This window comes from Microtus oregoni, unplaced genomic scaffold, assembly GCF_018167655.1.
Source record: "Microtus oregoni isolate MIOR12 unplaced genomic scaffold, Mior012 000091F_ref0000469, whole genome shotgun sequence".
In the NCBI taxonomy this organism is placed as follows: Eukaryota; Metazoa; Chordata; class Mammalia; order Rodentia; family Cricetidae; genus Microtus; species Microtus oregoni.
Window position 1 is genome coordinate 1,113,811 of NW_024544600.1, and position 60,948 is coordinate 1,174,758.

General features: G+C 50.3%; 4 protein-coding genes and 1 non-coding gene across 10 annotated transcripts in view; 3 read left to right on the forward strand and 2 right to left on the reverse strand.

Annotated features, from left to right (window-relative positions):
• The window catches only part of LOC121442460 (gasdermin-A-like), a 12,321-nt gene extending 6,159 nt beyond the window's left edge, over window positions 1–6,162 (forward strand). Inside the window, exons 5-12 of one of the 2 annotated variants that reach the window (XM_041644041.1) lie at window positions 1,022–1,118; window positions 1,575–1,622; window positions 1,918–1,944; window positions 2,488–2,508; window positions 3,176–3,330; window positions 3,798–3,912; window positions 5,300–5,373; window positions 5,549–6,162. In XM_041644041.1, coding sequence (XP_041499975.1) covers window positions 1,022–1,118; window positions 1,575–1,622; window positions 1,918–1,944; window positions 2,488–2,508; window positions 3,176–3,330; window positions 3,798–3,912; window positions 5,300–5,373; window positions 5,549–5,791 — 780 coding nt within the window. In that variant the 3' untranslated portion in view covers window positions 5,792–6,162. The remainder of the gene's footprint in view (window positions 1–1,021; window positions 1,119–1,574; window positions 1,623–1,917; window positions 1,945–2,487; window positions 2,509–3,175; window positions 3,331–3,797; window positions 3,913–5,299; window positions 5,374–5,548) is intronic. The other variant, XM_041644042.1, reaches the window with a different exon arrangement.
• A 4,635-nt stretch (window positions 6,163–10,797) lies between these two features.
• LOC121442497 (26S proteasome non-ATPase regulatory subunit 3) lies at window positions 10,798–24,562 on the forward strand. Its single transcript, XM_041644092.1, has 12 exons — window positions 10,798–11,171; window positions 14,043–14,233; window positions 14,739–14,876; window positions 16,433–16,569; window positions 18,408–18,598; window positions 19,403–19,506; window positions 22,098–22,212; window positions 22,299–22,418; window positions 22,534–22,637; window positions 22,850–23,005; window positions 23,948–23,998; window positions 24,109–24,562. Exons 1-12 carry the CDS (start codon window positions 10,964–10,966, stop codon window positions 24,184–24,186), a joined length of 1,593 nt encoding a protein of 530 aa, XP_041500026.1. The 5' UTR covers window positions 10,798–10,963; the 3' UTR covers window positions 24,187–24,562.
• Window positions 24,563–29,987: 5,425 nt separating this feature from the next.
• On the forward strand, window positions 29,988–31,425 carry LOC121442512 (granulocyte colony-stimulating factor-like). 4 transcript variants are annotated; one of them, XM_041644111.1, is made up of 5 exons: window positions 29,988–30,027; window positions 30,115–30,296; window positions 30,614–30,721; window positions 30,841–30,987; window positions 31,261–31,425. In XM_041644111.1, the coding sequence occupies exons 1-5, from the start codon at window positions 29,988–29,990 to the stop codon at window positions 31,423–31,425; spliced, it is 642 nt and encodes a 213-aa protein (XP_041500045.1). The 4 variants fall into 4 exon arrangements, with proteins under 4 accessions (XP_041500045.1, XP_041500046.1, XP_041500047.1 ...); XM_041644112.1 differs by having other exon boundaries at window positions 30,115–30,287; XM_041644113.1 differs by lacking the exon at window positions 30,614–30,721.
• A 1,619-nt stretch (window positions 31,426–33,044) lies between these two features.
• LOC121442500 (mediator of RNA polymerase II transcription subunit 24) lies at window positions 33,045–57,716 on the reverse strand. 2 transcript variants are annotated; one of them, XM_041644096.1, is made up of 26 exons: window positions 57,414–57,716; window positions 57,248–57,330; window positions 46,745–46,783; window positions 46,494–46,567; window positions 45,922–46,154; window positions 45,726–45,782; window positions 44,397–44,508; window positions 44,114–44,264; window positions 43,776–43,889; window positions 43,285–43,332; window positions 42,822–42,904; window positions 42,471–42,557; window positions 41,604–41,709; window positions 41,012–41,154; window positions 40,155–40,192; window positions 39,692–39,774; window positions 39,149–39,327; window positions 38,934–39,033; window positions 38,468–38,643; window positions 36,328–36,592; window positions 35,902–36,083; window positions 35,610–35,700; window positions 35,168–35,267; window positions 34,258–34,338; window positions 33,821–33,969; window positions 33,045–33,703 (listed from the first exon to the last, which is right to left on the reverse strand). In XM_041644096.1, the coding sequence occupies exons 1-26, from the start codon at window positions 57,541–57,543 to the stop codon at window positions 33,587–33,589; spliced, it is 3,021 nt and encodes a 1,006-aa protein (XP_041500030.1). In that variant the 5' UTR covers window positions 57,544–57,716; the 3' UTR covers window positions 33,045–33,586. The 2 variants fall into 2 exon arrangements, with proteins under 2 accessions (XP_041500030.1, XP_041500031.1); XM_041644097.1 differs by lacking the exon at window positions 45,726–45,782.
• Window positions 39,906–40,009, reverse strand: LOC121442526. The gene has a single exon (XR_005973567.1). It is a non-coding gene; the product is annotated as a small nucleolar RNA SNORD124 (small nucleolar RNA).
• Window positions 57,717–60,948: the final 3,232 nt, after the last annotated feature.

Below are 60,948 nucleotides of genomic sequence, written 5' to 3' on the forward strand. Positions count from 1 at the left end.
CACATGCATGCGCGCGCGCACACACACACACACAAACACACACACAGGCTCCATAAACGCTGCCTGAATGGTGCCTACTCAGGATAGAGGACATGGAAAAAAAATATCCAAAGCCAAGTTGTTGGCCACACACCCCTCTCCTTGCTTAGCAGTACCAAGCAGGGCAGGGTCCCGGTCCACACACCACAGACAATACGGAGCAATCCAAGTGTTACCGAGTTTGTCCTCATCCCTCCCCTCCCACCTGCCAAAGCTGAAGAGCAGAGCTCCTGCCTGGTGTGGTGGTGGGGGGTGGGGTGCAACAGTAATCCCAGCACTCTGAAGGCAGAGGCCAGAAGGGTCACAGGTTCAAAGTCAGTCTGGGCTACCTGGTGAGCCCCTGTGGTGGGAGTAGGCCAGAAAGTTCTGCAGGCAGTGGCACATGCCTATAATCCCAGCACTCGGGAGGCAGAGGCAGGCGGATCTCTGTTTTCGAGGACAGCCTGATCTACAAGAGCTAGTTCTAGAACAGGCTCCAAAGCTACAGAGAAAACCTGTTTTGAAAAATCAAAAAGAGAAAAAAAAAAGTCCTCACATATACATGAGACACACAGTGAAAGGCCAGAGGATGTAGGCTTGGACAATTCAGAAGAAGGAAGTGCATCTCTTCCGTCTCTACACACACCTAGTGAGTGTGTTCATGAGGGATGGCCTGGGATTGGGAGCAGGGGAGGAGTTAGTCATGGAAGACTTCCTGGATGAGATAAGAATGGGGTAGTTGGTGTAGAGGAAGCAGGATGGTGCACAGGCAGGTGCTGGAGCAGGTCTGCCCAGTTCCCTTCACATGTCGAATCCAGAAGCAGACATAGCACGGTAGAGGGTGAGCCCTAGAGTCCAGACCACAGAGACCGACAGCTGGAGGTCCTGCTGGGGCCTCCCCAGAGGCTCTCAGCCCTGGCTCCGCACCTGCCTCCTGCCCCTGCTTTAATGTCGCCTATGCAGGACCTCAGAGGACTCACAGACTCTCATTGTGTAACCCTAGGGATCCGTGAACCACAAGGAGGCTGTAACCATCCCCAAGGGCTGTGTCCTGGCCTTTCGTGTGAGACAGCTGATGGTTAATGGCAAAGATGAGTGGGGTGAGCAGAGACCGGCACGTTCTCCCCTCAAGATAGGGGTGTCTCCATCAGTGCGGGGGCATCCTGGTCCTATCTTGCAATGATGTGGGGGGATCGGGGAGGCAGCAGATTCTATTGCCCATTGCCAGAGACAGAAGTGGGGGGGGGGACTCTGAGTTCCAGGTATCTCTGGGTGCTGGGGAAGCCATAGGGAGTGACACAAAGACCAAACCAGCACAGCCTCTGACCTTAGAAAGCCCAAGGAGACAGATCCTGCTGCCAGAACTGGATTTCAGGAGAGAAAATGCTATTGTAGGCAAGAGCTTACAACTTCCAGCAGTAGGGTTGGGTAGAGAATTAGAGGGGGCATTTGAGGGGCAGAATCTAGCCCTGAGCAGAACCCTTGGGCTTGAGGCTACAGAAGGAGGAGTGTGTTAGCCGGTGTAACTCTTGGGTGCCTTCTCTTGTCCATTACAGACATCCCACACATCTGCAATGACAGCATGCAGACCTTCCCTCCAGGAGGTAGGTGCGCCCCACGTCCCTTGCCCCAAGTCAACCCCTAAAATCTCCCACCCTCTAAGAGCAGCGCACGAGCATGCGCTCTTGTTTCCTAGGCCCTCAGGCAGATAGAGGTATGGGATATAAATACTGCCCAGAGAGACAAAGAAACAAAGACACCATCACGAACAGAGAGATTTGGAGACAGGGTGTGCTAACAGGGTCTCCGGGTTTTCATGAGGACGCAGTCTTGACAGTAGCTTTAGCGAAAGGCAGCAAAGAGCTCGTCCTGACAGATGTGCTCTTTTTGTGTTTTCAGAAAAGCCAGGAGAGGCAAAATTCTTACGTAAGTGTGCCTTTTGCTTCACAACTTCCTTGACTCAGGTTCAAAACTCCCATCTTCCTCCCCCTTCCATAGGACAGAGAAGTTAGTGAGACAGGTCTCAGCAAACAGCTACCCCTCAACTACAGAACCCCCCGTAGAACCTCCAACAGAAAGTTAGGAAAAAGCCACGGAAGGGGGAGATCTGTAGACAAGATGCGCAGGAGATCAGCTGTCTCAGGCCTTTGTTGTTAAGGGCCCCAGTAGCTGCAACCTGTTTGCACAGGTATCTGCTGTCCAGTAACTAGGGCAGGAGGCACTGAGTCACTAAGCTGCTGGTCGGACACCAGTTTGGTCGGATTGCCCTTTTCACATTGCATTAGCTCCTCCTCTCCACTCCTGCCACGCAGGACTGTGTGGCAAGAATGGAGCCGGAGGATTCTGGAGAGGGCTGGGACTCAGAGGGGCGGTGCAGTCTCATGGTCCCCAGAGACTCCCTGCCTAGGGGTGGCCGCCATTCTGAAGGATCGTGCTCTTACCTGCCTGCTTACTTTCTTATTTTCTCAGTTATCCAGGCATCTGATGTTGGTAAGGAGTTTGGGGAATGTTTTCAAGACTGCCACACAGGTAGGGGGAGAAGCATTAGGGGGGAAGGAAAAGAAAAAGGCCGAGTCCCAGGTCCTGAAATTAGAGCCACTTCCAGGAAGCCACTCTCTCCAACACAGACTGGATGTACTTTTAGGATGCCGGGTCTCTAAGCAACCAGGCTGCAGCTCACTTCTTTCCCCGGATCCATACCCTCACTGCTCTGAAGCAGTCCCAGCTCAACTGTCACTAAGTTGTCAAAGGCGTCCTTTCCACAAGAGAAGGGGAAATAGGCTCACCCTAAACCGCTAGCTGGACTGGTTGAAAATACAGACCAACTGCGAACTGATGAAGTCTGGGGGGCGGGGCGGGGGGGGGGAGTCGTGGGAATGGAGGCGTGGTTAACTGTTCTGTTAGTTGACTGCATGGGTTCCCGTCCGCCTTCTAGCTCCATCCTTCATGATGAGGCTTTAGCATAACTTCATAACCGCACACCTTGGTAAAGAGGTCCAATTCAAGCTGGAAGCAGGGCACAGGGTGGAGAGGGGAGAGGGAGGTGTGACTGAGCCCGCAGAAACTATATACTGGGTGGGAGGGGCCAGGTGAAGGGGCGCCCTCGGCCTTGACTGTGCCCTAGGGGAGATGCCAGCGGTGTTGACTGTACCCCTAGGGGAGATGCATGACGACTTCGAGACTTTAAAAGAGGAGGTTCAGAGAGAGACTCATGAAGTGGAGAAACTGAGTAAAGTGGGGCAGAGCTCCCTGCTCACCTCCCTCAGCAACCTCCTAGGAAAGAAAAAAGAGCTCCAAGACCTTGAACAGACGGTGAGGTCCCGTGGGGAAAACCGGAAGTGTGGGGGAAGGCGCGCCTGGGTGGTGGTGGGCCGGTGCAGATGGGGAGGGGGAACTGACAGTGCACAGAGCGGCCAGAGGCTATAGAATCCACAGCGGATACTTTCTCAAGGCTGGCCAAGTGTACCTAGGCTACTAGCCATCACTGGCCCCTTAGTCCCTGGAAAAGAGCATTGGCACAGGGTTCCCGGAAGGCACGTGCACTCTCTGCTGTCAGAGTGTAGCAACAGGCCAGTGGCGCCCTCTGCTGGATAACAGCTTGAACCTTCCAGAGCTCCAAACCCAGGGAACAAGGAACCTAGGTCCAGCGCTTTCCAGGACCTGACTACACAAAAAAGAAATAGGAAGTGGGAGAGAGCCAGCCGGAGTCCAGAAGCTATGTGTGCCAGGTGCTAGGTTAGACCCTACCTGAGGGATTAATCACCCAGTTTTCCTCACAGCTCGAAGCAGCTCTAGACAAGGGACATGAAGTGACCCTAGAAGCACTCCCAAAAGACGTCCTGCTGTCAAAGGATGCCATGGGCGCCGTCCTCTATTTCCTCGGGGCTCTAACAGGTGAGCAGTGAGTCACGTGGTTTTCTGTTACAAGAATAAACCCTGTGAATGACTTCCCAAATGCGTGAATGAGAGGATGCCAGGTGGTCTGTACTACAGTCGTTTGTATAAACACTTTTTAAAAATTGATTCCAGCTGGGTATGTAGTTCAGTATTGTGGCACTTGCTTAGCATACGCAATGCAATGCTAAGGGGCCCCGAGTTCAAACCCTGCTACTGGAGGGAGAAAAAAAAAATCAGTCACCACCATTGGTTTTGTTGGTTTCATTCCTAGGAACTCAGCTGGTCCTTTATTTATTTATTTAGCTGCATATTTAAGCCTTCTGCCTAGAGCTAAGTTCATGGCTTCCATATTGCTGCCCACCTGTTAGCTTTACTTTTGGGGAGTAACCAATCACAAGGTGGCTCAATGAGTAAAGGCTCTTGCTGCCAAGCTGGGCCACCTGAATTCAATTCCTGGTGCCCACATGGTCGGGCACCACTCCGGCAAGTTGTCCTGTCCCTCCCACGTACACATCATGGCATGCACAGGAGAGTGCTTGAATGCACACACAGACACATGTGCATGCACACACAATTGTGGGGGAAAAGTCAGACATGGTGGTGCACACCTTTAATCCCAGCACTTGGGAGGCAGAGGCAGGTGGATCTCTGAGGTCAAGGTCAGCCTGGTCTACAGAGTGAGTCCACGATAGCCAGAGCTACATAGTGAGACCCGTTCTCAGTAAATAAATAAGAAAAGAAAGAAAAAAAGGAAGAAAGAAAGATAGAAAGAAAGAAAAATGCCAAACCCAAAGGAAACCCCTCAGCTATGACTTCCTTAACTCCCTGGGTTGTCACCACTGTGGTAGCTCATCCTTATAAGCCAAGCACTCAGGAGGTTGAGGCAGGAGGATCACTGTGGGTCTGAGGCCACGTTGGGTTACAGAGTGAGTTCTAATCCAACCTGGGCTACAGAATGAGATCCTGTCTCAAAAACAAACAGAAAGCACCACTTTGTCTTCCCCCCAAAACTGCAGCAAAAGATTAGAATTGGGGTTTGCTGTGCTTTTTAGACAGGGTCTCACCATAGCCCTGGCCTGCCTGGAACTCACTATGTAGAATGATCTGGACTCAAACTCACAGAGATCCATATTCCGGCCTCCCACACGCTGGGGTTAAAGGTTCATGCCCCTTACTCAGTCAAGGGTCACGACTTTGCATTTAGTGCCCAGCCAAGATGTGCGTTATAGAGCAGGTGTTCAGCTGCGGGCGGATGGAGAGATGGACAGATGGACAGATGGATTCGTTGACTAGAGTGTGCAGGAATTCTGAAACGTCACTATTTGGAGTCTGTAGTTCCCTCTGGACCAGCAACACATTTTTCTTCCTCTGCTTTTCCCTCCAGTGTTAAGTGAAGCCCAACAGAAGCTTCTTGTAAAATCCTTGGAGAAGAAGCTCCTCCCGATGCAGTTGAAGCTGGTGAGATGCCAGGGAGAAGCCGCAGACAGGAGGGCACAGCTGGAACCACTAGGAGTCTTATCCTAGGAGCTGTGTCTTCCCGCTCCCTAAGTGTTCAGGGTAATCAGCCTGCCTTTGTCAGGAGAGGGGCAGGGGGTTCGGTTCCTCCTTTTCAGGCCACTTTGGTCCCTTGCAGGTTGAAAGCACCATGGAGCAGAACTTCCTGCAAGATAAAGAGGGTGTTTTCCCTCTGCGGCCTGACCTGCTCTCCTCCCTCGGAGAGGAGGAACTGACCCTCACAGAAGCCCTAGTGGGGCTGAGTGGCCTGGAAGTCCAGAGATCCAGCCCCCAGTACACGTGGGATCCGGACACCCTCCCACGCCTCTGCGCCCTCTACGCAGGGCTCTCCTTCCTTCAGCTGCTGAGCAAGGCTTCCTAAGGCACCTTCTCTGCCTGCTTCCCTCCCGCCTTCCCGACCTTACTGTGCTCTCTGGAACTCTCCAAGTTGCTAGAGTCTCCAGGATTAACTGAAACGTCACCAAATCCCACCTACCCTAGCGTCTCTCTCCTTCTGTCCTCCATCTCAGTCACCCACTAAACCCATCTCCTGATGCTTAAATCGTGAAGATACAGAATCATTCAAATTCTTTGCAAATTTGAGCCATTTCATTAAGAAAAACAAAGAAGCAAGCAAACATCAATTTCCCAGTCAAATCCTTCCCACTTGTGCCTCAAAAAACAAATCAAACAAACAAACAAACAAAAACCTAGCCTTTCTGGAATAAATGGAAAATATTATATTATGTCGATCCTAGGACAAGCTGACTTCCGGTTCTTATGTAAAGGGAATCAGTCATTTGTGCCAGGTAAAGAAGCAGACGTTATCCATGTGTACGTGACTCTGCTCACACTGTCCTCGGGCTGGCTGGAAGATGCTCCAAGAGCCCAGGGGGTTACAGTGCACACTGTCCGCTCTACATCCAGAAGAGCATCAAAACCTTATGCGTTCATCAAGGAGCCCACGTCCTCTAGTCCTGGGTGAGGGCTTGGCAGAGGGAAAGGTCTAGAGGCGGATGATATAAGCCCCAAACAAACAAACACAAGTTTTCAAGATGGTTAAGAAAAACTGCAGGTGATCATAGTGAGACCTTGTTTAAAATTTTTTTTAAATATTTATTTATTATGTATACAATATTCTGTCTGTTGTATGCCTGCAGGCCAGAAGAGGGCACCAGACCCCATTACAGATGGTTGTGAGCCACCATGTGGTTGCTGGGAATTGAACTCAGGACCTTTGGAAGAGCAGGCAATGCTCTTATCCACTGAGCCATCTCTCCAGCCCCTTAAATTTTTTTTTTAGGGAGCTGGAGAGTTGGCTTAGGGGTAAGGGCACTTGTTGCTCTTTCAGAGGACCTGGGTTCAATTCCCAGTACCCATGTGATGTGATCACAGGGGATCTAAGGCCTTCTTCTAGCCTCCAAGGGTCCTACTTGTATGTGGTTCATAAACATGCAGGCAAAACAGCCACACAATAAAATAAAAAATTTTAATTAGAAAAGAGGAAGAGGGGAAGGGGCCCTTTGAGAGTCAATCATTCCTTTCACAGGGGTCACCAAAGACCATCGGAAAACACAGATATTCACATTACGATTCATAACGGTAGCAAAATTACAGTTATGAAGAAGCAACGAAAATAATTTTGTGGTTGGGGGGTCACCACAACACGAGGAACGGTATAGAAGCATCGAAGCGTTCGGGCGTTGAGAACCACCGCGTTAAATGATACTTGCTTTCTTTCCGCTTTTTGTTTTGTTTTCAGCCTCAATTCAGGATGGGTGTGGGAGGAAATAATACAGATAGGCTTGGCCAATATACTTTAATCTCATCAAATTTCTGGGTTCCTATCGCCTTCCGCCTAAGATGGGCTTTGAACATGTGTCACCAGTCTTGTGTATTTGCACTTATTTATGGGGGCTGCATTGTGCCATGCCATGCTTGTATGGGTCAGAGGACAACTTCTGGGAGTTGGTTCTCTCTTCCCATCATGTAGGATCCAAGAATTGGATCAGTCGTCAGGCTTGGCATTGAGCAAAACCATCTCACCAACCCACCAATATCTCCATCTCCCCTTCCCTCTTACATGTATGGGTATTTTGCCTGCATGTATGTATGTGTACCACTTGCATGCCTGGTGCTCTCAGATGCCAGAAGAGAAGGCTGGATCCCTGGAGGGAACCGGAGTATGGACAGCTGTGAACCACCGTGTGGGTGCTGGGCTCACACCCAGGTCCTCTGGAAGAGCAGTCGGCGCTCTTAACCTCTGAGTCATTTCCCCAGCATTCCGAGCCACACCTACGCCCACACCCACACGTATTATACACATCAATCTCTTTTCAAGCAATTTTATGAGTAGACTATATCTCCAAGGCCCCCGGAGTCAGAATCTCCCACTTCTTACCGACCTCCTTGCCCAGGCCAGTTCCTCCACAGCAAGACTCATCACGACCAGCTGCCAAAAGCTTCACGGTTAGCCCTCCTCCCCCGCTCCTGGCATCTTTGGAAGCCCTCGGGTTCTACTGCGGTCTTCTCTGCTGACTTATTCATTCGTTCCCCGTGCTGTAAACTTCACAGAGGCGAGCTGACATCTTAACTAGCAGCCAGCAAGGTAACTTCCGTGATTGGAAGGATGAATGACAAAGCTGGTCTGCTTTCTCCCTTCGCCATTCCCGCCACCTGAAGTCCAGGGTGTCATGAGAGTCTTTAGTAAGTTTATCCCTGTGCTCATTAGAAAGCTCTGTTCTCTGTCCCCCAGCACTGAGGGGGGGACGGTGGAAGGACAGCTTGGGAGAACAGGTCCAGGTGTGCGCCCTAGAAGTGGAGCACACATTTCTGTTTGCCGAGTGGCTGCCTAGTACTGAGAATTATTTGCCACAATAGAATAAAAATCATACAAGTGATAAGTAGGGACACCAGCAAGGTGGTTCAGCAGCACTTGCTGCTGAGTCTCACGACCTGACTTCAACTGCCAGGCCCCAGGTGGGAAGGGGTGTCCTCTGACTCCCTCACATACATGAGAAGAGTGGCCCCCAACTAACCACATACGTGAATGAAAAATTTAAAATATATGCAGCTGCCAGGTGTGACGGGGCAGAGACGGATCTAGTTGCCTTTTATCCCGGTGCTCTGGAGACAGGGGGTGAAGCTCTATGAGTTACAAGCCAGCCAGGGCTACAGAGTGAGTCTCAAAAACCAAACAACACTGGGTGGTGGTGGCACATGCCTTTAATTTCAGCACTTGGAAGGCAGAGGCAGGCAGATCTCTGTGAGTTCGAGGCCAGCCTGGTCCACAAAGCTAGGTCCAGGACAGGCTCTAAAGCTACAGAGAAACCCTCTCTTGAAAAACCAAAACAAACAAACAAACATAGACGTCTTGAGGACTTGGACTATAAAAGAGACACATTCTGTGTCTTCTGAATCCCTGTTCAAGCCTGTGCTGAGCCAGTCCCAGCTCTTTTTATAGAGGAGATCAAGTTTCCATGCTGGAGTTTTGTTTTGTGCCGATGGGAAGGCTTTCTGGTCCAGTCTTCTTCCATCTGTGCACCCCACAAAGGACATCATTCTGCTCCCCATTCACAGGCCTCCGCAAACTGCTCCCTTAGAGCATCTTCCTTCCCTCCCCACAGCACACCGGGTCCCAAAGCAGAACATGTAGAGTGTCAACTTTTTCCTCACCCTCTCTTGTGGCAATGCCTTTATCTGCTAACTCACCTTGCTCATCCGGTTGTTTTGTGTTTGAGGAGGCAGCAGGCTGTCACACTGTAGCTCAGGCTTTCCTGAAACTATGTAGCCCAGGCTAACCTCCAAGTAATGACAATTGTTTTTCCTTACTGGGATTACTGGAGTGGAACATAGTGTTTGTCTGGGTACATTACATTCTCTCTCTCTCATTTATTTTTGGGGGCGTGCTGTGATGGCATGCTTGTGGAGGTCAGAGTACAACCTGTGGGACTCTTCTCTCGTTCTACCATGGAACCTAGGGATTAAGCTCATGTCTTCATGTCTCCACACTTGGCAACAAGGTCCTTTATCCTTGTGGGCCCATATTACTTTTTTTTCCTTTCTTTTTCCGCCTCCTCCTCCTTCTCCTCCACTTCCTCCCTCTCCCTCTCCTTCTTCTTCCTTTTTGGAATTTGCTATGTAGATCCTCTTCCCTAGTGCTGAGATTAACGATGGCACTACATCTGGCCCTACTTTTGTTTTGTTCTATTTTTCGAGACAGGGTTTCTTTGTAGCTTTGGAGCCTGTCCTGGAACTCGCTCTGTAGACCAGGCTGGCCTCGAACTTACAGAGATCAGCCTGCCTCTGCCTCCCGAGGGCTGGGGTTTGCTGGGAGCCGATTTGAATAGCTGCCATTACAAGATGGCATTTGGCCCCAGCCTTGCTTGATAGATAACTCCATATTAGGGTTCCATTTCTTCCACCGGAAAACAGGGTGAGTTGTTGTGATCTAGCTGCCCACACTTCCCCTGACCGGCAGGGGAACATCCTGGTCTGTAATTGACAAGGATGTTCCCCTGCTTTCTTTCCTGCCGGTGGGTCTCCAGAATCAAAGTATCAAAAGTTGCTAGGCAGACTCCCTATATAAGCAGCTATAGTTGAGCGCCCCTTGCCCCTTACTTTCTGCTCTCCCTACAACCAAGAGGCTCCAATAAAGTGTGATTTGAGAAGACTCCTCGTCTGGTGGCTGTTCCTTCCTGCTGGTCAGGGAGCTCGCCGCAGGGGTTAAAGGAATGAGCCTTACTTGATCTGGGTTTCGCAACAATCCTCTACATATTGGCCCTGAGCTGTATACTATGTGGCCTCCTATTATTAAATTTGACTAATTCTACACAAATACACCCTACCCCAACATACCCTCAGGCTGCAGAGAAGGTCTACCTTATATTCAGCACTATACAAAAATTTGACAAGGAAGTTCGGATGCCAAGGGGTAGAGCTCAGTTCAATCTAACAGCCTAGCTACAAGCACACAGGCTCTCTTCTTCCCGGCGCTGGAAGCACCCGGCGTGCGTTGAGAGCGCGAGCCTGACGGATTTCACAGAGGACCTGACCTGCGCAAACTGGGAGAGTTTGCCGGGCGGAGAAGAGAAAGGAAAAAAAAAAAAAGCCCGGCAACTTGTGATGTCTTCAGGATCTGCGCTCGGATAGGTCCTATCCACTTACGTATTAGAGTCTGTGGTAGCCCAGGTTGGAGCCTAAGAGGGACCTCTCGCGGACATCCGGAGATACGCACTCGAGAGGAAAATAAAATCACCACTCTTAAGCCCCACAAATTCTTGCGGACTCCTCCCCCTTCCTGGAAGATCCGCCTTCATCGTGCACCTCGGCTGTTGATTTCTCTCCCCTCCCTGGACTCGGCCATCCGCTCGCCGGGCCTGGCATTTCCCAGAAGCCCCAGCGCCGGGAAGGAGTTTGCAGCTGCTCGGTCATCGTGCGGCCCGACGCGAGCGCGCGCTGGTGTGCAGGCCCGGCTCTGTGCCTGGTCTCTGGTGTGAGGGTTTAGGCGAGGCCCCTGCCTCGGTCCCCGGACCAGGCCGCGACCCCGGGCGCCATGAAGCAGGAGGGCTCGGCGCGGCGCCGAGGCGCCGACAAGGCAAAGCCGCCTCCGGGAGGGGAACAAGAACCGCCGCCGCCGGCCCCCCAGGATGTGGAGATGAAAGAGGAGGCAGCAACAGGGAGCGGCTCAACGGGGGAGGGAGACGGCAAGGCAGCCACAACCGAGCACTCCCAGCGAGAGTTGGACACTGTCACCTTGGAAGGTACGGGAGCCCGCGTCCGGGACGTGCCGCGATCACGGGTGACAGCGGCCACGGTGATGCGACTTCTCCCTGGGACCTCAGAGCAGCCTCCACCTACCTCGGTCTATGGGGCCGGGGTCGGAAGTGCCCGTCCCACCACCCTGCGGCTCTCGACCCCAGCCGGCGACTGAACCTGTTCTCCAGGCTGCGGACTGCCTTCCTCATACTTCCTCTTGCATCTTGGTCTCACCGAGGCTTTTCTTCAGTCCTTCCCACTGATCTACTCCATGTACACCCCATCCAACCGATTCTAGCACCTCCGAAACGTTGCTGATCCCTAGAAATCAGCGTTTGTATTTGTGTCTAAAGAGGCCAGGGTAGTAGTACACTGGCCCCTTAGCTGAGCGTTTATAGAGGGTTTCCTTTAGCGAACGCCTTAGGAAAGCCATTTCTACCTTGTCTTGCTTCCTTCTGTAATTGAAGTATCTAAACTGTCCCGTTGCTCTTTTCCTCTCTTTTGAGGTCCTTACTCCCCCTCCACGCCTAAAGAGTTCAAGCACATCCACACTTCGACTCCTGAGTTTGTCTTCTTGTTTGTTTATAGTGCTTACCTGTGGCCTCAACTCCTATAAAGCCACCAACCTTTTTTCTTCCAGATGCCAGTTCTCGGGTTCCTATCCTCTTGTCTCTATAGAGTTGCTATTTTACTTTTCCCACTTAGTCCATCCTGTCCATGTTTGAAGTGGGTGAGGTGAGAAGATCCGGAGTAGTTCCCCAAGTTCTGGCTCAAGTGGGACAGGCTCCTTACTAGAATTTTTTCTCTCTCTCGTTTTGCTTAACTGCATGAGAAACCACTTTAAAACGTGGAGATAAGCCACATTATGCCTTGAGTGGTACTTCTGTGTGTGTGTGTGTGGACTGCATCAACTCCCACTTAAAAACTTGGCAACAGTATCTGTGTCTAGTAAAGATTTTTACCTGAAATGAAAGTAGCCAGTGGCAGAGCTGTCACTCAGCATCGCCCGAGAGTGTGTGTACATTTCATTGTGGTTTGTGTTCACTGCAGAGAATTTGAAGCTTGGGAATTCTAAAGTAACGGGGAAAAATTCAAGCATGGTTAACATGTTTTCAAGCTGTTCTATCATTGAAATCGCTGCAGTACACAGTTAGACTCAAGATATTAGTATGTAAAGATTTTATGTCTTTTCGTAGAATGCATGAACTGCGCCCAGCACATAGTAAATACATCGCAAACCCTCCGTAAGCAGGAGCTGCTGCCGTTTGTGGTCATTGGTATCACAAGCACCCAGTGAGGGGATGCCACTAAGAAACTGCCCCTTGACTGCACAGTTAAAGTTTTTCATGGTTCTTGCTCTTTTAAGTAGTTTTGCAATTATCATCTCCATACCTAAACTTTTAATCGACTTTTATAACTACTTAAATGTAGCTTCCCAGAATTTATATGTCTAAGTCAAAAGGGTAAACATGTCTAAATTTAAATTTGTGTGTGTTTTACCTGGGTGGTTGTAAGTGTACCACCTGTGTGCAGTGTCCACAAAGGTCAGAAGAGGACGTCTGACTCCTAGAACTCTAGTTGTGGATGGACATGAGCCACCAAGTGGGTGCTACTCCTCCAGAGGAAGAGCGGCAGTGCACTTAACCACTGAACCGTCGCTTCAGCCCCATTTCTAAAGCTTTTTAAGTTGTCCTGAAAATCTGATTTACATTATAAATGTTCTTTTCTCTTTACTGTTTATGTTTCCATTCCATTTAAAAATACTGCTAATTTAGTAGCATAAAAGTGTCTCTGTTGGGCAGTGGCGCACCCTTTAATCCCAGCACTCAGGAGGCAGAGGCAGGTGGATCTCTGTGAGTTCGAGACCAGCCTGGTCTACAAGAGCTAGTTCCAGGACAGGATCCAAAAGCTCCAGAGAAACCCTGTCTTGAAAAACCAAAAAAAAAGTCTGTTTTCAGGTATTTGCATACTGCCAAATACAACCTTCGTGTCTTTTATGTTTGCCGTCCTTTGCTTTTTGTCCAAGTCCACTTTTGTTTTGAAGTTATGACCAGTAGTATCTTTCTCCCTCTTTCTCTTTTTTTGGGGGGGTGGGGGCTGTCTTGGAACTTGCTCTGTAGACCAGGCTGGCCTTGAATTCAGAGATCTGCCTGCCTCTGCTGGGATTAAAAGCGTGTGCCACCACCACCTGACCTCCCTCTCTCTTTTTTAAAGATCTATTTATTTACTTTATGTACATTGGTGTTTTGCCTGCATGTATGTCTGTGTGATGGTGTCAGATCCTCTGGAACTGGAGTTACAGACAGTTGTGAGATACCATGTGGGTGCTGGAAACTGAACCTGGGACCCTGGAAGAGCAGCCAGTGCTCTTAACCGCTGAACCATCTCTCTAACCCCCATAGTTTCTCTTAATCAGTTCTGTAAGTTCTTCGTAAAGTGAAATGTAAACCCGGCCATTTGTTGCACGTATTTTTCTCTTGTTGACGTGGTTATTCAGAAGGGTTTTTTTGTAGTATAGACAGACACACTCATCAGTCCTGTGTGTCTGTCTGAGATTTTTCCGCTCTTTACAAAGTCTTTCCCTATTTTGAGCTCTGATAAATCTCCATGTATTTCTTCTGCTTTGTTTCTCAACTGTTTTCTTTTCTGTGCCTTTCTGCTATGCCTACCCTATCCCCTGCCCCAATTGTATTTTTCCTTGTTTCCGGTTATGTCTGAAAATCGGTGGATTGTGCCATAAATACTGCATAATTCTTTTAGGCCCAAAGGCGTAAATATGTGTACCGCCCCCTTTGTAAGACGCTCCAGGTAACTGCTGCCCCAGAGTGGTAAGGGACAGCGGAATTGCAGTAACTTCTCTCTCTGGTCCTCTGCAGACATCAAGGAGCACGTGAAGCAGCTCGAGAAGGCTGTCTCGGGCAAGGAGCCTCGGTTTGTGCTGAGGGCGCTGCGGATGCTGCCGTCCACGTCACGCCGCCTCAACCACTATGTTCTGTATAAGGCCGTGCATGGCTTCTTCACCTCCAATAATGCCACTCGAGACTTCTTGCTACCCTTCCTAGAAGAAGTGAGTGGGCTAGCTTTAAGGGTGTTGGCTAGGATTCGCAGTGGTCTCAGGTGTGGTCGCTTTGTTCTTAAGTTAAGCTTTTTTTTAAAAAAAATATTTATTTATTTATTATGTATACAATATTCTGTCTGTGTGTATGCCTGCTGGCCAGAAGAGGGCACCAGACCCCATTACAGATGGTTGTGAGCCACCATGTGGTTGCTGGGAATTGAACTCAGGACCTTTGGTAGAGCAGGCAATGCTCTTAACCTCTGAGCCATCTCTCCAGCCCCTTAAGTTAAGCTTTTTGTGAGATTACAGAAATCTTTATTCTGTTCTGTCGTCAGCCTCCTTGACGCTCCAAAAAAAGGGACTGTCTTTATTCTCATATCCTCAGCACCTGGAAAATTTCTTTGTGCATAGTGGGCACTCAGTAAGTGTGTGTCGAAACACACAGTGAGTGCCCAGGGAATTCTTGTTGCTTGGTTTCGCTGCACTTCTCCATGGTAATTCTGTCCTCTCCTAGCCCATGGACACAGAAGCCGATCTACAGTTCCGTCCGCGTACAGGAAAAGCTGCATCAGCCCCTCTCCTCCCCGAAGTGGAGGCCTATCTCCAGCTGCTCATGGTCATCTTCCTAATGAACAGCAAACGCTACAAAGAGGTACCCGGGATGCTCCTGGGAGGTTATCTCCAGTGCAGAAGTAGAGGGGATCACTGGGAACTGCCTCTCATCCCGCCTCCCCAAGCCAGGCATGGCAGTGCACACCTACAACCCCATTGCTCAGAGGTTGAGACAGAATAGGAGTTCAGGGCCAGTGTGGGCTGCGTAGTGAGACCCTGCCTCACATTTGCAGAGTAAACTTGGGTACATCTTTAAGAAATAGTAACCAGTTGGTGGTGGCACACACCTTAATCCCAGCACTCAGGAGGCAGAGGCAAGCAAATATCTGAGTTCAAGGACAGCCAGGGCTACACAGAGAAACCCTGTCTCGAAAAACCAAGAAAAGAAAAAGAAATGACAGCTAACCATGCATGGGGCATGTCTATTACCTAAGCACTCAGGAGACCGAGACAGAAGGAATGATAGAAGGCATATGCACACTCAAATAAAAGTAATTTTTCAAAATTACATTTAAAAAAAAGCCAACTCTGTAAGGCTGGATAGATGGTTCAGCTGATACTGTTGAACAGGACCCAGGGTCGACACCCAGCACCCACATGGATACCAGCGCACAAGACTTTATAACTCCTGCTTGTTTGTTTTTTGTTTGTTTCTGTAGACAGTTGGGTGGTTTTTCTGTCTACACAGAAGGCTCTACAGCCATCAGCACTAACACCAAGGGCATGTTCCTTGCTCCAGCACGAATGCCACCCTCTTTACCACAAACCACCAATGGGCTTTCTGTCTCTGGAAGATTTGCTTCTTGACACAAAGTTTAAAGATTTTGCAGTGGGTAATGGCATAGCGTGGATCAGTGAGCACATCATTCTACACTTTTAACTGAAGGCGGAAGTTAGGATGTCATTTGTGCTACTGTTAGGCAAGCATTGTCCCACCACGCTGTACCCTAGCCTGTCGTTTTTGTTTTGTTTTGTTTCAGTGTCTTGCTCTCTAATCTGGGCTGGCCTGAGACTTGCTGCAGCCCTCCTGGAGGATCACATTTTTGTGGCATATTCCAGTGGATATGCCTTTCTGCGCTTATTATGAGTTTTGTTTAGTTTCATGTCTCTAGCCCAGCCTAGCCTCACACTGGATCTTCTTCCCTCCCGAGCACTAGACTTATATGCATGCAGCACTACACTTGTTTTTTGTTTTTGTTTTTAAAAGATTTATTTATTTATTATGTATACAACATGCCTTCCATGAAGGCCTGCACACCAGAAGGGGGCACCAGATCTCATTATAGATGGCTGTCAGCCACCATGTGGTTGCTGGGAATTGAACTCAGGACCTCTGGAAGAGCAGTCAGTGCCCTTAACCGCTGAGCCATCTCTCCAGCCCCACACTTGGTTTTTTAAGTGTTCTTCAGCTGCCAAGAAATCCTTGGATTATTTTAAATGATGCAGGTAATAGTATTTGTTTATAGACTTTTGTGTGTAACTGTTTACAGTTCTCTTGGATATACACCTAGGAGCAGAATTGCTGGCTCGTGATATTTCCTCTTTGACCTTTGGAGGGATTACCACTTGGTTCTCTTTTGTGCCCCCACCCACCAGGCCCAGAAAATCTCTGATGACCTGATGCAGAAGATCAGCACTCAGAACCGCCGAGCCCTGGACCTCGTAGCTGCAAAGTGTTACTATTACCATGCCCGGGTCTATGAGTTCCTGGACAAGCTGGATGTGGTGCGCAGGTACGAGAGCCAAGGTCATCACTACTACACAGTTGAGGGACTAGTGGGTGTGAGGTCCTGTCTCAGTCACTGCTCTGTTGCAGTGAAGAAACACCGTGACCAAGGCAACTCATAAGGGTTAGTTCGTTGTTGTTATGACCCCATGCATGGCTCTGGAACAGTACCTGAGAGCTGCATTCTTATTTGAGGGGTTTCTCTGTGTAGTCCTGGCTGTCCTGGCACTCATTCTGTAGACCAGGCTGGCCTCAAATGTAGGGATCTTCCTGTCTCTGCCTCCTGAGTGCTTGGATGCTTGGGTCTTTGGAACCTTGGTTGCACACTTCCACCTACAAGACCACACCTACTCCAACAAGGCCACACCTCCTAACCCTTCTAAGTTTTCTAAATAGTGCCACTCTTTGGTGACTAAACATTCAAATATATGGGCCTGTGGGGACATTCTTGTTCAGACCACCACAGATATCCAGCAGGTAATAGCTAACATGCCCTAAGAGGGGGAGTTGAGATTCTGGGTAAGCGGTGGAGATAACCTCTGGGCTTTAACAAACTGTCCCCTGGCTTTTTTGTCAGCCCAAAGCTAAGGAGTGAGGGGTGAAAGGACATGCTAGAAATATTTTGGTTTTCTGTTCAAAACCTGCTTTGCCACCCCAGCTCCAGCCCTTTAGAAAAGCCAGAGCCCTCATGGCATTTCTGAGAACTGAACTGACTCTCCTCTTTCTTCCTTGACTCATCTCTCCTCTCTGCCAGCATGCTGCCTCCTGTCCTTCCTTGGGCAGACAAGACAACCTCCTCAGTCTGTCCTTCCCTGTAACCTCTTAGTCCTGTGAGGACCTGGCTGTTTAGAATCCATCGCAGCTGGTGAAACCGTTCAGTGTGTAAAAGTCCAGCAACCGAGCTCTGTCCCTGAGATCCACAAAATAGAAGGATAAAGCTGGTTCCCTAAAGTTGGCCTCTGACCTCCATAGCTGCGCCAGTGCACACTCACCCATACACAATTTTTAATGTAATAATTAAAAAGAAATTCAACCATATTGATGGTTCAGTAGGTAAAAATACCTGCTGCCAAGCTTGAGAACCTGAATTTGATCCCCAGGACCCAGGTTGTGGAATGAGAGAAGCAACCCCTGGAAGTTGTCCTGTGCCCTGTGTACACGCTGGCACTCGAGTGCACACATATAAGTGTGATAGAAAATGGAGGGCTAGAGAGATGGCTCAGAGGTTAAGAGCATTGCCTGCTCTTCCAAAGGTCCTGAGTTCAATTCTCAGCAACCACATGGTGCCTTACAACCATCTGTAATGGGGTCTGGTGCCCTCTTCTGGCCTTCAGGCATACACACAGACAGAATATTGTATACATAATAAATAAATAAATATTTTTTAAAAAAAAGAAAATGGAAAACTGGGGCTAGAGAGACAGCTCAGCTGCCAAAGGCTCGGGCTCACAACCAAGGGACGAAAGGAAAGAAGCCAGTCCCCTCTTGCCTCCTGCCTGCCTGCTGCTCTTCCCCCAGTTTCTCCTTAGCTTCTTCCCCATCTGTTCCGCTGTAAAGCACAGGTGCTGTCCTCTCTGGGATGGTGCTTCTAGACGAGTGCCGACCAGAGTGGACGGGTGGTGAGCCAGGCAGTGCAGAGCTGTGTTTTGAGACTCTGTGTTGTTTGGCTTTGAGACAGGGACTCTGTAGCCCTGGCTGTCCTGGAACTAGACAAGTAGATCAGGCTGACCTCAACTCACAGAAAACCCACCTGCTTCTATCTCCCAAGGACTGAGATCAAAGATGTGACCCACCACATCTGACATGGTTTGAGGGTTTGACACCCCTTTGCTTTCCTTCTCAAAGTTTCTTGCATGCCCGGCTCCGGACAGCCACCCTCCGGCATGATGCGGACGGACAGGCTACCCTATTGAACCTCTTGCTTCGGAATTACCTACATTACAGCCTGTATGACCAGGCTGAGAAACTAGTGTCCAAGTCTGTCTTCCCCGAACAGGCTAACAACAACGAGTGGGCCAGATACCTCTACTACACAGGTAAGCAGGGGTCCCCACCCACAAAGCAGGAGGTGGCTCAGGCTCCTTGATGCAGACTTTTCAGGGTTGGGCATTTGGCACAGACAGCACTCATCCCTCATGGGAGGGATCGGGTAAAGCTTGTTTGATTAGCACAGTCAAGGCCTCCACATGGGCTACTCTACAAATCATCAGGCAAGCAAGAGCTTAGACTGGGGGCTGGAAAGATGGCTCAACGGTTAAGAGCATTGCCTGCTCTTCCAAAGGTCCTGAGTTCAATTCCCAGCAACCACATGGTGGCTCAAAACCATCTGTAATGAGGTCTAGTGCCCTCTTCTGGCCTGCAGGCATACACACAGAGAGAGAGAATACTGTATACGTAATAAATAAATATTTAAAAAAAAAAAAAGAGCTTACATTGTTCTAAAGCCAAGGGTTATGGTGAATGACGTTGACTTTTTGTTTGTTTGGTTGGGTTTTTTTTGTTTTTTTTTTGGTTTTTCGAGACAGGGTTTCTCTGTAGCTGTGGAGCCTGTCCTGGAACTAGCTCTGTAGACCAGGCTGGTCTCGAACTCACAGAGATCCGCCTGCCTCTGCCTCCCGAGTGCTGGGATTAAAGGTGTGCGCCACCACCGCCCGGCTTTGTTTGGTTGGTTTTTTAAGATAGGGTTTTCCTGGCTGTCCTAGAACTTGCTTTGTAGACCAAGCTGGCCTCAAACTCAGAGATCCGCATGCCTCTGCCTCCCTAAATGCTGGGATTAAAGGCTGAGCCACCCCCCACCCATCCCCACACACTCTTCTGACCCACTCTCCTCTCCTGTCCAGGCCGAATCAAAGCTATCCAGCTAGAGTACTCTGAAGCCCGGAGGACGATGACCAATGCCCTGCGCAAGGCCCCACAGCACACAGCTGTTGGCTTCAAACAGACGGTCAGCCAACCTCCTTGCCCTCCCTCTCTTGCTTATCTGGTACCCTTAGGTCTGCTTCCCTATGCTAGAGCTTGCACTTCCTGACCCTTATCCCTGCAGCTGCCCCAGCTGTGAGTGCCAGAGCAGCCAGCAGCAGTTCAGCTCCTCTGCGGCTGCCCATGCTGAGATGGGTTTGGAATGTTCCTGATTCCCCAGCACTCTGAGCAGTTATTCTAGGCATGGCCTGGCTCGTGTTGAGAATGCCAGGCTTTTACCTGAACCCTTAAGTGCCTGACTTGATGAGTGTTGTCTGTGGCCTGGAAATCCAGACAGTCTCATAATTCACAAAGCTGAGGGCTCCTGTGCACAGAAACCTTGGCCACTTCATGCCTTCAGACACGAAAGGCCTCTGGATCGGCCTTGGTGTTCAGCACTGTGAGCGACAAGGATGAAGAGGGCGTCTCTCGGTAGCGATGCTTCAGGGAGAGAGAATGTTGCCTCCAAGGACCATGGGCCTATGTAAAGTATCAGAGCCCAGTTTCGGGACCCAGTTCTTCCAGCTATAGGCTTGTGTTCCTGCCGCAGCATGGCACCAGCCTCCATTGTCCCCTTGTCAGTGAGTGAGCAGGGGCAGTGGCAGAGAGCATGGCGTTCCATTCGGACTAGGCTCACTTGGTTTTAAAGAATAAGAAATCTTAAATTTGAACTGGTTTTTGGAATATTAGAATTTTCACACAAAGGAATTTCCAGACACATGAGCAGCCTGGAATGTTGCTCACACTGTAAGTCACATGCTAAAGTTTCTTTTAAAAATCGCTAAGGCACACAGTAATCCAGGTAATTAGGAGACTGACGCAGGAAGGTAGCAGGTTTGAGGCCGACCTGAACTACGTATTGTAAGCGCGTGCCTCAGATAATAAAAATCACGACAGCTACAGGTAGTGCAATAGTGTGTCACATGCTGGTGGAACCCCGTCGGAAAGTCTGGTATCTCAAACAAGATGTAAGGGTTCATGGCTCCTCACGGTAGCATCTGGGGCAGGATGGTGCTAAGAGTTGGCCTGGGGTCTTTGACCAGGGTTAGGTTGATGAGGAAGCCTGGGATGTGTGTGTTTAAGGAGAGGGTCTGTCCCCCGCTCTGCCCCTTTCAAAACTAAAATACAGGTTGCAGCTGGGCTGGAAGGTGCAGCTGTATGCTCAGGCCTTGGGAAGAGCAGCTGGGCTGGAAGGTGCAGCTGTATGCTCAGGCCTTGGGAAGAGCAGCTGGGCTGGAAGGTGCAGCTGTATGCTCAGGCCTTGGGAAGAGCAGCTGGGCTGGAAGGTGCAGCTGTATGCTCAGGCCTTGGGAAGAGCAGCTGGGCTGGAAGGTGCAGCTGTATGCTCAGGCCTTGGGAAGAGCAGCTGGGCTGGAAGGTGCAGCTGTATGCTCAGGCCTTGGGAAGAGCAGCTGGGCTGGAAGGTGCAGCTGTATGCTCAGGCCTTGGGAAGAGCAGCTGGGCTGGAAGGTGCAGCTGTATGCTCAGGCCTTGGGAAGAGCAGCTGGGCTGGAAGGTGCAGCTGTATGCTCAGGCCTTGGGAAGAGCAGCTGGGCTGGAAGGTGCAGCTGTATGCTCAGGCCTTGGGAAGAGCAGCTGGGCTGGAAGGTGCAGCTGTATGCTCAGGCCTTGGGAAGAGCAGCTGGGCTGGAAGGTGCAGCTGTATGCTCAGGCCTTGGAAAGAGCAGCTAGAGCACTGCAGGTTTGAGCCCACTGGGACTGTGTAGCAGACCCTGTTTGCAAAGAAGTGTCTTTCTCTCCAACACACACTCTCAACAGAGTCTCACTATTTAGCCCTGGTTGGCCTGGAACTCTCTGTGTGGATGAAGCTAGCTTCTGCCCCCCAAATGCTGGGATTAACGATGGGTGTCACAGTGCCCCAGAGTGTGCACTGGAACTGTTGGGTGCTGGTACTGCTGGTAAACGGGGACAATCGTTCTGTTCAGGAGTAGATAACGGCTAGTTAGCACCCGTTAATGCAGCTGCTTCTCTACCGTAAATCTTAAAAGATAACCGGGGGCTGGAGAGATGGCTCAGAGGTTAAGAGCATTGCCTGCTCTTCCAAAAGTCCTGAGTTCAATTCCCAGCAACCACATGGTGCCTCACAACCATCTGTAATGGGGTCTGGTGCCCTCTTCTGGCCTGGAGACATACACACAGACAGAATAGTGTATACATAATAAATAAATAATAAAAAGAAGATAACCAGGTGCTGTTGGTGCACATCTTTAATCCCAGCATTGGGAAGCAGAAGCAGGTGGATCTCTGTAAGATTGAGGCCAGCCTGGTCTACAGAGCTAGTTCCAGGACAGCCAGAGCTAAACAGTGAAACCCTGTCTCAAAAAAAAAAAAAAAAAAAAAAACCACCAAAACTTAAAAGACAAACTTTGGGAGTAGATCTGAGAGGAATTAGGGGAAGAGAATGGAGGATGAATATGATCAGAATCCATTTTTGGACATTTTCCAGGAATAAAGATACACCTGACTGTGTGCATCACACTTCTGCCCTCTCTGCCCCATTCATTTCCCCATCTACATGCTTACTGTCCACTGAGCTCCCTGTCACACCCCTCGCAGGTGCACAAGCTTCTGATTGTGGTGGAGCTCCTGCTGGGGGAGATCCCAGACCGCCTGCAGTTCCGCCAGCCCTCCCTCAAGCGCTCTCTCATGCCCTACTTCCTTCTCACCCAAGGTAAGGGCTGCCCTCCCAGAGCCCTGCCCTGGGGCCTGGTGAGTGTGCCCATTTACATCAGCTAAGGCGCTCCTGTTTCCTTACAGCTGTTAGGACAGGAAATCTTGCCAAGTTCAACCAAGTCCTGGATCAGTTTGGAGAGAAGTTTCAAACAGACGGGACCTACACCCTAATTATCCGACTGCGACACAATGTGATTAAGACAGGTGTGGTTGGGGTCTGCACAGGTGCAGGTGGACTTTCTTCCTGGCACGGGCAGCCTCGCGGGTAGGTGGATGGTGACCCATCGTGCCACCTGCCCACCCATTGCTCCCCCCGCAGGTGTGCGCATGATCAGCCTCTCCTATTCCCGCATCTCCCTGGCGGACATTGCCCAGAAGCTGCAGCTGGATAGTCCAGAGGATGCAGAGTTCATTGTCGCCAAGGTGGGATGTGCCCTTCCTGCCTCTTACACAGGGGGCAGGAGTGGAAAGGAATTCGCCAGAGGGTATGGCAATAACCAGTCTCATCAGGAAATGCCAGTAACTGTAGCAAAGCCGGGAGGTTGCCAGGAAGAAAATGAGTCTGGGCTTGAGTGTTAGGATAGAGGACTAGAACAGCGCAGGAGGTGACCTTTCCTCCCTCTGGGAGCCTGCAGGCTATCCGGGATGGTGTGATTGAGGCCAGCATCAATCACGAGAAGGGCTACGTTCAATCCAAAGAGATGACTGATATCTACTCTACCCGGGAACCCCAGCTAGCCTTCCACCAGCGCATCTCCTTCTGCCTGGACATCCACAACATGTCTGTCAAGGTGAGCCGCCCTTGGCTACTGACTGGGCTAGCTGCCATTTATGACCCTCCCTCCCCCAGACTCCTCACGGAAGCCTAGTACTTGACTAGTACCCAGTTCCTAGCCCATGTCTGAAAATCACTGATGTGCAGCAGGGCTGTAGGACAGAGGGCTCAGCCAAGGCTCCATAGCCCCTGCCTCTGCCTGTGAAACATGGTCAATTGCTGCCTGGCCAGCCTTCTTCAGGGATTGACTACTGAGACTATCACTGCACACCATGGAGCACTTGGCCAGGCTAACCTGTATAAATCATGGGGCAGCATTTCCGTGGAAGGTTCTAACCCCTCTGTACCTAGACACTGACTTGGTTGGTCTTCCTCCTCACCCAGGAACCAGGGTGTTACTGTCACCGTTCAAATCTGACTAAGTGTGCTGTGCAGATGTGGGAAGCCCTTTATGCCTCACCTTTGACATCTGGTAGAATTCAGTTCTAAACTGGTGTGGTGGGGCTGGAGAGATGGCTCAGAGGTTAAGAGCATTGCCTGCTCTTCCAAAGGTTCTCAGTTCAATTCCCAGCAACCACATGGTGGCTCACAACCATCTCTGATGAGACCTGGTGCTCTCTTCTGGCCTTCAGGCATACACACAGACAGAATATTGTATACATAATAAATAAATATTTAAAAAAAAAAGTAAACTGGTGTGGTGGTGCACACCTTTAGTCTCGGCACTAAAGAGAGGTAGAGGTAGGTGGATCTCGAGGTTGAGGCCAGCCGGCCTTTAGAGAGAGAGAAAGATACATACATACATGCATACATACATACATACCTTGCATGCATGCATAGATAACTTCCCACCTGGACAGGAGGGTGGCCATGGCCCACCATGTTCAGATGTTGGTGTCTGAAGCAGGCAGTGTGCATGCCAGTGATTGCTGCTTCTCTCTCCACCTGCTGTTTTCAGGCCATGCGGTTTCCTCCCAAATCCTACAACAAGGACCTGGAGTCGGCAGAGGTGAGAGAGAATGAAGGGTGGACCTTCTCAAAGGAAAGCAGGGAAGGATTTGGAGGGCAGGGCAGGGCAGCCCCTCCCTTGGGTAAAGCCGACAGCCCCTTTCTCCACAGGAACGGCGTGAGCGAGAGCAGCAGGACTTGGAGTTTGCCAAGGAGATGGCAGAGGATGATGACGACAGCTTCCCTTGAGCCAGGGCTTGGGGAGGGGTGGGCTGAGTGGAGACTGGCTTTTGTCTTTTCACTCAGGGGTCCTCTGCCAGGAACCTGGCCTCCTCCTTTTCCCACACACAGCTCACAGACTGCACATGTGCAAGGGTCAGAGATGCTGGGAGCCAACTATCCCCTCTTGCTACCATGCCTCTCTGTAGCTGGTGGCAATAAACTGGCTAGGAGAGTGGGTGGCAGTCTCCTGGAGCAGAGCCCTGCCTAATGGTGGTGTAGGCAGCAGGAGGGGACGACAGAACCGCGGATTAGGGTGTGGACTAGGGTCTGGAGTTGGGACATGTTGGGTTGTATGTTTTTGAAGCTTCAATTATGATTTTTAAACAATAAAAACTTCTCCAAAGCTCCTTGTACTCGTTCAATTGCAGTGTTGACAGGCTCAGGTGACTTTCTTTTTCTTGGCACCAGTGTGATCAGGATCCAGCAGATCCGCAGGGAAGGATGCCACGGTGAGGTGAACTGAGGCATCAGATAAATAAAGGACTAGACTGGCCTCCTGGCTCTTCAAATCAGGGGCCTACACTTCTAAGTACTCAAGGGGTGAGCGGGAGATGGAAGTCAGAGGGCTTGCCAACTTGCAGGGAATCTCCAGGTTTGGTTCTTAGATCTGCACAAACCAGGCATGATGTAACACCTGTAACCGAGCCCTAGACCAGGTTCGAGAGGAAACTCTTAGCTATGAGAATCTGTCTCAAAAAGTCAAGAAAGAATGACATGAGCAGCTGGCCTTGTGTGCCCAGGAGAGCGAAGCCGGGCAGGGTGCGAACAGTTTGCCCAACGGCCCTGTGAGTGGGAGAAAGGCTGCTCACTGAAAGCAAAAAGGGGCACCTCAGCTCCCCAGCCAACCCCAGCTGCACATGGCTGGGGACATACACCTGTTGTTGTCGAGTGTCCCAGGACTAATGGCAATGCCTCCACTGGGTCAGTGTGGTTAGGCATGTGTCCCTGGGTCACCGCACACACCCCTTTGTCTGTGCTGAGTCCTCCTGTGGCCTGGTGTTCGGCTTCTGGTCCAGCACCACTTTCTGCCTTGCCTGCTCACTTAGTCACGTTTTCTTTCAGGGTGGTAGGACAACTTTGTCTTGCCAGCCTGTCTGTAATCTCCTTGAGGGCTGGGCTTCGGAGGCCACCCAAATACCTGCCTGGCACGACATTTGGGCTGGTTAAAGTATTGTTTGTTGCGGACTGCACACTGACACACCTCACCAGCAACACAATTCACTCCGAGTGTTTTGGTCTTTGCTTCGGTTCCTGATCCCAGCCCAACCCTGGTCACAGTGACCCAGCTTTGCTACATGCTTCTAGTTAATGCCACCTCGGCATCATAAAATGTCTGAACCTGCTTATACGAGATAGGACTCCCTCTAGCTCCCCACTCTGTCTTTCCAGATGATCTTATCCTGTGCCCAAATAGTTCGTGCTTTGAATAGTCTATTATTTTTGTTTCCTGGGGCAAGGTAGCTTCTCTTGGCTACACAGAACAGGCTGGTCTTTAGCAAGGAGGTTGACAAAAAAAAAAAAAAGGCTCAGATTCAAGAATGAGAGTCAGAAACTCTTGGTAAATGGACCAACTATAACAATGACAAACTCAAAGTCGTAAACTCGCCAAGCCAGGAGAGGGTTTTCTTTGGGTCAGGTGACCATGACCCTGTGGTACTGGGCATTACCAGCAAGAACATAATTACAGCCAGATGCTAGGCAGATGAGAGCTGCCGGGTGCTGCAATTGCTGGGCTCAGATCATATGATAATATCAAAAACACAAAAGAGCACATTTAAAGACCATAGACAAGGGGGTTGGAGAGATGGCTCACTGGGTAAGAGAACTTGTTGCTCTTGCGAAGGACCTGGCTCATAGCCATCCACAACTCCAGTCGCAGGATCCAGGGCCCCGCTGACAATGAATGCATGGGCGTACACGTGTACATGAAGGCGGAACACCCATACACATTGAACATACATTTCGAAATTAAACTAAGGATACAGTTCAGGGTAGAGTGCTTGCTTAGCATGCCCCAGGTCCTAGATTCAATCCAGCCCTGAAAAAAAAAAAAAAAGAAAAGAAAATGAAGATCTGCCTGAGCCTTTAGGGGAGCTGGCAGCAAGAGCTTCTGCAGACAACCCTGCATGAACCATTCAGGCCTCAGTTTAGCTCTGCTCAGCCTGTGTGACCTGTCCAGGGGAAAGAGGCCATTACTCTTTCATCCCCCCCTTCATATAGCCCAGGCTAGCCTCAAACTTGCTACATAGCTGAGGATGACCTTGAACTTCTTTATTAGCATATATAACTGTACACAACAATAGGCTTCACTATTACAGAGTATATATGATGTATATATATATATACACTATTAAAGTATACACTATTACAGAGTATATATAATTTATTTTGATGACTATATTAGCTCCTCATTACCCTGCATTTCCTTCCTGCTTATCCCCTTCCTCCTCCCTCCTCATAACCAATTCCCCTTCTACTCTCTCGTTAGTTTTTGGTGATCTTTAGGGTTCTTTTGTTTTTGAGACAGGGTTTCTCTGTGTAGCCCTGGCTGTCCTGGGACTTTGATCGGGCTGGCCTCGAACTCAGAGATCCAGCTGCCTAAAGGCGTGCACCACCACCAAGCTCTGAGCGTTCTAACAATAACTCAGAGAAGTTATTAGGGGCATGAGCACCTTGCCATAACCCTGAAGAAAAATCTCTTCCTCCCCCAGTAACCACAAACTGCTAATTAATCCCCTGGGGGTGAGCAGTGAGCCCCTTTCCTACCCTAATAGGATGCCAGGCCCAGTCTCACGCAGGTAACCATTACAACAGCTGTTAGCAGCCAGGCGGTGGTGGTGCACACCTTTAATGCCAGCACTCAGGAGGCAGAGGCAACACAGAGGAACCCTGTCTTGAAAAACAAAACAAGGTCTAGAGAGATGACTCAGTGGTTAGGAGCACTGGTTTCCAGAGGACCAAGGTTCAATTCCTAGCACCCACACAGCAGCACACAACTGTCTATAACTCCTGTTCCGGAGGATCTGACACCCTCACACATACACACATGCAGGCAAAATGCTAATGCACATAAAATAAAAAATAGAAAAAAAGCTGTAAACTGGAGGGTCGTGGCTGTGTCATTTTCTACAACACAGCCCCTTCCTCTAATTCTGCATTCTTTTTTCTTTTTAATCATTTGTTTTTATTTTTTTATGTACATAGGTGTTTTGCTTGCATGTGTGTCTGTATGAAGGTGCCAGAACTCTTGGAGCTTGAGTAATGGCATGTGGGTACTGGGAGTTAAACCTGGGTCCTCTGGGACAGCAGTCAAGTGTTCCTAACCACTGAACCATCTCTCCAGCCCCCAGTTCTGCATTTTTTTCCGCCCTCCTCCACAGTGATCCCCGGGCCTTGGGTAGGTGACGGTTGTCTCACTAATAGCCGAGGATCCAGCACTTTGACAGTTATGACAAATTATCAAAACCCCCCTACAAAAAGAAGCTTCTCTGACCGAAGTTGACTATCTATGGGCATAAAAATCACTATTTGGAGCCAGGCGGTGGTGGGGCAGGCCTTTAATCTCAGCACTCAGGAAGCAGAGGCAGGCAGATCTCTGTGAGTTTGAGGCCACCTAGTCTACAGAGTGTGTTCCAGGACAGGCTCCAAAGCAACACAGAGAAACCCTGTCTTGGAAAACAAAAGCAAAAGAACAAACAAAAAAAAATCACTATTTGGATGTCAACTAGACAAACACATCATGTCTATTTTCCAAAACAAAAGCAGTACCTACCCTGCTGGGTCCAATGACTTCCCAGCCATAGACACTGACCCTGACTACTGCACAGGGTAGATTCCCTCCCGCGGAGCCAGCCTCAAACTCAATCAGGAAGTCACAGCTTGCTCTTCTACTTGACACTACTGTATGCCAGAGGCCCTGGGTTCACATCTTACCCAGCCAGTCAATAGTGCAACACACACGGGTCCCAGCTGAGAAAGACAGGGGATGACAGTTCTCTCAGCAGCCTGCCCAGCTCCTGCATGCAGGGACAGTCTTACCACTGAGGTCTGGCTAGCAACTAGCAGCAATAACAATTTCCTCCTGTTGTGGTGACCCCCAACCATAAAATGTCATTGCTACTTAATTGTAATTTTGCTGCTGTTATGAATCGTAATGTAAGTATCTGATATGCAGGATATCTGATATGCGACCCCTGGGTAGCAACCCCCAGGCTAAGAACCACTGACCTATACACAATGAAGAGTTTCTGACAAATGAGGTAGCCAGTTGTTGCCAGTCAGCATGTTAAAAGAATGGGAATCTCGGGTCCGGCAGCAGTGGCGCACACCTTTAATCCCGGCACTCGGGAGGCAGAGGCAGGCGGATCTATGTGAGTCGAAACCAGCCTGGTCTACAGACCAAGTTCCAGGATGGCAAGGGATATATAGAGAAACCCTGTCTTGAAAAGGAATCTCCTGCTGTGCCCTCCCAAGCAAAGATAGGTAGCTGACGCCTAGGAAACATGTGGCCACCAGAGGGCACCCTCGCTGCAGGAATGTTCCCGCCCAGTCAGCTAGGCTTCAGCATCAGAAGATGTCTATGTTCCTTGACCCAAAAGGTGGGAGTGGAATGGCTCAGAAATAGACAACTTGAGATGAGGTGAGTCAGATAAAGATAAGCGTGCTCCTCCTCCTCTTTAGCCAGTAAAACCCTGTGGGAATTGAAACAGAGGTTGGGATGCCCCTCCAACTCTCCTACCATTGATTGGGCAAGGCTTTTCCCTTTCTGGCTCAGTCTCTCCAGAGCCATCACTGGACAGAGTTCTAGGATTGGAGATGCAGTTTCTCTTTTCTCACCCCAGCCTGCATCTACTTGATTGTGTCGGGTAGAGATCATCGGGACCCCGAGTGTCCTACTCCGACTCCAGAAACCCCAGACTCCGCCACGGTAGGGTAACATGCCAGGAGAGTCAGGCAGGGAAACAGAACGGCAAGGTCAGGTGAGCAAAGTGCCCCAAAGGGTCTTGATTCATTCAGGACAGACATCCGGTTTCCTCTGGCCTCTCTGCCGGGATCCAGGGGCTTAAAGGGATGAGTCACGGTGGTGGGTATTGGGGAGTTCCCAGCTAATCAGCCTGGGTCAGAGCAGCCCGAATGCTGAATTGCTTTGTTTTTTATCCATATGTGGAATGGGCACAGAAAACAATACCCCAGGGTGCTGTCCAGGGCTCCTGGCACTACTGCAGGAGGCAGCTGCCTGGGAGCTTATGGGTACGGAAAGAGAACAATGGGTTCTTCCTTCTCTCTCAGAGTGTTTGCCCCAGGTATAGGTATCTTGAGAATCACAGAAAGGGCAGAGGGGGCAACCCTGGCATATCTGGCAGAGGACAGAAAGATAGGAACAGTCTTGACCTGGGGGCCTGATTCTTCCCCAAGGTCTGGCTGAGTTCCCTCTGTAGCCCCCAGGGCTTCGTCAGCACTTCAGCCCAAACACCCTGGAGCAATTCAGGCCTGGGTGTGGCTGGAGGAAGAGTTTGAGGGGGACAAGACGTCAAGGAAGGAGCAGAGATTCCCCGATTTCACAAAACTTTCGCAAAGGCTTTTCCCAACCCCCTGCATTGTCCTGGGCGACAGAAGAAAATTTGCATAAATCCTGGGAAGTTATTACTAAGCCTGACTGCCCCAGCCCCAGGTAATTTCCTCCCAGGCCTTGATGGGGTTATGTATAAAGGCCCCCTGGAGCTAGGCCCTGGCAGAACCCAGAGCTGAGCCCACAGCACCCAGAACCCATGGCTCAGCCTTCTGCCCAGAGCCCCAGGAGACTGATGGGTGAGTGGCCCTGATTACCTGCCCTGGGCGTGGAAAGGAGGGAGGCTGGAGGGGCCAAGTGTCTCTAACCTGTCTGTCTGCTGCCAGCCCTACAGTTGCTGCTGTGGCACAGTATCCTCTGGGCAGGACAAGAGGCCGCTCCGCTAGTCTCCGTCACCTCTCTGCCACCACCCCTGCCTTTGCCCCGGAGCTTCCTGCTTAAGTCCTTGGAGCAAGTGAGGAAGATTCAGGCTGGGAACTCGGTGCTGCTGGAGAAGCTGGTAAGTAGTGTGTGGGGGGGGGGGGGGGGGGAGCAGGCAGGGAGGGGCACAGGAGGGCAAAGGGGAAGGGAGCAGGCTAGGGGGACGCAGCGGCCACGTTTGCCTAGTGTGCACAGGGCCTGGATTCCACACCCAGAATACTGACAAAACACTGAGGAAGGGAACATGGGACATGAAGGGGACTTGGGAGAAAATGAGAAGAGGCAGCAGTGGGGCAGTACTTAGGGTCCTGGGACGATAGGGAGCTGAGAAGCCAAGTGGACAGAGAGGACTTGGGAGGGAGGCACAGCCTGGCCCAGTGCCCCTCATGACCCATCCATCTACAGTGTGCTACCTACAAGCTGTGCCACCCGGAGGAGCTGGTGCTGCTCGGCCACTCGCTGGGTATCCCACAGGCTTCTCTGAGCCGCTGTTCCAGCCAAGTTCAGCAGCTGGTGAGTACTTGGAGGAGAAGGGGACCAGAAGAATGGGAAGGGACTACACCGTGGTATTTGGGCTCCTGAAAAGAAGGGGTGTCCCACTGCATACCGCCTAACCCTCCTACTGTCCCTAGACAAAGTGCCTGAGCCAGCTCCACAGAGGACTCTTCCTCTACCAAGGCCTCCTTCAGGCCCTGGCAGGCATTTCTCCTGAGTTGGCTCCCACCTTGGACACGCTGCAGCTGGATGTTGCCAACTTTGCCACCACCATCTGGCAGCAGGTGAGCTCCATCTGGAGGGGCAAGGAAAAGAGTGAGGATGGGGTCACACCAGCTTACCTGGGCACCCTGGAGGCTCCTGTATTCTCAGAGGCCTATGTACAGGGAGTCCCCCCTCCGTTCCTTCTGGCTGATTAGAGGAAACAGATGGGGGCTGGAGCCTTGGCTCTTGCTGTCCACGTGAAGAGTGAGCCCCACGGGACAGCTCACTAACTCCCAGCACTCCGTTGCCTGCAGGAAGGACTGATCCCCAACTTCATTTTCTCCTCCTTGCAGATGGAAAACCTGGGGGTGGCCCCTACGGCGCAGCCCACTCAGGGCACCATGCCCACCTTCACCTCGGCCTTCCAGCGCCGGGCGGGAGGTGTCCTTGCCACTTCTCACCTGCAGAGATTCCTGGAGACAGCTCACTGTGCTCTGAACCACCTGGTCCAGCCCTGAGCAAAGCCCTTTCCAGCTATTTTATTTATCTCTATTTAATATTTATGCTTATTTAAACCTACTATTTAAAGATGGAGAAGAGAAAACGGAGCGCCAAGCTTCTAGGCCCTTCTCTCCACTCCTGAGTTTTGTTCTCCTGCTTCTAATAGAGAGGGGAAGCTCTTGAGTCCTCCTGCCCCCCAGGGCTGGAGGGAGATAGGTAAATACCAAGTATTGATTCCTGAGGCTGCTCCAGGCACCCAGTTCTGTGGCGGTACAAAAAGCCACAGTGAGTCCCACCACCCTGAGACACCTATCTCAGGGTCCTGGCAGCATCAGGAGGTCTCCCTTTGGGGAGACAAGACAACCCTGTTTAATATTTAAACAGAAGTGTTCCCAAACTGGGTTTTTGTATCCCTTGCTCTGCTCACCACACGCTGCATGTTTCCCTGTCCCCAAAGCGGCAGAGGCAGCCAGGTTTGGCCCTGGAATTTACTGGATTCTTTGTTAGGGCCTTCCTGGGCTGGGAGGGGGGGTGAGAGAGAAAAGGCAGGAGGACCCCCCCCCCCCCGGGAGGGCACAGCATAGAGGGAAGCCTACCTGTCTAAACTCCCTCTAAGCCCCACTTGCTCACTGTAACCAAGCTTGAGGAATAAAGTGTCTGCATCCAGTAAAAGTCCTTTTTCCTTCTTGGGTTTGGCTGATGCCTGTCCAGGGGCTGGTGGATGGCAGGAGAGGACGGGGCTGGGACTGACTGGTCTGGGTGCCACTCTGTACGTCCTAAGTGACAGGGACACAATAGTGGAAATGCACACTTGCCTTCAAAGTCAGAGCTTCTTGAGGAAGATGGATCATGAGTCAGCGGGAGAAGGGGGCACGGTGATGGGGGCAGATGAGCTGCAGCTTGGGCATACTGAACACGTGCACACAATGTCTCTTCACCGCTATGAAGAGCTCTCCACAAAGCGTCTGCCCGCGAGAATGATACCATGCCTTTTACAGGCAGAAAGCTGGGTCAGAACTCCAGTTCTGCGCTGGCTTTCTCTCAGTGAGCTCTGTCCCCTTGCTGTCATCCCTTGGAGCACTTCCCTACTTGGCTCAGCTCCTGAGCTGAAGAGGTCTGGAAGGGTGGGGTGTCTGGAAGAGCAAACTGGAGGCACACTTGCAGCTGAAGGTCAGCTGCAGGCTCCCCTGTGCATGGGGCTCCCCAACCAGGCCGACCCAGGCACCTTCCTCTGCAGCCCTCCAAAACTCTCCACACCACTGGCTCCTCAAAGCCCCAGCACCATCCCCTCCCACAGCCTCACAGGTCCATGTCCCTGGACTCGCATCCCTCCACCAATCTTCTGGAAGGAACACGCAGTGAACTCTGGGCCAGAGGGTGGAGTGTGACTGCGGAGGAGACATTCTGCCCAGCACAGCACAGCACAGCACAGGGCCCTTCAGCACAACTTCCCGCTTCCAGTGGGGAAGGCTGCGGACCCCTCATCATTCCAGTGGGGCCTGTAGACAATGCCTGGCCTTCCATGCCTTCTCCCTCGCACCACAGGACCGTGCCCCTCCCTAGCCACAACACAAGAGACTTCAGAGAAAAGAACAGTCCCCACCCAGGCAGTAAACCTGCCAATAGCACTCAATAGTCACAGGAGCCACAAGGATCTTTATTTACAAACGAACCAAGAGGGACTCCCCCTCGTGAGTTATAAAAATAAATTTATATACACACTGTGGCCCTACAAAGTCCCTCCTTAGAGTTCAGCTACTCCTAGAATTGGTGCAACTGGCTGAGCGGTGGTGGCGCAAGCCTTTAATCCCAGCACTCGGGAGGCAGAGGCAGGCGGATCTCTGTGAGTTTGAGGCCAGCCTGGTCTACAGAGGGAGTTCTAGGACAGCCAGAGTTGCTACACAGACAACCCCTGTCTCAAAAAAAAAAAAAAAAGCAAACAAAGAATTGGGGCGACCATTAGGACTGCTCACAGTCTTTGAGCACTGGTCGAAAGGACAGAAAATTACAGAAGGAACTGGGAGATGTGGTAGGACACGGTGAGTAGAGGACAGGAATGGGGAAGGGCCCCAGGCTGAGAAAGCATTCTTGCATTACTGGATGGGGCAACCTGGGCTCATCCTCACTCTCCCTGCTGGGTTGCTGGGGCTGGGACCCCTCCAGGCCACTCCAAGCTCCTCAGAGTGCAGCGATGGCTTTGGCAGCCACTTGCCGACCCAGGGGCAGGCTGAGGTCTGTGATGGCCAGTACTACCTTGGGGCTGGACATGGCAGACACCTTTACCAGTTCTGATACCTGCCACAAAAGATGAACACAGGTAGCTCCTGGGTGTGGCCTCCCAGGGGGAAGTCCTCCCTCCCTCCCTTCTCTCCTGAGGTTACCCCTGCTCCTGGCTCCAGCAGGGACACTCACAGTAGTGAAGGGCATGAACTGCAGAATGCTGCCCCTGCTGTCCTGTTCCAGGCAGTCCACACACTCCTCCATGAACCACTGCACAAACTGGGTATGGGGGCCAGCTGTGCGTGAGCCCAGGATGGAGGAAATGAGCAGGAAGAGGTTGGCTGTGCAGAGGGAAACAAGATAGCTGAGTTCTAGAACAAGTCAGATGAGGAAGAAGGGGACCAAGGCGGGGGAAGGAGCAGTAAGAGCTCACACAGGAAGGCCAAGGGCAGTAGGCACAGGGGAAGACGGAGGAAAGGGGGCAGTCAGCAGTGAGGGAGCAGGAGGCATGTGGAAATGGAGCAGGATATCAGGGGCCCAGAGGAACCCTCTGGTAGATGCCTCCCTGCCTCTGACGAGAGGGTTCCTTCTAGCTCAGTCTGCAGATGTGTGCAGCTGGCAGGACTTACCCAGGACTCGGTTTAGAGGGTCCCTCATGTTGACTGTGTGGAGTTGGGAAGCCGAGAGGGAGCTGTTCATGGAGCGGTCAGCTGTGGAGTGGCAGAGAGGGTGCTGCGTAAAGTCTAGCTCTAGGGGAGCATTTCCTGTCCCCTACCATCAGGAAGTCTGGCACATGCGGGGCACAGAAGAGCCTGAATCTGGAGAATAGGTGGGAGGACTAGCCCTGCTGAGCACCGTCAGGGGCCAATCCTGGTACTCTGTGTGGCTGAAGCTGCCCATCCCACTCAAAGTTCATGTTACAGATACACGATGTTTGCTAAGGGCCTGGCTAAGGTTGGAGGCGACCAATCAGCATCTTTCCTTTGCACAAGCACGTGGCTGGCTCCCTGGTCCCTAAAAGACTACAGAGAAACTTGTAGGTTCAGGAGAAACTCTGAAAACAGGTAAACTTGGACGCCATACAAAGACTTGGCAGAAGGAAACCTGCCAGCAAGGAAAGGACAACACGGGCTGTCCTCTGGGGAGGAAGGCGGGAGGGCAGCCCCAGGCCACAGCCTGGCGGGGCCTGTTCTCAGCCACAGGGCATGTCTCTGGGTTAGAAGGAAGGCAGAGTAAGTGAGTCAATGGTACGTGCTGCGCCAAGGCAGTGAACTCACTGTGTCTTGTCATTCTTTAGCTGATGACAAGAGAGGGATAACTGTGGGACTGAGAGGGGCCTTGGAGGAGAGCTTCAGGTACTATGGAGAGTGGCAACCCTGTCCCCACCAGAAGGCACCAGAGCATCCACTAGGTGACAGAGGTGCTAGTTCCTGCCACACCACACTGTCTGACAGCCAAACACTGCCGCCATCTAGGAACCAAGGCAGGTCCCTAGGGATGAGTGGGTCCTAGCAAACCCGTGATCTCTCAAGTGCTCACTGGGACTCGATAGAATGTTGGCGTCATCCTCGTTGGAGCTCAGGAGTCGCATAAGCTTCGAAGGTTGCATGTCTTCCACGGGGAAGAGGCTGATGTAGTCCTGGGGGTGGGGAGTCACTATCACACACCCAACCTCCCAAGTCTCCAAGGACTGGAGAGGGCTGGAAGTCAGATCTGAGTGAAGAGGAGTGAGCTTCCTAGTCCTTGACTAGCAACCCCAGCGGTGACCCTTCCCACACCCCAATCTCTGCCCTAGTGTGCAGAAAGGACCCTCATCAAGGATACTCAGGGGCCCACTCGAGCCACTCCCCCAGATCCTGACCAATCACATGACCAAACACGCTGACCTCGGCCCCACCCTCTGCCTGTGAAGGTAGCTCTCAGCTAGAAATAATCAGAAAATGTCTGCTGAATAAACACATGACTGAGGCAGCAGGCCTACCTCAATGTCTTCCCTGTGCCTCTTCTTCTGGCGGGAGGACGCCTGTCCCTTGTGGGTGGAGTAAGAACTCAGGGCACACCACACAGCTAGTCTGGTAAAGGGGTCCAGAAAAAAGGCATCGTTAAGAGGGTCCCGAAGGAAGCTGTGTGTGCTCATGCTGAACAAGCTCTTCCCACTACCACCGCTTGGCAGCCCCCCACCACAGCCTAGCTTCCTGAGGTGGCAGCTGGCCTGGGGTGCCTGGATGTCTGGGTTTCAAGGGGGCACACCAGAAGGCTCTGGAGACTCCTACTTGGCTAGTGCAGTGCCAGGAGGGTCCATAAGGCTGTGCCACTTGGAGGAGTCAGTAAGCAGGCCAGGCAGGATGTGGCCCAGCAGGACCAGGGTCACTTGCTGCATGTCCAGGCAGAAGATGGAATAGAGAAGCTGTACTGCCCTCAGTGTGTGCTCCTTGCGAGTCTCCTTCAGCAGTTCCTGGGCAGTGGGCAAGCAGCGGCTGAGGCACTGCACACCTGAACCCTGGGGTTCTCACACTCTGCCATCTCTACAGCCAAAGGTGCTATCAACCCCAACTTGAAGGTGCTTCTCTGAGATGAGGCCCCTACCTCTGTCTCCCCAAGGGACCACCCAGCTTCCAGTAACCTCTCCAAGAAGCCTGGCCTCTCCCAGCCGTAGACACCCACGGCCCCAGTCTACACAGCTGTCCACATCCAAGTACCTTGATGAGATTGTTGCAGAACCAGTAGACGCCGCCCATGTGCAGCAGGGTGTCGAGGATGTGGATGGAGCGGCTGTCCACCCAGCCCCTCTCCAATACCTTGGCAAAGATGTCTGTCAGTACCTCCTTGATAGGGCGCTTGGGAGGAAGCAGGTTCCAGTAGGGCATCGTATCCACACCCGTGGATGGAAACTTGATCTGTGTGGCTGTCTGCTGAAGCACGTCCGCACACATGTGTTCCAAGATTGAGTTCATAATCACCACCCTGGGGGCAAGGAGGATTCATGCAGGCATTACCCCCAGAATTAGGTTACGGAAACACAGCTGAGGAATTAGACCCACTAACACTAGGGGAAGACACAACAATATAACCTACTACTGATGGAGAGCTTACCTGCTGGGCATGAAGCCCAGAAGAGGCAAAGGGCAGTGATTGTCTTCTTTTACAGGTTCCATCCATCTATTCAGATTTTGTTCCTCCCTCTCCCCTTCCAACTTCTCCCAACCCCCAGGCCTGAGCTCTGCCAAATCAGAGTCATAAATAAATACAATCACTTCCCCCTGAGCTGAGTACTTGGGGGCAGGGGTCCCGCCCAGCCTTGGCCTCCTCCCAAAGTAAACTGTAACTTCCAGGAGGAGCCCTTGGGCCTTCCCCAGAACTCTTCCCGGCCCTGGGTAGTGGGGCAAAGTGTTCATAGCCAGGAAAATGCTGAGGAACATCTGGGGCTATGACGGCGGCGGGGGTCTGGACTGTCTGGAACACAGGGACACTGAGGCTACTAGAGCCCTCTGCCACCTGCACAAGGGGGCCCGGATTCCACTGCGCATGTGCGTGTGTGCATGCGTGCGTGTATGTGTGTACACGTGCATACGCACATACACGCTTGAGATGGATGATGTCAAAGCCAATGTACCACAAGCAAGGAGAGATGTGACCTTACAGGCCCTCCCCAAACCTGGTTTCAGCTGTGTTTCCTTCCACGTGTTGCTCAGAAACCATCCAAGTGGCTACCTGTGAGCTGTCTCAGCACCCACACTCAGAGCGGTGCTCCCTGAGTGCCCCTTGAGTGAGGATGGTGGCCAGGAGGGACACACACATCCGATGTCACTCAGCCTCAGATCTGAGTTTAGGGTCAGCCTGGTCTACAGAGCAAGCTCCAGGACAGCCAGGTCTACATAGAGAAACCCTGTCTCAAAAAATTCGTCCCCACCCCCCCACCTCACCCCACCCCCACCAAAAAAGGGGAGGCAGGAAATCCTGCCCCATGGTAGAATATGAATGATTTTGAGGAAAGTACGCTGAGTAAAGTCATGAGAAAGCAGGTATTATGTAATTCTAGTATGATGAAGTATCTAGCGTAGCCAAACTCAGAGAGACTGAGAGAAGGGGGTTGGACAACGCTTACTGGGTAAAAGGCCCAGATATACAAAATGAAAAACGTCTGGAGGTCTATTTCACAATTCCAACAGATCCCATACACTGAACGACACACATAAACACAGCTGAAATGGTCAATTTTCTATTACGTGCTTCTTGCCACATTTAAAAACCAACAGCCAAACAACTTAATAGTGGAGTGAATGATCCGACTGAACTCAGAGAGGCGGAAGTCCCTCAAGAGCCAGTACTTGACATGGTCACCAGGACAGCTGGGGGTGGGGGAGGGCAGCTATAAAAACTGCAGATGGCTCAGAGTTCCTCGACAGTGACACAGCCACCTAAGCCCTTTGCTCTTCCACCTCAGCTTAGTTTCCTGGAACTTGGAGTCTCTGAGGACAGACGTCAAGCTGCCTGGGGTCTGTATTTCCCACACAGGGGCGGTCCAGGATTAAAACACTCCCGATACAAAGACACACACCAAAAATCTGCTGAGCCAGGCGAATGACTACATGGGTAAGAGTGGGAGGAAGTGGTGGGGAAAGGGAAAAGTGAGTGGCAGTCCAGCTGCTCTGAAAGTGCACCAGCTCAGCTGCTAAGAAGGTGGGCTGGGCAGACGCAGACGGAAGTGGCTTGGTGAGCAGCTACCTTGGGAAGGTAAAGGCTGACAGCACCGGAGTGGGATGCCCGACCCGGACCCTGGAGGCGCTGACTCCTCACCGCACACCTGCAGGGACCGGGAAGGGTGGGGCAGGTACTGACCTCTCATTGTAGAACTGCAGGGTGTTCTCACTGTACAGTGGCCCTGCCAACTGGCGGATCATCTGGAGCGACTTCTCACGCTCATCCAGCCCCAGCATCCGGACATGGGCTACAAGCCAAGCCACAGCACACACCGCAAGACTGCATACCTTTCCCTTGATATTATCGGTGATTTTCTGTGGGGAGCAGGAGAATGACTGAGGGACGCTCTGCCTCCCCCTGGCTGTCATTCCCATGGCCTCTAGGGGTGGCTGGGGATCACGTGTAAAATCTCAAAGTACATTCCATACCTCTACAACACAAATTTGATTTTCTAAAAGATAACTAGGAAGAAGGAAGTGGCTAAGAAAAGCATTCTAAGACTAATACCAAAACACGATCTCTGTTGTTGATTGTTGAGGATTGATTTGCATGCAAAATAATGCTCTCAATGACTGGCCCTGTGTCACAGACAAGAGAGGCTCACCTGGATGGACTCGAAGGCCAGAACCCCATTCTCCCAGGCATTGAGGATCTCTAAAATGGCTGCGGAAATGCTCAGGCAGGCTTCATGCCACTTCATCTGTCTACAGAGAGGGTGGGGTAGGACAAACTTCACTACAAGAGAGCTGGAGACAGGTTGTGGGGAAAGGGTCTTGGAATGCCCCCCTACTACCCCAAGGTCAGCCCTAGGTCACTAACACTAGTTTCATCTCTGAGGAGTTGTTGAGCAAGGCCACCAAGGACTCTACTTTGGTGGAGTCTGGTCGGAAGCAAGGGTGATCAGGGTTCAAAATCTTGCCCTCCTCAGGCATGCAAGTCTGCATCCAGGTCTCAAAGAAGGGGACTTCTTCTCCTGAACTTGCCTCGGAGAGAATCACCTAGATAAGACAGAGAGGCTTCAGGTTAAGAGAGAGGAGGGTGTGGCTCTTGCCAGAGTTGAGCCCAGGGACTGGGCCTCAGAACCCTCCCCCATTGCCTTTCCCTTTCCAAGGACAAATCTGTCCAGGAGAGGCAGACAGGGAGTTGTGCTGCCACCTAGCGGTCAGTATGAATGTGTCACTAGAGGGCTTGGGAAGCTGGGTACCCACTGACGTAGGAGGCACCTGATTTCAGGCCAATAGGACCTGCTGGCTTGGGAGATCAATGGAGGCAAGGGTAAGTAAGGGAGTTACTGATCATTTCCCTCCTCTTTGTCCCACTCAGGTGGTGACTCTTAATGGCCCCAGATCTCATCTCACTCACCTCTGAGCCATAGGTCTGGGCTACGTGGCACAGCATGAGGAAGGAGATGTCAAAGAGCAAGGCACGAACAGAAGCTGTTTTTGCTGTGGGAAAGGCAAGAACACCAACCTCTCAGCCCAGGGCAGGCACCCAAGCCCTGTCCAGATGAGGAGGTGCTGGGGACAGAAGGCCTCGTGCATAGTAGGCAGGCATGGAGGCTACACCCCAGCTCAGGATTTCCCAGAGGAAGGTCAGAGACCAAGTGGGTCCTTCAAAGCTCTGAGGCTCAGAATCCTTTTCTTGGGTCTTACTTAGAACATCATCCCTTCCTTGGAGTTCCAGAACCCAAACCCATCTGAGATGGTACAGGTACAGAAAGGTGGGATGGCTTTGGCAAACCTTGCCTCCCCAGATGAGCAAAGGTGACCCCTCCATTCCTCCCTGCCTCAGTGCAGATGGGATCTGCAGATGCACGCAAACTTACTGCTCTCTCCACTGCCATGGGTAGTGAACTCATTCAGACTGCGGGAGAAACAGAAACAGGTGGCGTCACCCAGGACAAGAGCTGAGTGACAGGAGTGGGAGTGAGGGACGCTACACTTTCAGAAGGGTGGTCACCAGAGTCTGAATTATAGGCTAAATACAAAAAGTGTTATAATTACAGAAGAATATGGTGACTCACATCTACGCTCCCAGCACAGAAGGGGCTAAAACATGGTGTGCTTGAGAGCAGTCTGGGCTACGCAGTGAGACCCTGCTGCAAAAGATTTGTAAGATTCCCAGAATGGAACCATGTTCCACATGTCAAACTCTAAGTAACCCCCTTCAAAGCAACAGAATTTAAGAACCCTGTATTAGCTGGGTAGTGGTAGCACACGCCTTTAATCCCAGCACTTGGGAGTCAGAGGTAGGTGGATCTCTGAGTTTGAGGCCAAACTGGTCTACAGAGTAAGTTTCAAGCAGCCAGGGCTACACAGAGAAACCCTGTCTTGGAAACAAAACAAAACAAAAAAGGATCCTGTTGAGGCTAAAAGAGGGTGCTGAATCCCAAGACTAGAATCAACAGGCAGTTGTGAACTGTCACGTGGGTTCTGCGAACTGAACTCAGGTCCCAGCCAGTGTTCTTAACCACTGAGCCATCTCTTCAATCAAATGCCTCATTATCTTATCAACCATCTTTATTTCACCTCCGGCTGAAGAGCTCTCAGTCAAATGAACCTTCTGTCATTGTTTCTAGTGAGGATGCTCTGCCCTGGCCTGTACACCCCAAGGGAGCCGGACCCCAGGCACCCCTCCCTTAAAACGCCCTCCCATTCCTCATCAGGGCACAGCTCTCCTCACTTGATGAATTTTCGGGCAAAGGATTTAAGCTTCCCAGTGGCAGCAGCAGCAGCCAGCAGCAAGTCCAGGCTCTTCCCGGACAGCATGTGTCCCAGCACTCCCAGGAGCCCCTCTGGGGACTTGGAGTGGTCAGCATCCATTGTCTGGGGACAGGACAGAAAGTCAGTGAAGGACACTGAAGACCCCCAGACTCAGCCTAGCCACACTTTCTCTCTGTGTGTGGTCCCTGACAGGCACACTGCCCCTTTAAACGTAACCTGTCACTTCCTGGCTCCTACAGGACAATCGCTGCAGAAATCTCTGCTCACTGCGAGCTCTGTGTTCAGCTACACTGGGGTGGGGGAGGATCTGTTGGGAGCTTCCCTTCTGTGTCTTCATGGGGGGTGGTGTCTGTAGTCACCAACCCTAGCACTTAAGACACAGCGGAAGGGCAACTAAGGCCAGCTTTCAGTGGCCTCCTCCTTTCCCACTCCCACAAGAGCCCAGCATAGAAGCCAGACAGCATAGCGACCGGTCTGTGGGCCCAGTTTATTTACCTGGAAGTAGACGAAAGCTAAAAGAAGAGAGGGAGTCCACAGGCAGGTGCACATACCTTGAGGATGTTCGTGACAGTGGGCTCTGCCCGGAGGATCAGCCCAGGGTTGGGCTGGATGTTGGCATTTTCTGATGATTTTAGCTGGGGGTCCCGATCTGCAGTGCTATGGCCACAACCAGAGAAGAAAACAGAAACAAAGAGGATTCTTATTCTTCTGGAGACAGATCTCACACTGTAGCTCAAGGTGACCTTGAAGTCAAGGTAATCCTCCTGCTTCAGCCTCTCAAGAATAAAATCATAGGTGTGAACTACCATATGTGGTTAAGAAAAATATCTTGACAGTCTCTAATCCACTAGGTTTTGCACCTTTAATCTCAAGCCACTCAAGTGGTTGAAGCAGGTAGACCTCTGCATTTGAAGCCAGCCAGAGCTACATAATGAGAATCTGCCTTTTAAGAAAGAAATCTCTCATCCAACTCCAGAAACGAGAGCAGAGAGATGGAAGCACAGGAAACCTGGGGCTGGAGGTGTAACTCGGTCCCCCAGCATCGGCCTCACATGCACAACGCTCTGGGCTTAACCCTTAGCAAAAAACAAAGACTCTTTTGAGTTGGGATAAAGTTTATGACTGAAAGTGTACCCAATATCACGATCATTTCAATCTGTCGTTATCATTCCACCATCCTTTAAGATGAAAGGGAGACTAAGGCTTTCTCTTTGTCTTTTGCTCATAAACAAGGGTGAGTCAGAGAGCAGCAGCTCCAAGTATGAAACTCTGCTCCATGGTCCTGCTCCCTGGCCCCAGGACCGTCTCAGTCACTGCTACTCAGACTTCAGAGAGGAAGGGAAAGGCACCAGAAACCAGTCTGGCAAGAGAGAGGGAGATCAAGGGGCCCCAGGCAGCCCAAGGGGCTCACAACGTACCGCTTGCCCACAAGGATGGCAAAGTTGACTTCGGACAGAAGCCCCTGCTTGTTACACTCTTGGAGCAGGAAGTTTGTGCAGTCACAACTGTGGGGAAAGCCAAAGGAAGAAAAAGGAGAGCTAGAGACAAGGGGTACAAGGTCTACACAGTTTCCCCACTCCTTCACGGTGAAGAAAACTCAAACACCCAAAGGTAGAAAGGCTCTCGGTGCTTAGTACCTATGAGCCTGCTGCCTCCCACCCCTGCCAAAAGGGTCCAGCAGGAAGACAGAGCTTCCTGCAGCTCATCTGCACAGAGCAGGGAAGGACCTGGAACACCTTCCAGCAAACTGGGTGAACAGGGGCTCATACTTGCAGCGCTGGTCAGCTTTGTCCAACAAGGGCGTGAGCTTCAGCAGGAACTCGAAAGCAGAGTTGACATCCTCAGTGAAGTCCTGCAAGGATTCAGAAACTCCCTCCTGGGTTCTATGTTCTCCAGCTCCTGCCCAGCCCAGCCCGAGTGCAGGCTCACATCAACACCTTGCTCAGCAAGCGAGGAAGCAGGCTGAGACCCCCACCAGCCCCTAGGAACCTGGTGGGGAGATGGTGGAGGCACCACTCTCCACGTGGTTACCCTGGCCAATGGGGTGGAAGGCAGGCAGCCTCAGCCACCACAGGGCTCTAGGGCATGTGCAAGGAAGAACACTGATGCTCCCAGGCACACACAGCTTTCCTCTGGGCATAACACACTATCACTCAGCTGCAGCCTGAGAGACCCACCCACAAATGTCCATCCTTAGCTGCTCCCGTACCCTCACCTTATTCTCTAACTCACCTTTTCCCCATGAAGATATTTCTTCACTTTCACCAAAACCTGTGGAATCTAGGACATGAAGGAGGAAAGAAGGAAGATCAATGTCCTTTCTCTGCCTCGTACCACAGGACACGCCCCATTCCCCTCTGTGGGCACTGGAGTAGCAGCACTACAGCCGACAGTGCCCATGGGTACTCAAACACTTGCCGCCACCTGGCCTACAGGACATGGGGTCTCCCATTTCTGCCACCTCAACAAGGGAAGAACTGTGGTTCAGAGGGGGTCAGGGCCGCTGTCCTGGCTCTCCTAGCTGCCCTGAACCAATCTGATTTAGGATGAGCTGGGCAAACAGCAGAGCCCCTGGGAGCTAAACCAGCCGAGACACAGAGAAAATGGTCAGTTGGGGTCTGTGCCAGAGACTCAGCAGGTTGGACTAAATGCCAGAAGGGGACACCGGGGCAAAGGTCCAGCATGCTGCTATTTCTCTTTGCTGTTTCCATGTCACCAAGTACCTTGAGATAGGTGAACGCTGTCCACTTCAGCTCCTGCGTACCCTCGGGGGACTCAATGAGTCCCACAAAGCAGGCTTTCCAGATTTCCAGGACAAAAAGGGGGGTGGGGATATGCTGTGGAGAGACCACAAAGGAGGTGTGAGGGGTTGCCCAGATCCTGGCTTCCTTCCACAGGCTCTAGGGGCTGACTGGGTTCCAGCGCCAGTGCTCAGAACCAGGATCATGAGGTCAGATGACAAAAATGCATGACTAGCATCTGTTCCACTAAGGAATCAAGAGGAAATTAATTCCTCTCTAGTACCAGGCTCTTCCCTCCTTCCCTGAAAGGCCACACCCACCTGCATGCGCTTCACCATCATCAGCTGCTCCACCAGGGGCTGCATCTCCCCGGTCAGGTTCATTGTGCCCTCAAGCAAGATCAGCGCGTGGATGGTGGGGAAGCCAGTCTTGTGCAGCTGCTCTGAGTGCACGGACAGCATGGTGGGGATACTGAGGAGACAGATACCCAGGGGCAGCTTAGGGACAGCATGATGGGGATACTGAGGAGACAGATACACAGGGGCAGCTTAGGGACTGAAGAAACCACGTACCCCACCTTCCCATTGCCCTCAGAAACCTAACCTCCTGATAAGAGTGCCACACTGCTCGGCCTGGCTCCGGAGCTGGGGGTTGCTGAGATTGGCCAGGATCTCCCCGAGCTTCAAAAGGCAATGCTCAATGGCAGTCCAGGAGGCTGGCGGGGAAGGAGCAAGGCAGAAACATGATGGGAAGGAGAAGTCGGGCATGGCCCCAAACTCCTCGACCCTGGGCCCATGAAATCACACAGCAGGCTTTCTCTGAGGAGGATGTGGAGGCAGGGTCCTGAGGGCAACATGCACTGTTTCTACAAGGGTAACAGGCAACATGGGACAGAGCACTCTAGAAACCATAGCAAGGGCCTGACTTCCAGGGACTATCCACACGGAGACACACGGCAATGGGGTGGGGTAGAGTCCAGCGGCCAGGCAGGGACAGAGGCCACCCTGGAAGGCCAGTCTCACAGCAGCAATCAGGTCTGTTCTAGGGAAGCTAGCTCTAAACACCTTGCCAACATGGGTATCTGCTCTCTTAACAGTGTGCCTAACTGGTCTAGCCCCCTGGCTTCGCTCCTAAGTGCCCACACTCGGCATCTAATTGCTAGTCACTTATCCTAGTTACAGCTCCAAAGGTCAGATGATGAATGATGGCACCAGCTAGCCAATTAACCTCCATGTAGCACAGAGGTAAGAAAAGAACAACCAAGACCTGAGGTCCATTAAGTATTCATCTACTTTTCTACCAATAAACATTTATCAAGTGCTCAAGAAGGCAAGGCACTGCCAACACTAACAAGAAACAGACGAAGAAAAACTGTCAGTGCAGCCCAGTCTAACACAGTGATCACTCTTCTGTGGACTTTTCCCAGGGGAAGCGATTGAGAGGTAAATAGAGACTAATCCCCTAACAAGCTCTCCAACTGAGCCCTGAAGACATGGTGTCACCCACTGTAGCATTCATGTCAATGGAAAACAGGAGGCCCTTAGGTGGCCTTAGCCACTGGGGCTTAAGCAAGACTGTGGCCTCAGGCCTCAGTTGCTGAAATCCTTCCCTCGATCTGCCTGTTCTCAGGCTCTGGAACTAGAGTTCAGAGGTAACAGTCCTGACAGACAGGCGCTGAGCTTAATCTGAGTTCCAGGTTACACCTGCGTCATCTGCTTCTAGACGAGAAACATGGAGATAGACAAGAGCAGACGACATGCCTGTCTTGTCCTTGAATGTCCTCCAGGTGCATGGCATTCGAGTCTTACTCCCCCACCAGTGTGGAAGCTTGCTGAGGGCAGGGACCCTGCCACATGCTCCTTTGGTAGCCCTCCCTCCCCCACCTCCAGCATCTGGCACAGTGCTGGGCACACAAGAATGCTCAGTAAATACCTGTTGGTTGATTGGCTCGGGTGCCACCCTGCCCAAGTCCCTGGGATGTATGCAATGCTTATGGGGAGAGAAAAAAGGAAGTGGGATGATTCCGGATCCTTCTAGAAAGAAGTGGGATGGCATCCTGCCTCTCCCCTCTCAAAGGACCAGCCACAGAAGTAGCAGCAGGCAGGGTGCAGGGGGTCAGGGGACATACAGGCCTCCTCTAGTTTGGCGATGTGTAGCAGAGCTCGGTTCTTGGTGCTGCTGAGGGTCTTTTCCAGGCACTGCAGGCACAAGGCTAGCTGCTTTTCCCCAGCGGCTGGAGTGGCAGCCTCCAGTCCTTCCTGGAGCCGCTCTGCAGAAGCGGCTGTACAGCGCAGCAGCCAGTGGAGGGCGCTAAGAAGCGCTCGGCACAATCCGATGCATTCCTCTGCTTTGCCATGGCAACTACCCAGAAAAGGATGAAAATTTGTATCTATTCCAAAAGCTGAAATCCAACCCACACCAATGTTCCCCAGAGTCTCTGGCACTCCCCTACAAGGGGACAGAGTTGGAAAGTTGGCAGGATCCTGCGTAAGCCACCTAGTCCAGCCAGCTTCCACTAGACAAGATTTTAAACCTGCTCTTCCTAACAGAGAAGTGAGGAATGGGTAGAGAAACTGGGGTGGGCAGGTGCGGAGAAGAAACATGGGAACCCACAGCTGGTCTCACCCTGTCTCCTAGACTATGGGCTTTTCCTCAGTACTGAAAGAACAATGAAATGTTCTAAGCTTCCCCATCTCTTACCTGAGTCGGTCACAAAACATGTCCATGATATCCAGCAAAGCCTGGACACACAGGTCCCGGGAAAAGTCATCAAACTGGGGAAAGAACAAGGGAGAGGCTACAACATTGCCTAGTCAACCCCAAGTCTCACAAGCAACAAGTGTGTGCGCAGGCCTACTTCTCCCTCCAGCCACGGGCTTCAGACTAGCATTCTCTCCATGTGGAAGTGAGTTCCCAATTCCCAGGACCTCCTCAGTGGCCATGGTCATTACCTTACTGATAGCTGTGAGTACAGACGAGTAGGAGACCATCTGGAGGGAGAGACAAGGCAGTCAGACAGGCGTCCACTGGAGGGGCAAACTCATGCATAAATGAAATGCCACAGCTCTGAATCGCCAGTCCCTTCTAGAGGCTTCCTCAGCTCATGAAGAGACACACAATTATGCTATCTGTTGTCTTTGTTCCTGTTTCTATCAAACCCACTGAAAATGGCATCCACATAACAGGACTTTCAGAAAGAAGCAAGGTTTAGTTGGCCACTAGTGGGCAGAAGAGCCACCGAGAGTGAAGGCAATGTTGCTTTATTTCTTTCTTTCTTTTTTTTTTTTTTTTTTTTTTTTGGTTTTTCGAGACAGGGTTTCTCTGTGGTTTTGGAGCCTGTCCTGGAACTAGCTCTTGTAGACCAGGCTGGTCTCGAACTCACAGAGATCCGCCTGCCTCTGCCTCCCGAGTGCTGGGATTAAAGGCGTGCGCCACCACCGCCCGGCCTGTTGCTTTATTTCTATAACCTTTTTGTGTAGGGGAAGGGCCCAAACTCAGCTTCACGCCAGCTAGGCAGGGCTGAAAAGTGAGAATCTGCTGAACTGAAGATTCACTTGGTGGTCAGTGCCGGCCTAGCGTGTGCCCTAAATACAGTCAGAAGCAGAGGTGGTGCGCACGCACATGTACTAGTCCTGAGCTTCTGCACTAACTACTACTTCTGTCGAGAAGACAGAGGTTGCAGCTGAGCAAGAAAGTGCCTGGAGTACTTGCCTAGGTGAGCAAGACCCAGGGTTCAAGCTCCTGCACCAGTGACCTTGAAGGACACAGTGATAGCCCCATAGTTCCAGTTACGTGGGAGGCTAAGACCTAAACTTGAGGTCAGTCTGAACATCATAGCAAAACCCTGAGCCAACAATAAAGGGCATGTGTGATCTTATTGGGGCAAGGAGGAGTGGCAAACACGTCCTACACAGCCTTCACTCGATCAGGGGATTACTTTATTCAATGACTGCCATAATCCTGATGTTTACAGAATGAATAAATCAAAACACACCCCTAAATTAGCCACTTCCTGAAGCTGCTGCCAAAGCTATACTAACAAAAGGTAATTAAGATGGCAGACACCCGCAAAGCCAGCACTTGGGACTGCTGTATAGGCCAGAGCCAGCCTGGGCTACATAGTAAATACTAAGTCAGTCTGGACTACATAGTAAGAGCCAGGCTTAAAAACAAAAACCAAAATAATTTAAAATGTTGGTTCCTGGTGCTGGGTGTGTAGGTCAATGAGGGAGTACTTGCCTAACATGTTCAAGGGCTTGGTTTCATCACAATACTGCAAAACAAACAAATCATTTATTTTTTTAAACTTAATTTTAAACTTGTATTTGATGTGTAAGGGTGTTTAGCCTGCATGTACATTTGTGTCACACCCATGCACTGCCCTGTAAATCAGAAGGAGGATGGGATCCCCTAGAACTGGAAGAAGTGGCCAGCTTTCTTCCTTTTCTTTCTTTCGTTTTTTTTTTTTTTTTTTTTTAAAGACAGGTTTTCTGAGCCGGGCGGTGGTGGCGCACGCCTTTAATCCCAGCACTCGGGAGGCAGAGGCAGGCGGATCTCTGTGAGTTCGAGATCAGCCTGGTCTACAAGAGCTAGTTCCAGGACAGGCTCCAAAACCACAGAGAAACCCTGTCTCGAAAAAAGAAAAAAAAAAAAAAAGACAGGTTTTCTGTGTAGCCTTGGCTGTCCTAAAATTCACGATGTAGACCAGACCAGGCTAGTCTCAAACTCATAGAGATCTGCCTCTGCCTCGCAAGTACTGGGATTGAAAGCATGCACCACCATGCCTGGCCTGTGGCCAGTGTTTTTAACCTCTGAGCCGTCTTTCTGGCCCACAAATGAATTTCAATTCCTCAGGCATACTATTCTCAATTCAAGCGCTGGTGGCTACAGCGTCATTCAGCACAGAAAGAGCACTTTCTTTACTGGGGAAATCATATTGGGCCAGTTTGCTCCAAAGCTTCTTCTAGACATGAAGAAGCGTCACAGAGTTTGGTGATATGCTCAGTGGTGAGAGCATGGACTCAGACTGAAGCTGAAGGTCCTAGCTGCCACCCCCAGCACTGAAAAACACAAAAATAAAGAAAAAGGCAGGGAATGATTTTTTTCACATGCACACACACGTTACGTATAATATAAATTTTAGAAACCTGAATTAAAAACATATGGCTGGGTGTGGTAGTGCACACCTTTAGTCCCAGCACTTGGGAGGCAAAGGGAGACAGAACTCTGTGAGTTCGAGGCCAGCCTGGTCTACAAGAGTGAGTTCCAGGACAGGCAGGGTTACACAGAGAAACAAACAAAATGCATAAATACATACATCCCCATTGTGAGACTTCTCAAAACCATAATGTATTTATAAACAATGAGAGACGACTCAGTGGGTAAAGACTCTTGCTGCCAAACTTAATGATTTGAGTTCAACCCCCAGGACCCAAAGCTGGAAGAACTGACTCCTACCAGTTTGTCCTCTGCCCTCCACACATGCACCCTTGGCATACATGTGCCCCTTCCCTGAGGTGCACAATCAACAGCCTTCAAAGTTATTTCATCATGAGATCTCATTTAACTGGTACTTCCAAGATTCATTTTTATAAATTCTGCCTAGACAGTAAATTCGCTGCGGACAGATATAATAAATTAAATTCCTCTGTTTCCCTAGCAGCAGGCCTAGGGCCTTGTTCTCAGGAAGTTTTCATTGCTTCAGGTAACTGAATGATATCAAGGAGATGCAGTCTGAAAATTTTTTACCTTGCAACATATTTGTTAGTAAAATACATTCGTCACCATAGACAATCAGTTTGAAAGAAATAGTTTGTTCTGAGTGAATTTAAACTCTTAGCTCAGCAGGATGGGCTGTAAGTAGCTCCATGGTTGAGCGCTAGCCCAGAATGCATGAGGCCCTGGGTTCAGTCCTCAGCAGTGCAATAACAACAACCATGCGCTTGCAGAGTGCGGGCAAGTCACCTAGGCAGACCGGATCAGACATTTTAAGCCAGAACTCGTGGATGAACAGGAGCAAAATACAGACAATTAGCATTCCGAGCCACCGGCAGCAGGATACACTGTGACGCTGAAGCCAGTGTCTGACGGTGATCAGACCATTGGGAGCCTGCCTGGGCAGAATGACCGTGCCCTTCCAGGCTGGTGTTTGTTTATTTATAACCAGGTCCCCATAGCAAAAGCTTGGAGAAGAACTGAGTCTTGCTGGATGCCAACCTGTAGGGGGAGCTGGATGGTGCAACTTAAAAATCTGGACCCCACACCAAGGAGAGAAACTCCCAACTGTGTATGTGTGCTCTTAGCAAGGGCGTTAGTCAAAATGAATTAATGGCCTTCATTAATTATGATGGTGAATTCTGTATATTTTTTCCAAGTATATCAGTTTAGGGCTGCCCTTGACACACCTGAAAGCACTTACCATAAGGTGACCTGCTTCTCCCAGGAGCACATAAGTCCGCTCCAGACTTAACAATTCTACCAACTACATGCTGGAGCTGACACAAGTCCTCGAGGCTAGAGGCTGGCGTCTGCACCCGTGGCTAGCCCAGGGTGACCTTGCAGCTGTCTAATCCTCCTGCTCTTCTTCATATTCAACACCCCAACCACTCCCAAGTGCCCTCTCCCGGCTCAGCACCGGACCAAAGAGCCTCTTAACTCCGAAGAAAGAATACATTACTAATTTTGCACAGCACTTGACAGGCCACGTACATTCTCTGCAGTCTTTCTCCAGCTTGCCATTCTCGTCAGTTATACGTTATTATACATCCTAAGAGTCTTCTATTTCAGAGAGAGCTTCCCACAGACCCCACATTCCCATTTAACTACCTTCTCTGTTCTCTCCAGACACGGAGTTCGCTACTGTCTCTACCTCTACACCCTCCGCTTGCTCTTCACACTGTAATCACTTCTGTCCTGACCCCTGAATGAATCTTTGCATAAAGCCATCAACAAACTCTTGCTGTTAAACCCACGGGCTCACTTTTGATGGAGCCCAGCTTCCTGGCAGCAGGTGACACCTGACTTTCAACCTTTCTTTTCTTAGCACACTAAATGTATCTTTATGGTTTTTCTCTACTCTCTTCGGATTATTTCTTACATGTGCTCTTGACAGATGATTAGGTGCTCAGGAATTTGTTATGGACCACTTCTCTTGCCCACATTCCCCGAGCAGTGCCATCATGACCGCATCCCCCATTACTATCCGAGTCTGACCACTGGCTAGGATCTGTCCCCACAGATGACTATGCTGACAGGCTGGCTCCCAGCTAGCAGATTAATCGATACGTGGACTCGTAAACTGACAGCATGGCATGACTGGAAGGGAGTGAAAACTTCTGAGGTGGGGCCTAGCTGGAGGAAGAGAGGCACATTTCTGAGAGGCTGTACTTGTCCCCAGCCTCCTCCTAGCTACCAAGATGTGAGCAATCCCTGGGCACCCTTCTAGCTGCTATTCGGCCTCATCACTGTGTAGAAATGACAAAGTTGGCCAGTGGTAGCCCAAACAACCCCTTCTTTCCTTTGGTGGCTTATCTCCAGAATCCGTCAGAACAGAAAGTGACCACGCATTTCTAAGCCAACAGCTCACATCTAGACTCCTAAGTTCTAGGCATAAATCCGCCTCCTTCTGACGGTCTCCTCAGACAGTCCGCACGGGTGGAATCATCCGCTGCCCTCACAGCCACACCACTCTGGTTCTTTCTCCTCATGACACTATAAGCTATCAAACGTCCCTCACTCCCCTCAAGTCACCAGGTCTGGCAGCAGAAACTGAGCAAAGAGGCTCAGGCCTGAAATCCTGGCACTTAGATCGAGGATGACACGGTAAGTCCAAGGCCTAGGCCACATTAAACCAGTCTAAAAAAAAAAAAAGAACAAAACAAAAACAGAAAAAAGCTGGACAGTGGTGGCACACACCTTTAATCTCAGCACTTGGAGGATGAGGCAAGAAAACCACTGCAAGTTCCAGGCAGCCTGGTCACGACATTCTGAGACTCTGCCCCCCCCCCATAAAAACAAAGCAAATTTTCAATTTTCTGGGCAGCGGTGGTATACACCTTTAATCTCAGCACTTGGGAGGTAGAGGCAGGACCATCTCAATTGAGTTTGAAGTCACCTGGTCTGAAAAGCGAGTTCCAGGACAGCCAGAGCTGCTACAAAGAGAAACTCTGTCTCAAAAATCAAAACAAAAGAAAAAAATTAATGTATATAATAAAGATGACAATACTGGGGCTGGAGAAATGGCTCACCAGTTAAGAGCCCTAGTGGCTCCTCCAGACCATCTAGGTTTGATCCTCCTTACCCATATGATAGCTCACGACTCTAGCTTCAAGGGATCTAACACCCTCTTCTGGTCTCAATAGGCACCCACATATTGGTATATATATGCACATATACACACCACACACACATATAAAAATAACCTGAGATCTGGTGATGGTTACTCATGCTTTTAATCTCAGAGTTCCATAACAGACAGCCAAGGCTTACACAGAGAAAATCTGTCTCGAAAGACCAAAAAATAAAAGATTGTATCCAGCACTGGCGAAGGGCTAGGGGAACACTACCAGATATAATGGAGAGGGGCTGGAGGAATAGCTCACTGGTAGAGTAGGTGCCTAACACATGTAAGGTAAGGGTTCAGTTCCCAGCCATGAACAACAACAAACACACTATGGGGGTAGGTGTGTAAAGTGATAGAATCTTTTTTTGTTTGTGGTTTTTTTTGAGACAGGGTTTCTCTGTATAATAACATTAGCGGTCCTAGAACTCATCATGTAAACTAGGCTGGCCTCAAACCCAAAAATACCCGTCTCTATCTCCTGAGTGCCGGGATTAAAAGTACATGCCAACACTACCAAGCCAGAAGTTACATTTTTAAGTATTTATCCTAGAGATATTTTCCCAGATATGCAGGTAAATGTGTAAAAGGGTGTTTCATGGTCCAATGATTACCGTGGTAAAAACAAATTATAAGCAACTTAAATTATAGTAAGCAGGGAACATTATATAACACACATACAAAATTGTTTTCCTCGTGTGTACATGGTGTGTGTGCATATGCATGTGTGTTCCTGTGTGTGCTGCTATCCATGCATGTATGTGCACATGCATGTGGAGCCTGAGGCTGAGGTCCAGCGACAGCTCACCACCTGACTCCTTGATGCAGGACTTCCAACTGAACCCATACTCACTGATAAGGTTCAGCTAGCGGGCCTATTATTAGCTCAGGACATGGCAGTTCTGCCCTCCAAGCGCTGGAATTACAGGCAGGCTGCCATGCTCACCCAGCATTTCCTTGGGTTCTGGGGATCTGAACTCCAGTTCTCATACTTCTTTATCCACTGGGCACTCTCTGCCAATAAAAATCTTAAAACCCTATTTCTCGTTCTAAAACTCCCTCGGTGACGACTCACCACTGTGGGATAAAGTCCACACTCCTCACATGGCCATGGGGTCCGTATTACCTGACCTCTACTTCTCGAAATCCCTTTTCTACCAGAGTCACGGTGATTCACAAATGTGATCCCCATGTTTGGGAGGCTAAGGCAGAAGGATTGCCATGAGTATAATGCCAGGCTGAACTAAAAAGAGTGAGATCCTGTCTCAAAACAAACAAATTGAAATACAGCACTTTCCTTGAAGTCCTAGCCAGCAGAACTCAAGGTATGATTCAAGGAACCCTTAGAGTTCCCAACACCATTTTAGAGGGACTGGAAGCCCCAGCTGTGGTTAAACAAGGCAGAGCAGATGATTCAGCAGATAAGGGCAGCTACTGCTGCCAAGCCTGACACTCGAGTTTGATACCTAAGACCACTGTTGAAGGAGATAATCAACTCCCAAAAGCTGTCCTCTGACTTCCATGTGTATGTGATGGTGCAGGCACACGCACGCACATACACAAAATAAAAGTAGAAGAATTTTTTTTTTTTTGAGACAATGTTTTTCTGTGTATCTCTGGCTGTCTTGAAACTCACTCGGTAGACCAGGCTGGCCTTCAACTCTTAGAGGTCGGCCTGTCTCTGCCTCCTGAGAGCTGAGATTAAAGACTTGCATCACCACCACCCGGCTGTCAAATAATTTAAAAATATTACTAAGGTATAATTTACATCCTTGCTCAATTTTCTCATAGCTGTGCAGTAGAGTGTCCCAGAGAGTTGATGATGCATAAAGATATAGTATAGTTGCCGGGCGGTGGTGGCGCACGCCTTTAATCCCAGCACTCGGGAGGCAGAGGCAGGTGGATCTCTGTGAGTTCGAGGCCAGCCTGGTCTACAAGAGCTAGTTCCAGGACAGGAACCAAAAGCTACGGAGAAACCCTGTCTCGAAAAATAAATAAATAAATAAATAAATAAAAAGATATAGTATAGTTAAATGTGGTAAGAACTAGATTATCTGTGTACCTCAGCTACAGTTCCAAAAGGACCATTTCATGATGCTGCAAGCATTGTGTGCAATGCTCCAAAGCTTCAGCACAGCTGTAATCTAGCATCCGGAGGGCTGAGGCCAACCTGGACTACACAGGGAGAGTGTCTCAAAACAAACAATTATGCCTTGGTAAAAAATCCATTCAAAGTACAAAAGGGCCATTGAGGTGTATCCAGGTGGTAGAGCACTCACTCACCTAGTACGTCTGAGTTCCTAGACTGGATCCCCAGCACTAGGAATAAAAGTGCAAGAGAGACCAAAGGATTGATGTAACTGTACAAAGTCATCAATAATGGTGCTCACAGTACCTGTTAAGTTTAGTATAGAAAAAAAGAACAAACTAGGCATGGTGGTGCTCGCCGTTAGTCCCAGCATTTGGAAAGCAGAGATAGGTAGGTCTCTGATTTGAGGCCAGCCTGGCTACAGAGTGAGTTTCAGGACAGCCAGAGCTTGATGGAGAGACCTTGTCTCAAGAAAAAAAAAAGTAACAAAGAACATCCATCTCTGAAAACTTACTAAAATACCTCTTCTGCATGCTGGCAGAACGGTTTGGAGATTGTGTTTGTGGCGCATGCCCGATAACCCAACCTGAACTCCAGCCCCAGAATTCATGGTGGAAGGGGAAAAAAAAGTCAACCCATGACTTCTGACTGCAACACAGGCACGACGGCATGCATGCCCACTTGCACCCAGCTACACACAAACAATGCTAATAAATAAAAGTTAAATCTATTTTTAAAATAATTCTTTCTTTCAGGGCATTGGTGGCACACGCCCTTAAACCCAGCACTGGAGAGGCAGAGGTGGAGGCTGGCCAGGAAGATTTCTGAGTTCAAGGTCAACCTGGTCTACAGAATGAGTTCCTGCACAGCCAGAGCAAAACAGAGAAACCCTATCTTGAAAAACCATTAAAAAAAATTATTCCTTTTCAAATCAAATGTTTGATATGTGAAATCAGACTTTTATTATATGTCAAGACAGGCAGCCTCATTGCAGGCACTGAATGAAGAAGCTCATGGGAGAATTTAGTAATATTAAGTGAGACATTACACAGATTGGCAAAACTAAAATGATGCCAATCTCCTCACTAGTTTGGAAAATACAGTTATTTTCATTGTTACTATTTTTTCATTTTGTTTTGCTTTGAGGTTTTTTGTTTGTTTGTTTGTTGTTGTTGTTTGAGACAATTTCTTTATGTAGCCCTGGCTGTTCTAGAACTTACTATGTAGAGCAGGCTGGCCTCAGACTCACACAGAGTTCACCTTTTCTGCTTCCTGGGTGCTGGGATTGAAGGTGTGTCTGGCCTTTTACTGTTATTTTAAAATTTACACCTCTCAAACCAGGCAGTGGTGGCGCATGCCTTTAATCCCAGCACTCGGGAGGCAGAGGCAGGCAGATCTCTCTGAGTTAGAGGCCAACCTGGTCTACAAAGGACAGGCTCCAAAGCCACAGAGAAACCCAGTCTCAAAAAACAAGCAAAACAAATAAAAAACATATACCTCTCTCTCTGAGGGTGACCGCAAACTCATTAGGTATCCACAGATAACCTTGAATTTCTGACCTGCTTCCTGCTGGGGTTAAGCACACACTGTGCCAGGACCTTGGTTCCCACCTTTAATCTCAGAATTTGAGGCAGAGGCAATTTCTGTGCATTCAAGGTCAGCCTAGTTTACACAGTAAATTTGAGGCCAGCCAGGGCTATGTGAAGAGACCATGTCTCAAAAAACAAAAAACCCAGGACCTTGTCCATGCTGGGCAAGCACTCTCCTAACTCAGGTACATCCATACCTCTGGACAACATGCCTTACATTTCTGTTTTAATCCCTATGACATCAAGTATGTGTACGATACACCTAAACAGAACATCTGTGCCGAGCCCAGCTCTGGTGCAGCAATGCCACATGACCTTCAGTTCTGTGGCACCGGGGAGAAAACCCAGGGCCTTGTACATGCTAGGCAAATGCTTTACCCGTGAACTCTATTTCCAGCCCTACTTTCAGTAACGAATGTCTTGTGATTTCTCTCTCCCAGCCTGTGTCTACTTCTCCCCTCTGCCTCACTAATCTGTGTGGCTAACTCCAACTCACTACCAAGACCTCCGTTTAAATATCACTTCCTAGGGGCTGAAGAGATGGCTCAGAGGTTAAGAGCACTTGACTGCTCTCCCAGAGGACCTGGGTTTGATTCTCAGCACCTACATGGCGGCTCACAACTGTCTGTAACTCCAGTCCCAGGGACCCCAACACCCTTCTCTGCCTTCCACAGGCACTGCCTGACCATGACATATTTGTAGGAAAAACACTCACACACATTAAGTAATAAAATGAATAATCTTTAAAAAAAAAAAAATCACTTCCTCTAGAACACCTTCCCTGGCTGCTCAGAAAGGAGCAGGGATCGTGTCCAAGCCCTCCTTCCATCATTTCCATATTCTGTCCTAACCATACCACAAATCCATCCTATCAATGATTAGCGAGCCTGCATCACTTTCTACATTCCCTGTGTGCTAGGACCAAATCCCCAGGGCCTGTTATTGTCTGAAATACTAGGGTAGGGCTACAACTCAAATATGGAATGCTTGCCTAGTACGTCCGGATCCCAGGTTGGTTTATCAGCAACCACCCACTCCCAAACTATGGGAAGTAGTAGCAGAAAAATCAGGAATTTAAGTCCAACCTGGGCTACATAAGACACTGTCTCAAAAATAGAAACAAGGGGCTGCTAAGAAGGCTCGGCGGGTGCAGGTGCTTGGCATGCAACCCTGCTGACATAAGTTCAAATCCCCAGAGAATCTACATGAAGGTGGGAAGAACAGACTTGACGCCACAGAATTGTCTTCTTACTCCCACATGCCCGTCCCCATAATTATATAAATTTGAAAAGCTTTAATTGTAAATGTATACAATAAGAGCAAAAGAATGCAATGTTCATCATAAAATGAAGGGTTAACTTTGTAAGAAAGCAAGCCTAAACTGAAAACTGTTCTCCTGGTGTTTTACCTCCAAAAGCCAGGGGATGGAAAGGTTTACCTGGGAACTGATGGCGTATTTCAGATAGGACAGGATGAGAGGATTTGGGGACGGTCCAATCATGGCCTGTTCCAGGAGCGCGTCTGCACGGGAAATTAAAGACTGAGTGGTAACATCTTTCCTGGGCCTACCACTCCCACCCGTCCTTCCCCATTGCACTGGATACCTGCTAGGTTGAGAATGTCCCAGGTGGCTCCTCTCGGAAAGAATTTCTTCATGTTGATTGCCCACTGGTAGTCGCTCCATCGCTCTTTCCAGGCTTGCAAAATGGCTTGCTTCAGGTTCACCACCTTCATGATTTCACTCCAAGGAGGCGAGACCGGTGGCGAGGCGGGAGTTTAAAAATGGAGCCAGAAGCCGGGCGGTGGTGGCGCACGCCTTTAATCCCAGGAGGCAGAGGCAGGCGGATCTCTGGGAGTTCGAGGCCAGCCTGGTCTACAAGAGCTAGTTCCAGGACAGGAACCAAAAGCTTAGGAGAAACCCTGTCTCGAAAAATCCAAAAATAAATAAATAAATAAATAAATAAATAAATAAATGGAGCCAGAAGAGAGATGGAGCTCTGAGGAAAAAAAAAAAATAAGGGAGAGATAAATAGAAGGGAAATTCGGGAAGACTTAAGCAAGACAGAAAAACTAAGAGTAGAAATGGAGGTGGCAAGGTGGAGATTCTGTCACCCTCTTCCCTTCTGAACAATATTTCCTTGAATTGGGACAGAAGGTGTGTCAAAGGGGTTCAAAGCCCGCTCCGGTTCCCTAACTATGCCCTTCGCCCTAGCTGTGTCCCCCACCACTACCACCCCAACTCCCATATATACCCATTCCCCAATTCCTCTACCTTCCTCAGCCCTGAAGCTGTAATTCTCCCCCTTCTTTCATTCACCATTTCCCCAAATTTAAGCCTACCGGAAAACCGGGATCTACGTCGTAGGCAGCGCCATTTTGGCACCTTTTAAAGAACTCATTTACTATTGGCTCGTGGTAACAGGCACCGACCAATAGAAACGTAGTAAGAGGCAAGTCCTTCTGGGAATTGTAGTTCCTTTAGATTTAGCTACACCACCACCACCACCGCCCCCCTCCCGTCTCCCCCCCCCCCCCGCCCCCCCCCACACACCTCCACCCCCGGCCAAGCACGCAAAAGGATCAATTGGTTCTGTTGGTTTTTCCCTGAGATTATCCAAAAAGCTGAGGAGTTAGTACCAGGAGACTCAGTGCCCAGGGCAGAAACCCTCTGTCTCTCAATGTTGTAGCCATCTATCTATACCTCCAATTATTCTGATACTCTGGTTATTTCCCAGTAAGTAGGCCCATGGATGTTATGTATTCTAACCTGGCTTCTCTTGGGTTTTTGTTCTATTTATTTATTTATTTATTTATTATGTATACAATATTCTGTCTGTGTGTATGCCTGAAGGCCAGAAGGCACCAGACCCCATTACAGATGGTTGTGAGCCACCATGTGGTTGCTGGGAATTGAACTCAGGACCTTTGGAAGAGCAGGCAATGCTCTTAACCTCTGAGCCATCTCTCCAGCCCGGTTTTTGTTCTCCAAAGCCCCTGTTGCCACCATAGTTCTCATTTCACATTTCTGTTCCAAAAGGGACACTGAGGTGTGACTAGGTGCACACATACCACCATGTCACCCCTAAATCTGACAGTGCTCCCAGAATCCCCTGATCCTGAATATTGTTTATATATGAAGAAAAGTAAAGAAAAAGCTGAAGCTGGGCGGTGGTGGCCCACACCTTTAATTCTAGCACTTGGGAGGCAGAGGCAGGCCGATCTCTTGAGTCTGAGTCCAGCCTGGTAGCCTGGTCTACAGAGTGAGCTCCAGGACAGCCAGGGCTACAAAGAGAAATCCTTTCTCAGAGGGGGGGAAAAAAGGAAGGACGGACGAACGGAAAAGAGGTTAACATTATTATTGTATGACTCAAAAACTGTTTAAAAGGCCTAGGAAAACAAAATGTGATATGGTACTGTGGGTGACCCTGTCTGTAAAGCACACTTGGAGGCCCCCAGCCAGTGTTGTATCACCTGTGGGTGACCCCGTCTGTAAAGCACACTTGGAGGCCCCCAGCCAGTGTTGTATCACCTGTGGGTGACCCCGTCTGTAAAGCACACTTGGAGGCCCCCAGCCAGTGTTGTATCACCCTCTTTTTCTTGGCTCCTAATTTTAGATCCCGGGGAGACTGATATCTCAACTTGTTTCTTCAAATTCAATTTATAGTCCCCAACAACTCTCTTTAGTCCCACCCTCCTTTTTGTCCAGCTATGCAAGCTCTCTGTCACTGAACTGTATTCCCTAGCCCAAGCTGCCTTTTGAATGAAAATCAGGAGGAATCTCGAGAAAGCACCCACGAAGGCTCTAGAAATGGCCTTGTGCACCTTTAGAAGGAGACTGATAGGACCATGCTATAAACAGGGAGAGGATGGTTGGAGGAGTAGGGCCAGATCACATCCTTGTAAGACAGGTACTGCCTATGGCTTTCCTCCCTTTCTGCACCCCCCCAGGAGAGGAGGGTTGGAGGAGTAGGGCCAGATCACATCCTTGTAAGACAGGTACTGCCTATGGCTTTCCTCCCTTTCTGCACTCCCCCCATTCTTATTCTGTTCCTTGTGCCTTCCCAAGGGATACTACTGGAGACTAGTATTTATACAAAATAGCTGCCAAGTGTGTGTAGCCAAAGCTTCCAAAGCAGGAAGGAGGGAGAACTCAGGCTCCTGATTCATAACCCTCAGGCTCCCCTTCCAAAGAGACCTGCACTCTGGGCTGCCACAGGCCTCCTTCTCTTCAGCCTCTCATCTACCTGCCGTCCCTCACTACACCTTTGTCCGTTGTGACCCCTACTCTTTTCTGTTACACAGCCCGATGCCCTGCCACCACCGCCATAAATTGTTTCCAGATACTGCTGCTCTTTTCCTACCCCTCATAGCCCAAACTGCCCCTCTTGGAGAGAGGTTGTCAACTCTGGGAGTGTGCCTTATTGAATTAGTGGGTGTTGGGTTCAGCCCATATGGGAGGGGGTGGGGATACTCAGGCATGATGATGGTTAGATTCTGAGCTCAAATCCTTCCCTCTGGCGCAAAGCCTGGCAGATTTCTGAGAGGGAGGTTGTTCCTCCTCCACACTTCATAATGATGAGAGGCAGCTTTTGGTATTGAGCCATCTGCCTTCCCTGGCCCCCTGCTCCTCACCAGCAGCCCATTCTTTAGGCTTGGCAGAGTTTCCCCAAGGACTCAACAGTGTGTATGAGTGCTTCCTCAGCTCTGAGCAAGGGCCATCATCATCGACTTCTTGTTTTCCCAATCCCACCTCCTTCCTCCTGGGAGCTCTCTTAAGCGCTCAGAATTACCTGCTACACAGGGACGACTCCATGATAATGCTCCCAAGAATGAGACAAAAGATAATGCCTTCTCTTTGGGGAGTATGGAGCATGTCCCCAGCTCCTCTCAAACTCCCCCACCCCCCTTTACTTGCTTCACTGGACTCCCACTTCCTAGCTCTGAGCCCCAGTATCTTTACCATTTAGTGGTTTATCTTCTTTGTGTGTGGTGTGTGCGTATGCGTGCGTGCATGCATGTGTGTATGTGTGTGCACGTGTGTGTGCATACACGTGTATGTGTGCGTGCACGTGTGTGTGCGTGCGCGTGTGTGTGCATGTGTGTATGTGTGTGCGCACGTGTGTGTGTGTGTGGTGCATA

Bases quoted from the DNA above. Each gene is read 5' to 3' on its own strand.
- LOC121442512 (XM_041644111.1), top strand. From the start codon at position 29,988: ATGGCTCAGCCTTCTGCCCAGAGCCCCAGGAGACTGATGG. The intron at 30,297-30,613 runs GTGTGGGGGGGG...ATCCATCTACAG, and splicing joins TGGAGAAGCTGGTAAGTAGT to TGTGCTACCTACAAGCTGTG. The intron at 30,722-30,840 runs GTGAGTACTTGG...TACTGTCCCTAG, and splicing joins CCAGCCAAGTTCAGCAGCTG to ACAAAGTGCCTGAGCCAGCT.
- LOC121442497 (XM_041644092.1), top strand. From the start codon at position 10,964: ATGAAGCAGGAGGGCTCGGCGCGGCGCCGAGGCGCCGACAAGGCAAAG. The intron at 18,599-19,402 runs GTAAGCAGGGGT...TCTCCTGTCCAG, and splicing joins CAGATACCTCTACTACACAG to GCCGAATCAAAGCTATCCAG. The intron at 22,213-22,298 runs GTAAGGGCTGCC...GTTTCCTTACAG, and splicing joins CTACTTCCTTCTCACCCAAG to CTGTTAGGACAGGAAATCTT.
- LOC121442500 (XM_041644096.1), bottom strand. From the start codon at position 57,543: ATGAAGGTGGTGAACCTGAAGCAAGCCATTTTGCAAGCCTGGAAAGAG. The intron at 41,155-41,603 runs GTATGTGCACCT...TCCTGTCCCCAG, and splicing joins CTGTCACGAACATCCTCAAG to ACAATGGATGCTGACCACTC. The intron at 39,034-39,148 runs GTTAGTGACCTA...CCCTCTCTGTAG, and splicing joins TCCTCAGAGATGAAACTAGT to ACAGATGAAGTGGCATGAAG.